Source organism: Aulonocara stuartgranti (assembly GCF_965226115.1).
Source record: "Aulonocara stuartgranti genome assembly, chromosome: 15".
NCBI lineage: Eukaryota > Metazoa > Chordata > Actinopteri > Cichliformes > Cichlidae > Aulonocara > Aulonocara stuartgranti.
Genome location: NC_138951.1, coordinates 9,750,895 through 9,820,996, shown reverse-complemented (window position 1 = coordinate 9,820,996; position 70,102 = coordinate 9,750,895). Strand labels below are relative to the sequence as shown.

The 70,102-nt window shown below is 40.0% G+C and overlaps 5 protein-coding genes across 10 annotated transcripts in view; 2 read left to right on the top strand and 3 right to left on the bottom strand.

Annotated features, from left to right (window-relative positions):
- LOC309688717 (voltage-gated delayed rectifier potassium channel KCNH5-like) overlaps positions 1 to 18,196 on the bottom strand; it is a 19,563-nt gene extending 1,367 nt beyond the window's left edge. The window contains exons 1-13 of one of the 2 annotated variants that reach the window (XM_082504628.1): positions 17,987 to 18,196; positions 16,483 to 16,606; positions 16,102 to 16,208; positions 15,826 to 15,954; positions 13,713 to 13,828; positions 13,221 to 13,613; positions 13,013 to 13,102; positions 10,592 to 11,021; positions 6,210 to 6,409; positions 5,531 to 5,783; positions 5,149 to 5,345; positions 880 to 972; positions 1 to 791 (exon numbers count right to left, since the gene is read on the bottom strand). The exon at positions 1 to 791 is cut by the window's left edge and continues 1,367 nt beyond it. In XM_082504628.1, the coding sequence (XP_082360754.1) occupies positions 1 to 791; positions 880 to 972; positions 5,149 to 5,345; positions 5,531 to 5,783; positions 6,210 to 6,409; positions 10,592 to 11,021; positions 13,013 to 13,102; positions 13,221 to 13,613; positions 13,713 to 13,828; positions 15,826 to 15,954; positions 16,102 to 16,208; positions 16,483 to 16,606; positions 17,987 to 18,059 (2,996 nt within the window). In that variant the 5' untranslated portion in view covers positions 18,060 to 18,196. The remainder of the gene's footprint in view (positions 792 to 879; positions 973 to 5,148; positions 5,346 to 5,530; positions 5,784 to 6,209; positions 6,410 to 10,591; positions 11,022 to 13,012; positions 13,103 to 13,220; positions 13,614 to 13,712; positions 13,829 to 15,825; positions 15,955 to 16,101; positions 16,209 to 16,482; positions 16,607 to 17,986) is intronic. The other variant, XM_082504629.1, reaches the window with a different exon arrangement.
- Positions 18,197 to 19,727: 1,531 nt separating this feature from the next.
- Positions 19,728 to 28,777, top strand: LOC309689398 (sphingosine-1-phosphate phosphatase 1-like). Its single transcript, XM_082505787.1, has 3 exons — positions 19,728 to 20,765; positions 25,042 to 25,131; positions 26,299 to 28,777. Exons 1-3 carry the CDS (start codon positions 20,079 to 20,081, stop codon positions 26,848 to 26,850), a joined length of 1,329 nt encoding a protein of 442 aa, XP_082361913.1. The 5' UTR covers positions 19,728 to 20,078; the 3' UTR covers positions 26,851 to 28,777.
- A 626-nt stretch (positions 28,778 to 29,403) lies between these two features.
- abcd4 (ATP-binding cassette, sub-family D (ALD), member 4) lies at positions 29,404 to 40,319 on the top strand. 4 transcript variants are annotated; one of them, XM_082506735.1, is made up of 20 exons: positions 29,404 to 29,539; positions 29,633 to 29,769; positions 29,890 to 30,008; positions 30,261 to 30,388; positions 31,539 to 31,678; positions 31,765 to 31,881; positions 32,702 to 32,827; positions 33,712 to 33,762; positions 33,936 to 34,030; positions 34,121 to 34,242; positions 35,601 to 35,692; positions 35,845 to 35,934; positions 36,137 to 36,342; positions 36,853 to 36,944; positions 37,073 to 37,109; positions 38,634 to 38,683; positions 38,780 to 38,832; positions 38,898 to 38,974; positions 39,140 to 39,255; positions 39,533 to 40,319. In XM_082506735.1, exons 2-20 carry the CDS (start codon positions 29,729 to 29,731, stop codon positions 39,632 to 39,634), a joined length of 1,854 nt encoding a protein of 617 aa, XP_082362861.1. In that variant the 5' UTR covers positions 29,404 to 29,539; positions 29,633 to 29,728; the 3' UTR covers positions 39,635 to 40,319. The 4 variants fall into 4 exon arrangements, with proteins under 4 accessions (XP_082362861.1, XP_082362860.1, XP_082362862.1 ...); XM_082506734.1 differs by having other exon boundaries at positions 29,404 to 29,769; XM_082506736.1 differs by lacking the exon at positions 39,533 to 40,319 and having other exon boundaries at positions 29,404 to 29,769; positions 38,898 to 38,970; positions 39,140 to 39,251.
- On the bottom strand, positions 40,213 to 52,482 carry LOC309689972 (acetyl-coenzyme A synthetase 2-like, mitochondrial). Of its 2 annotated transcripts, XM_082506733.1 has the most exons (15): positions 52,302 to 52,482; positions 51,701 to 52,081; positions 51,396 to 51,492; positions 51,127 to 51,326; positions 50,097 to 50,272; positions 49,421 to 49,573; positions 48,959 to 49,106; positions 48,004 to 48,141; positions 47,282 to 47,374; positions 43,372 to 43,484; positions 42,824 to 42,950; positions 42,584 to 42,711; positions 41,799 to 41,862; positions 41,583 to 41,704; positions 40,213 to 41,495 (listed from the first exon to the last, which is right to left on the bottom strand). In XM_082506733.1, exons 2-15 carry the CDS (start codon positions 52,011 to 52,013, stop codon positions 41,322 to 41,324), a joined length of 2,046 nt encoding a protein of 681 aa, XP_082362859.1. In that variant the 5' UTR covers positions 52,014 to 52,081; positions 52,302 to 52,482; the 3' UTR covers positions 40,213 to 41,321. The 2 variants fall into 2 exon arrangements, with proteins under 2 accessions (XP_082362859.1, XP_082362858.1); XM_082506732.1 differs by lacking the exon at positions 52,302 to 52,482 and having other exon boundaries at positions 51,701 to 52,179.
- Positions 52,483 to 54,935: 2,453 nt separating this feature from the next.
- On the bottom strand, positions 54,936 to 61,013 carry LOC309688529 (visual system homeobox 2-like). The gene is made up of 5 exons (XM_082504316.1): positions 60,480 to 61,013; positions 59,881 to 59,968; positions 59,160 to 59,283; positions 56,976 to 57,156; positions 54,936 to 56,312 (listed from the first exon to the last, which is right to left on the bottom strand). The coding sequence occupies exons 1-5, from the start codon at positions 60,910 to 60,912 to the stop codon at positions 55,984 to 55,986; spliced, it is 1,155 nt and encodes a 384-aa protein (XP_082360442.1). The 5' UTR covers positions 60,913 to 61,013; the 3' UTR covers positions 54,936 to 55,983.
- Positions 61,014 to 70,102: the final 9,089 nt, after the last annotated feature.

The window sequence follows — 70,102 nt, the reverse complement described above, 5'->3', positions numbered from 1 at the left end:
GCGTAAACCCCGAGGTTGTGTTCGAATGGATTTCTCTCCATGGGGCTCCTTTCCATCGGGCTTCGCTCGAAGGAGCTTCTTGAATCTCCTGCTCGGTCGATGCGTGGATCGCTCTTTGTGATACCACTGTCGCAGGAGTCGGTTTTGTGCAGGGCGCTTGTTTCCTCACCTGCGCTGTTGCTGCCCTCTGTGCTTCCCCTCTCTCCGCCTCCCCCTGATTTGTGGTTCGTTTTGGGGGCTGCGATCTGTTCTGAGGACTGCGATCCTTTCGGCCACTCGTCTGCTTTCTGAGTCTGCTTCTCCTGCTCGACAGGAGGACGTGCTGGCTCAGCAGATGTGGCGTTTCTAAACTTTGCCCAGCCTCTCACACCTCTGCCGCTCCCTGCGTTACCCTCTCCACCTGCACCACTGCTCTGGCCAAACCGGCTCTCTGGACAAGGCTTTGATGCAGACTCCACCGCCTCCATTGTGCGCCTTTGCTCTGACTTTTCAGGCATGTTGCAACTGTTCCCCCCTCCTGCTGAGGTGTTCTCCTGCCGCTGCTGAGGAGATGCTGAGTGACTGGGCTGAGTGTAAGAGTTTGAGTCAGTGTGGTGCTGGGGGTGCTGCTGCATCTCCACCTGCACGCAGTTGTGATCTAAGTAAGTGTTGGACTCTCCCGTTTGAGCGTCTCTGTGCTGTCTGAACTTCTGGAACAGCTTGCGAACCGGGTGGTCTTCGGGAATCGACAGAGTCACGTCACTCTGATGCGCCTGCTCCCTCCTCACATCGGCAATCTTCCTGAAGATGACCTGCAAGAGGGAGAGTGCGTGCATGAGGACACTGATACAGGACACACTGTAAATTGTAACTTACAGTGTGCATGCTCTAGTGCTCGACCTGGACGAAGCAAGTTGTACAATGTCCGTATAATGCAGCTTCAAAGCAAGGACAGCTGCCTGCAGCTGTTGTGAATGCTGAAATATTTATGAGCTGAAAGCGGTAATGCACAAGGGAAACCGTTAATGGAGCAACAAGTCAATAATGGAGGACAATTTAGGCTCTGAGTCTTTCCTGATTCCTTCTGAAGACAAAGAAAAGAAATGTCAATAAACTCCAAGCGTCTCACTACCTTCCGATACCACTCTGGTAGAAACTTTCAGTGCTGGTGTACCTGAGAAGTTAATCTGTGAAACACTTACCCCCATGAATCCCAGGTTAAAGCCCACTGTGTACAAAGCTCCCACTATTTCAACTGATATATTAATAGTGTAATAGTTAGCATCAACTTCTTTAATATCATTTTTGGATTAATCTGAAACTGACTAGTTTAGATGATTAGAAATAGATTAGAAAACCAATGTAGAAGACAGCTACTAATGGGCTCGGCTGCCCATAAGTAATCTACAAAATGTCTAGGACCTGTTATGTTATTAAACATGCAAAGAACTCTTAAGTCACTGTTTATTTCTTTATATTTTGCTTTAAAGAAGTCAGACTTCCCTATTATTATTTTTTCAAAGTGCTCTTGAGCAGTGTCTCTCCAGGCTTGGCTGCTTGTTTACTCATTTTCAGTAGGGGTGCAACGATACACAAAATTCACGGTTCGGTTCGGTTCGATACTTTGGTGTCACGGTTCGATATTTTTTCGATACAAAAAAATGTTCATGCCTTTTTAATTTGTCATTTATTAAACTTATAAATATATATTTTAACTCAAAAGTACAGTTTTTAAATTTAACCCTAACCCTTGTGCGTGTTTTTTATTTTGACAGCGAATGCGCACCTGCGGACCACTTATGTGCACCCCTGGTTATATAGCTCATCATATCGCAGCCACAGAAATTCTTTTGTCCATGAAACCATAAAGCTGCACTTTCTTTTTGCCTTATAGTCTGATTTGTCATAACTTCTCCGTTTTGTGGTAAGCTTTTCTTTGGCTGTCACTTCTTCACCCTGACCTGTCTTATTTGGCTCAGCAGAACTAAAATATATATCCTGCTGCTTTTACACACACACTCACATAAGCTCAGCGATTCTCTGGCGATCAACCTCTCACATGTTTAAGCTGTGGGAGATTTCACTTGTCATGTTTGCATAGTAAGCTAACGATTAATAAGACGATGTCAGAGGAATTGGTGCGCAAATTATCATCACTCACAGATCAGTGCTGTCACTCTCTATACACAGTTCGCACGATTGCAAAGTGAAAGCAAAAAAACAAGCGCAAATTCAAAAGCGATTTCAATATGTCACATATTGACAGTGGCTCACCGATGCCAATGACATAATTACCCAGCTACATTTCTGAAAGAATGCAAAAGCATTGACATATATTTTCCCTACAATAGCCCGACGGGCAGGGCAGAGATAGATTTTGGTAGCCCGACTGAAAAAAATCGCTAGCCCCAGGACGTCGGGCTAGCGATATTGCAAGCCCTGTATCTGATTGAGGAATCACTCATCTTTGGAAAAGAGAGTTTATTACAGAGAAATGTCTCTTTCCAAAATAAAAGCTATACTATCCGCTTCTTCTGGGCTATATTCTCAGCAGCATAAGGAGGATCACGTGCTAACAGCTGTCTAAATGACTCGGCTAAAGTTAGTAGCATGCTTGTTGTTTTTGTTTTTGCACTAGGATGATGTCAGCGTAAATATGCAGTCATATTCGTTGTGTTCCCACTAGTGCTTTCAGGTTAATCTCGTTGAAATGACCTTAACGCCACAACACGGCAAATCTCCGTTAACGAGCTACCGCCGATCACCCCGTGCGTGGGGCTAGACGGCCAACACGTTAACGAGCTAACTGCGCTAACACACTAGTTCACACCCATGTAATTGAGCATTGCATGGCACATCCAACATACTGTTTTACTTTAGTCCATGACTCGCTTACCTTCAGGGTCATACCTCACATGAAAACCAAAATAATTCCAAACGCCAGATCTGAATGAGGGTGGGGGAGGTGCCCTGCGCTCTTCCTTCTGTCTATGCTGTCTGTGTGGAGCGCTCAGTGGATCTGCGCTCGACAGTGCAGCCTAGGCGGAGTAGTCGAACGCAGATTCACTGAGCGCTCCACACAGACAGCATCGTCAGAAGGAAAGTTGATAAAATAAATTACAAATGTTGTATTGTTCATACATATGCGTACCGAACCGAAAGCACTGTATCGAACGGTTCAATATCGATACGAATATCGTTGCACCCCTAATTTTCAGTCCAGTACTTGTACACAGGATGTTAAGCCACTTCAACATGTCCTATGAATCATTCATGTTAAGACCTGACACAGGACCTGAAAGATGCATCTGGCCCTTCAATGTTGACTGAAGCCTCCTCAGAAGTGGCCTCAATGGAAGTGTGTTTGTCAAGGAGCCATTCTCAAGGAAGTAAAACTGAGGCTGAGGTATGCCAAATTACACAAGGACTGTGCTGAAAGTCAGTGGCAATGGTTCCAAACACACTGCCAATGCAGTAAAAATATACCTGGATAGACAAAACACACCATCAAACACTATCAGCATGGATTGGCCTCCCCAGAGGCCCACACTTCAACATTATTGAAGCAGTGTGGGATCATTTTAACAGAAAACTGAACAAAAGGCAGCCAAAATCCAAAGAAGAGCTTTGAATTTCCTTCAAGAAGCCTGGAGACTGAAGACTACTTAAGAAATAACAAGAAAGCTTGTCTGAGAGAGGCCGTGTTGAAGAATAAAGGTGGTCATACCAAATACTGTTTTTAAAGCTCATTAGGAATTGTACACACTGTTTTTGCCTCATATACTGTATACTGTCCATGTATGTTTGCACAGGTTTCAATAAACCACTGCACCTATTTCCCATTTTCCTAACAAAACATAAAGAAATGAAGAGGGCTTGAGACTTTTGCAAAGTCCAAATACCTGCCACGAAACTGTGCCAATTAATATTTACTACACAGCACTTCCAACAATTGCTCAAACATTCTTAAAAGGCCGATCTGCTTTGTTACAGCCAGAGTTCGAGCTGTTATGAGTCTGTTTAATTCCTTCAAATTTTTTAAACCTACATCCTCAAAAGTATTTCATACATCTCAGTCCTGAACAAAGAACACAACAGACTACGTGCCCTGGGATGACTTGACGCAATATGAACATCCATTAAGAACTTAAAAGATAGTATTACAGCAGAATGTATAAGGAACCTACTCTTGTGGCTGGAAAGCAAAGCAGCTCCGTGCTGTAGTGGGATCAATATGCGTAGCCAGGAGAAACTCTATGAAATATTAGAGCCTTAGTTTGGACCGGCTAATTGTTCAGCTTTGAACTAATTTTTTGTCACTGTCCTTTTCACAGATTGGGGAAATCTGGATGGAGACAGTGTGCATGTGCTGATTTATTTACATCTATCCTCTTCACATTTGAGCTGTTCACTCTGAGTTTGTAATTTGATAAAAAGGCTTTCTGAGCGGTCGATACAAAGACAATGTGCTATATATATATATATATATATATATATATACAATCCATTTACCATTACACACTTTATGGAAAACTGTATACAACTCTGCATCGCACTCAGGTATTCCATGCTGCCTAGCTCAAGGCCACAGCACATGTTGTATGAATGAAGTCTCATCTGCAAAGAAGGGATTTGATTCTAATTTTTGTCTATGATTTACTGCTGGCACAAACACCTTTTCGTTCTTTATTTCTCCTTTTATTTTAAATTTAATGATCATTTAAGTACTAAACACACATATAGATATGTGTGTTTAGCATATGCATGGCAAGACATTGCAAAATGCTTTGCAATACAAACAAAATAAGAAAAAGTGTTTTTTATTCATACTGTCAGTTGGTGAAAAGTTGTGGTTATAGATGTTCCTGTGCACTGGGTTTGGTTGCTCAGCTCTTGATGATGTAGGAGTTTGTAGATGGAGAGTTTATGTTGTAAAGAAGCAGGTTTGGTTGTATTGCATTTGTTGTAGATTGTAAAGACTGATTCACTTGCAGTCCATTGCACCTTGGTAATTTTAGTAGTGTAATGTACAATGTTGAAGTCCAGCTGGGTGGGAGCTGTGCACCCTGTTATCTCTTTTGCCTATGACAACAAAATGCAATCAGTAATCCCTTGCTTTAAGATGACACTAACATCCTTTACTAAAAGACAGGACAGTGAAAGTTTTACCCGTTTTCGCAAATTACAGGTGAGGATGAGGTTGCGGGAGAAAGAATTGGCGAACGCGGTGTAAAACTCCAGCACCCGCATCAGAGCCTCTCTCCGGATGACGTGCAGGTCGCAGTACGTCAGAGCGCGCACATTCGCACAGGCTCGAGCCAGCGTGGTCTCTTTCCAGAATGCATCTCCAAACACGTCACCTTTACCTGAACAGGGCCAGATATCATATAAACATCTGTTGGCTCAGATAAATATAAATAAAATGGGATGAAGTCGAACACATATAGGTTGTAAAGCATAAAAAGGACTTCAGAAAACTTTGCTCTAACTTCAACTGAAAGCAGCAGGTACAACTTTGCTTGGTCTATTTCACAATATTGCCCTGGATTACCTAGTATTGCGATGACCTCGTCATCTTGGATGACTTCGAGTGAACCCGAGACTACAAAACAGAGCATATCAACGCTCTCCCCGATGTGGAAGATGAGGTCTCCAGGTGCGCAGTGTGTAGTCTGAAACTCCACGGCGAGAGAGCGCAAACAGCCGTCACTTGCCAGGCGAAAAGCTGGATGGTCATTGAACACCTGTTTGTTGAGGTGGACGCAGATGTCTGCACGCATGTCTTTAGGACAGATGGAGAGAACCTGAAAGACATGGTGAGATTTGTGCAGCAAACACTTAATGCATCATCACTGGAGGACATTAAATATGTAGCACATTTCCGCTGCTCATTTAGCAGATGTATTACTAAACGTTTTAAAAATAGAACTGCAGAGACATGAAAGCTGCTTCTTTAAATAATCTTTCAACTCCAGATGTTGGACCATGTGATCGGATTTACTTCATGAGAACAACAATGGTAATGTTGTTACTGACTGCATGGACTGTAGAAGTTCAGGACCTAAAAGGCAGATATGGGAGGCAGGCAAGATTTAACCAAGGGCATAAACTTTAATTGGGTTGTTGGGAAAGCCAATAAATGAAAACATGAAATCCAAAAGATAAATCTGACAAGTAATGGCACATCAGTTTTTGAAAGCACCCCCTGAAACTTTTGCACAGATTTGTACCTTGTCTGTGTCAATGCCCTTCGACATGGCCCAGGTGGAGACGATGAAGTCCATGACCCTCTCGCTCAGACCTTTGGGAACCTGGTAAAGTTTAAGGAAGTCACGCACATTGTTGAGCATCTCGTGGTAGCGATTTGTGTTGGTGTACATCTGCTGGAAGATGGTGGTGACGTTTCCAAAGATTGTGGCATATAGCAGCGCTAAAAGAAAAGACAGAAGAGCAAGAGTTCATCTTATTTATTCGAATCTAACGTTTTCATTCATCCGCCTTCTTACGCTTATCTGAGACATGACCATCTCTTCCAGCTCATCTGGGGGGACAAGTCATTCTCAAGCTAGCCAAGAGAACTAATCTCTCCTGTAAGAGATAAATGCTTTTAGATAACAAATAATCATATTTATGGGATCACAGTATCCAACTTTCATACCTCAAATTTAGAGTTAAATATTGTTGAGGAAACTGCCTATGACAAAACGTTTCAGTGGAATATATGCGTGATTAATGGAGTATTTAACATGAAAAAAATTTATATTTGGATTAAAGATTAAATAATTAATTGAGATCTAATCCAAAACTTTATTCCCTTAATTTTTTCCGCTTGTCCAATTAAGGGTTAGAGTCCCAGCTGTTATAGAGCAAAATTCCAGGTGAGGTTACTGGTTTATGACGGGAAAAAACCGGAGCATGCTGATATTTAACTGTCCTTTAAGTGTTTTCCACGCTACCGGCTTCCACACAACCACGTGAAGACTTTTTCCCTCCAAATGACATTCTAGGAACAAACCAGCTCATCTACTTGCCTTTCTAGACCTTCGGGGACTTTTGTGACTTGTCATAAGGTCAAAGGTCATTTTCCCACCTGATGAGGAGTTAACCTGTAGACCCTGTTCATGCAGAACAGTTGCTCCTCCAGGCCACTCTGAGGGAAATCTTGTTAGCGCTCATTTGCAGTTGTATGAAGGCTGGAGTAAGAGTACAGCACCATCAAAGACTCTTCTTTTTTCTTTTTCTTTTGATAATCACCAAATTATGCCATTTGATTATGATTGCTCAAACCTTTGCTTGCCTCTCTTTATCACAATCCCCTGATTTATACATGACTAACACTTGATCAATGATGCTGTAATTACATAATCGCTGGTGCACAAATGAAAGTAATTTTAAGATTTCAAAGATTTTACAGTGATAGAAAAACGAAAACCTTAAAAACAGTGTGGATGTCCATCTGACGTGATGCTGTATAAGCACTACAAGCATATAATCATTATATCTTGGTTCTACAATAATATAGTACTTTTTGCATTTTACATTTTGGATAAACTCTTTAGTGAATTTTATTTATTTGTTTTTAATAATTTTGTTTGTTTTGTTTTGTAATTTACTGAAAAGTAAATGTACACAAAACAGCACTGCTGACAGTGCAGTTTTCTTAAATACATGCATGCATAGCCTGATATACACAACGAGGGATGGGCTAACTCTTTATGATATAATTTCTAATCCACAGTTCCTGGGTAGGAGTGCCGTGCTGCAGTGACCTCAAAGAGTCACTCAGCATCTCTTACTGTGAGGTTTTATCCACTCAACGGGAAAGCTTCATCTCCGGTCACCACAGCAGGATCACAGAGGTTAGGATACATATCTAACGTGATGGCTCATTGTCCACTTACTACACCCGAGCCTGCAGGCAAACTGGCCCTCTCTTCGATTCCTTTTCCACTCAAATAATTACCGTATCTATAGCAGGAGATTTATGCGCCATAATTGAAGCCGACACTGCAGTGTGACTGAATGATCATCGTGATCCAGGCGCCATCAGAATAATGGGTGTTTACTTTCGACTGTACGAAGCTTGAAGCGTGGCTGTCACTTTCTGTGTTCTCACTGGTTTTATTGCATCACTATACATGCTGTTTTAGAGGGATGGGCCAAAGGTTAGTGCACAAAGGTGAGTGATGACCAAGGTACTGTACAGGCACTGAGATCAAAGGTGAAGCTATTACTCTGTCTGCAGTGTGTGATGAAAGCAGCAAACAGGCTGGAGTAAAAATAGGCCTTTCTATTTTGGTGAATTGGAACCACAAAAGATTACTAAGACACCAAAGATATAACTTAGAAACCACTAATGTAGTTACAGTACTAAGTTCTAGATAGTTTTGAAGTTAGCTAAGGAATATGGCGTGACTTATACGTAGACTTATATAACATAATGCATCATTTCTAAGTTCATGTTATAAGCTTCATCCTCATCAATTTGACAGTCGTGTCCCATTAAATACTGAAAGTCACGCAACACAGGGAATGTAAAGAAAAAATATCTGTATTTGCTGAAAATTTAAGGGTAATTTGGGAATAAATGAAGTCTTTAACTTTGACTTTCTTCATGAAGTTTCTACTGACCATGAGAAATACAGAAGAATGCAATGACATTTATTCCCTGCATTGAAAAAACGACTGACTGAATTAACATGCAATACTTTTCTGATGTGACGACCGGCCCTCAGACAGACATTCACAGAGCAGGCTGTGATGGGCGCTGAACATGTCACTTTTGATTATTGACAAAGCCGAAACTCAGAGTGGTTCAAGCACCGAGGCTGCAGCTAAACGTGAAACCATGACCAGAATGAAAAGAGGAAAATGTTGTCTGTGGATCATTTAGCTCTATAAGGAATAAATACTTACTTCACTTTCTGAATATTGAATTCTGTCATTATCGAAATGTGATTTTAAATAATAATTAACTGTCCGTTTGGTCAATTAGGGTGGCAGGTACAGATAGACAACCTATTTACATCCCTGATTTAGAGCATGCTTCCAGACCTTTAGGAAGAGATTTTCTACTGAAAATGGTTTTTAATGTTTTAAATGGATGTCTAGTTGATGTTTCTGTGACGCTAATACACACACCAGCCAATCACATGACACCAGCTCAGTGCATTTAGGCACGTAGTCATGGTCAATTTGATGTGCTGAAGTTCAAACTGAGCATCATGATGGGGAAGAGAGGCGATTTAAGGGAATGTGGTGTGGTTATTGGTGCCAGACGAGCTGGTCTGAGTTTTCCAGAAACTGCTGATATAGTGGGATTTTCTCCTTCAAACATCTCTAGAGTTTACAGAGAATGGTCTGAAAAAGAGAAGAAATCCAATGAGCGACCGTTCTCTGGGTGAAAAGGAAAATTTTCAGGGCACACTTTGAGCCGCTCAGTCTACATGAGTATTGTTGCCGACCATGTCCATCCCTTTAGGAACACAGTGCACCTGTCTTCTGATGGCTGCTTCCAGTAGGATAACACATCCTGTCACAAATCATCTCAAACTGATTTCTTGAACATGACAATGAGTTCACTGTACTCATAGCCACCATATCTCAATCCACTAGAGCACCTTTGTTACAGTATATGGTGTAATGGGATGTTCAGGTGTCAAATCTGCAGCAACTGTGTGATGCTATCACGTCAGTATGGTCCAAAATCTCAGAGGAATGTTTCCAGCGCTTTGTTGAATCTATTCCTTGAAAAATTAAAGCAGTTCTGAAGGAAAACAGGGGCCCAGTTCAGTCCTAGCAAAGTATTCCTTAATAATGTCCACTGAGGATATGCACATTAAAAGGTTAGGAGGAAGTTGCAATAAATAAAGGTAAATGGTTCAAAAATATTTTGTGAAAACTAGAAATTCAACTGATTTGCAATGTTTCACTTTCACTTTGTTGAAAATGTAAAAAGAGACAGCAAAGTCAACTCTGCCATGACATTTTTCAATAGTGGTTACATAAATATATTAGTGTCTAAGCAAAGTCATCTCTAAATACATCAGTAATGCCATACACTATGTTAACTATGGGTAAAAGCAGCCATGTATTGATCACAGCGTGCTGGGACTTAATATCCTGCACAGATCCTCCTCATGTTTTAGAACACGCGTACCATATGTTGCTTTACTGGCAGCTGGTAAATAGCCAGCAGGACTGGAGAGCACGTTATCTTGACTAGCGTGCAAGGAAGTGTAACCAGACTGTTTCATCTCCTGCAAGGTTCAACTACCATATTATGAATGGATGAATGCACGAATGACATCAAAGTATGTATGCTTTGTTTAGTGTGGAGTGATGGGGAGACAGGGCTGTTTTTGTTGTTACAGAGCTGTTGTTCTGGTAAACACCCACAAATGATGCTACTGAATATGGTTAAAACATCCTTTCCCAGCTCCAAGTACAGTTTAAAACTCATGGATCATTCCATTATATGGCTGTATTACTCACATTGTGGCTGCTAGTTAAATGTTTCCTGTGCCATTTTCAAAGGTTTTGTGAAACCTTTGGAGAAACTGTTAAATGTGATGCATGTTGGAAATACAGTGTGTGGTGACTGGGTACTCACAGCCCACCATCATCATAGCCACGGAGAAAATCTTCTCGCCATCTGTTGTTGGAGCAATGTTACCAAATCCAATTGTGGTCAGGCTAGTCATGGTGAAGTAGAGAGAAGAAATGTACAGCGTGTCTTTGGTAGGACCTCCTTCCCACCGGCCATTACCGCTAGTGTTGTAGCGGTAAGGAGTTCCAATACTCAGTCCCAACTGGTAGAGCCAGCTGTCTGTCTTAATGGTGTTGGTGGTCTCATCAATGACCTCGTGGTCACCAATGCTGTACCAAATGCAGGCAAGCCAGTGAGCCACCAGGCCGAAGACACACACCAGCAGGACCAGGACCGCAGCTCCATACTCCAGGTAGTGGTCCAGTTTTCGGGCTACGCGGCCCAGACGGAGCAGGCGGATGACTTTAAGGGAACTGAAGAGGCTGCTGAGACCCTACAGAGAAAGAAAGTGAAAATGTGAACCAGATATCCAGATTAAAACATACAATACATTGTACATTGTACATCAGATGAAAGCTGCATTATTATCTTATGTTATAAATTTACACTGGTTTTCATGATTAAAATGATTTCACCTTAAGAGAAGAAAATATCTGTCAAGTCAATAAAACAAGTTTAGAATGTGTAAAATCATTAAGAACAGAGGATTCATGTGACTGGTGGAAGACAATCCGAGAGAGTATGGCAACTTAAAGAGGTGCGCTTTGAGAGGGAACTCCAGAGTTTAGGAGCAGAGCATCTGGAAGCTCACATTGTATTCAGTTGAGGGGAAGGGACAGTGAGATGGAAGGAAGAAGAGTGCAAATGGGTGTGTTGATGTGCAGAAGTTAAGAGTGGTACTGCAGAGCGATGTTGTGGTCTCAAAGGTGATGAGCAGAATCTTGATATCATTATGATATGATATTAGCCAAAGAAGCTGCTGATGGGCCTGTATGTTGTGACTAATGGAGGCAGTTCTGGTAATGATCCGAGCACCAGGAAGAGAGAAGACCTGAGAAGAGTCGTCAATAGGGAGGGAAACATTTACATTTACACAAGGTGAACTGGTGTCAGTGAGGAGAACCTTGGTTTTATCACTATTCGATTTGATAAAGTTTACAGGAGTACCAGGATTTGATTTCCTGGAGGCAAACACAGAGAGCAGTGGTACGAAAAGTGGTGGAACATTTGGCGCACAGGCAGAGCTGCATGTCATCAGCGTAACATTGGAAACTGATATTAAATCTATGGAAGACATGGCCCAGAGGAAGTAGACAGATGATAAATAAAAGAGGCTCCAGGACAGATCCCTGTGGGATGCCAGTGAAATTTAATATTTTTGAGTTGAAAGAACGGAGTGCGACTAGAGTTGTTACATTTTGTTGTACAAAGAGATGTTACATTTGTACATATGAAAAAACAACAACCATATCTCCTTAAAGGGTGAATATTTTTCATTGCTAAAATTGAAAAATCATGCTACTGCTTGGTTTTGTTCTCGGGAGTCATGATTGTTTTTGGCTGCTTTTACATATTATTGCAACACTGATATTGTAAAATAAATTATTTACATACAGTTGAATACAGTTACAATTACATACAGTTATTTAAATTAGAATTAGTCTTATTTTGGCTCTCTCCTAATGTAAATAGAGATCATATATATAAGATGAATGAATGAACTCATCATGATATCACCTACCGGTTAGTGGACTGATGTTTTGAAGCCTTGAGTTTACCAGTTTAGCTGACTCCACCTTATTTTTTAAAAACTTTAATGTGATCATAAGGGGTAGGTACAAAAAAAACAAGGGCCATATGGAGGTTTTGCAGTCAGGTGACCAATAACCACGTGACATTAACTTGCCCACGATTTTAAACATGTGACAGTCATGGTGATGATGTAGAATCAAGTGAAGAAGGCCACAGTAACACTAGATACTGGTCAAAAATCATATGGGAATCACTGTTGGTGAAGGGAAAAATTAGTATTCCCTTACTGGTTGTGTGTGGTTGGTCACTCGCTTTTACACCTAAGACCATTTTAGAATCATCAATAAACCTAACCCATTCATGTCTTTGGATAGTGGGAGGAAGCCCCAGCCTCCTCCTGGATTCAAACCCAGGACCTTCTTGCCGTTAGGTCACGGTAAACACTGGATTTTGTAGATATCATTGTTGACAATACTAATGTTCTGGGTGAAAAACTCAAAACAAAGAGCTCAAAGACTCTGCAATGTGATTATTCAGTGTGGTTTTGTCACCATAAGGGATCGATAATATGACCTGATTTCCATCCATTCATCCATCCAATTTCTTCCGCTTATCCAATTCAAGGTCGCGGGGCGGGGGGGCTGGAGCCTATCCAAACTGTCATAGAGCAAGAGGCATGGTACAAACCATATTTATCACAACATATTTAAAGAAATACAGAAATTTACTTACTGGGAGAACGGAGTCTTCAGTCCGTGTGCTATTTCTGTGGAAATGTGACTCACGAAGATGACCCGTGGAAGAGGCGTGTGTGAGGATATCCTACATTAAAAAAAGAACAGTAAAGCAGAAACGTTTTAATGTATACGTGGAAAGACATACCATTGTCTGAGCAATTAATCCCGCATTAAAAGAATTATCTTTATTAAAGTTTACTCACATCATCACCGTTTTCAAAGGCATTGATGATATCATAGGGCAGGCAGGACAGCAGGTCGATGACAAACCACGTCTTTAGGTAATTCATTCTTATGAGCTTGGCATCTGAAATCACCTCTCCAGCTGGACCCACAAAGGTGGTGTGGAAGTTGAGCACGATGTCAACCAAAAAGATGACATCGACAACACTGTCCACAACCAGCCAGGCCAAGTTGTTCTGCTTGGTCCTGAAGGAAACATTATAGGGTACCATGATGGCAGTGTAGAAGGTGAGGATGAGGATGATCCAGTCCCAAGTGGTCTTGAAAGTGCAGTAGTGGAGGATGATGTGTGGAGGGGTCTTAGGGGCCTCCTGCTTGTACTGAGGGAGAATGTCTGATCCCAGCTGGAGAGCCTTTCATTGAGAGGAAACATTTGCCGTCATGATACAAGAACCTCTAAGCCATATTTAAAAGATACAGATTCTAGAAAGAAAATTCTGGGTCTTGCTCACCTCAGCCAGTCTGGAGGGCTTGTGGCTGACCTCCGACTTATTGAGTGGTGTTAACTGCTGCACCAAGTTTCGATTGTTGGCCAGTGCTCGTGTGAGCCTGGCAAACTTTGTCCACCCTATCCACAGACAGCAACACAGAATGCACAGGAAAACAGCACGGCATCCGGCATTATTTAAGAATTAAGAAACATTTAAGAGCATTTAATGTTAAGATGTTTACATTTTACTGGAGTTTATGGGAGTATTAGGTGACGTTGATTTTCTTTGTTAAATGGGCAATAGATATCTTTTGACTTGAACTGAATTTGTGCAGTTGGATAAAAACACCATCTGCGTTTAGACTGGTTGCCTACTAGCCTTGCTTTAACTGTGCACTGCTGTCTGCTACCTGCCACAAGCACGACTGCTCAGCCAAAACAGGAAGAGGAGAGAGCATTTGTTTCCTGCTATATGAAATTAGGAATGTTCACAACACTTCAACACTTGGAAACTTTACCCAGCAAAAGAAAACCTGGTCCACTCCCAGAGGAAGCACAGAAGGAAAAGACAAGTGACAGAAACTGAAGGAAAAATAAAAGTGATCCCAATTTCAATTGACATTATTTCTACAAGATTTATAATAAACAAGTCCCGTGTACTTGCATCGACTAAATCAAAGAATCTCTATGTGCTTGTCTCTTTTTCATCTGTTTTGACAAAGAGTCAAACTTTGAAGGTATCCTGTTACATACACAAACAAGTGTGGCGCCATATTTGAAGTCAGTTGCATGAGGGGCAGTCTCATTTTCTTTTTGTAATTTTTCCCACAGTGTTTTGTTAGCCAGTGAATGGAAATAAACAGGTTTAGGCTCTCATACCTGTTGATTAGTATCACCATTATGTTGGTATTGACCGAGTGCACCATTCAGTGCTGTGACATCATGTCTGATCAATTACGTCTCAGAGATGTTGGGGATTATCTTACTACAAAAATTTGTTTTTGTTTTTGTTTGTTTGTTTGTTTGTTTGTTTACATTTTTTCCTGCATTTTTGCATTTGTTATGATCTGTCTCTTTCACATTCTCTTTATGTTTTGAATTTTCACGTACTTCCTTAGTTTCTTATTTTTTGTCTTTTAGTTCTTTGTTACAGTTTCTGTATATTATGGTCTATTTGTTTTATTTGTTCCTCCTACTTTCTTGTGTCTATGTGTCCCTGTTTAGTTATAGCTTCTCACTTCCTGTTTTAGTTTGGCAGTTATCTGTCTCCTAAGTCTTGTTACTAGCTTAACTTTTGTCCTCTTGTCTTGTTGTCTGGAATTGATTCGGCTGTGCCTTGTTACCCCTTTGTTTCCACTTTCTCTGATTACCCTGATGTGTATAAATAGTCCTGCCTTTGCTTTCCCCTCAGTCATTGTCTAAGTCTCTATGTTATCTCCCTTGAATGCTCCCTGTTAGTTTTTTTTTTTTAATTATTATTTCTACTGGCTCCTTTCTTCAGATTTTTGGTGACTTTATTAATGGACTTTGAATTCAGTTTTTTTTTATAACAATCCTAATAAACGGTTAATTACGTCAGTCTCCAGCAACTGCATTTGGGTCCACTCCTTAAATGCACCATGCATATTGCACCGCTGCAGATTCATGATATAAATAAATCCTGACTTGAAAAATATTTAACTATTAATATATGAATAATAATATAATAGTATATAAAATCAATCTTCAGAAACCTGCCACACCCTTTTTTACCTCTGTGAAACAGGATTATTCATACAGCTACCTTCTCCTTGTGCCCTCACTGTCATTTAATTCTGCTTGGTGTATGGAAAAAGTCTCTGTGGCACAATTAATCCCCAGGGATATGGCACTGCATAGACTCACAGAGACCACTGTTCACTGACCCGGACACACAACACCTGGACAGTTGTACGTTACACACCAGGAAACTAATGTCTTATAAGTCAAAGCCACTCATGTGCAATCAAAATCTATAACACTCTTTGTCTTTAATTGTAATGGCTGGACCTTTAGCGATAACTCCAAAGCTTTCAATGTGAAAATCCCAGAAATACAATGAAATACAGAATACTATCAGGTGGAAATTATTGGTACAGTAACATAAAGTCTCTCACCTCTTGTGGACTCATCGTCAATTGGCTGTTTGAACAGGGTGATGTCTCTGAAGGTGCAGAGGAAAAGCACCACCTTGTCATTTTCATTTCTGATTGGGGCTATCTGCATGTAAAGCCATATTGGTGTTTCTGTGGGAAGCAATCAAAAAACAAAAAGTAAATGACCAGATATCACTTCTAATCGTGCGTTTCTTTTTCTTTTTTAACATTTATTCCTTAATTCATTTTATTTTTGTTTTTTGTTAAAATCTTGCGATTCAAATTTACAGTACTTACTATTCTTTGTATACAGCAGCACCTCATAGAAATTAGACTCATAGCTGTCAAATGTTTGTTTGATTTTGTCTATCGTATTTTTATCAGTCAGATCACCATACATGAAACTGCAAAATAAGACAAAGAGGGAAGAAAACATAGTGAAATGTGAATAACAGATTATGAGTTTCCATAATGTAAGGTTTATATATATGTTTTTTTTATACTTCAGGTTTGACTATTTCCAGGTATTTAGATTAGTTCCCCTTTTGATAAATAAAAAGTGGAGATTCAATGTATAAAAAAAAAAAACAAGAAAAAAAAAACACACTAAAATTGTGGATTAAAGCTTCCAGTCAAGCACCAGAAAGAAAGGTGCTGCGTGCTTGAAGAGCATCTTACTTGCATGTGCTGCTCTTGTGCATCACATCTGCTCTGTGGTATCCAGACAGCTTGCAGAATCCATCATTGCTGTAAACGACTGGCCACTCCAGGACCTGTGCATTTCCCAACAGGAAGCTTGTTTCTGAGACAAAATACAGGAAATTTTAAACACCAAATTACAAATAAAGAAAACATATGTAATAAAACATATACCTTTTATTATTTATCAAATCGCCATACATTATTAAATCACCATAATGCAAGTTTATATTTACTACTGCATATAATGGAAACAAGATGCAAAAGTCATCCACATTTGTCTACCAGATGAGACGGAGAAAAGAAAAGCTGTTTAGGTTCCACTCATAATGCGAATCAAATATTGATGAAGAGCTGAAAACTTCTTCCACTTTACTGCAGTTTCAGAGCAGTCTGCAGTCTTCAGACAAAAGGGTGACTGAAATTCTTCCAAATTAAATTGCACACTTGAACTTACTGTACATGTTGTTCATTCTGCGGGCTTTTGTGGTCAGACATTCAGACAATAGAGACTGAATTTCAGATAACCACCACATTACTGAGGTGAAGAGTAAAGTTTACAGACACTGAATCAATGTTGCACCCCTCCATCTACGTTTGTAAGAAAAGCCTCTGGGTCTCATGAGAATAATGTCTGATTGCCTGCTGTGCACATAGTACTTTAAATATTTACGCCAGTAGTACAGTTACTGGCTGTTTTGCTGACATGCATTTCCTTTCTGGAACATAAAAAAGGTATACAGCAAAACTGCGCTCTACTCTCTGGTATTTGTAGCTAAGAGATAAAGTGCCATAAATCAAATTATACATCCCTGAAAAGAACATTACGACCTTTAGGATTGGCTGCAAATCCAGTTCTTGTAAAAATGAGACTATATGTTCTCACATTAGCAGAACTTTACTCCTTAATACCACTGAACAAACACCATGCATCAAATCTGGAGCTGCAGATGGCCTAGATTTCATTCGTTTATGAACTTTAGCTTCTGCAACAATGCGCATAAATAAGGAACAACCTCACAAATCCTCAAACAAATGCTTTAAACTCCTCATATTGTGAAAATCATAATATATGGTGGTGTAAAATTGCACTCATCACATAAATAATAATCTTTACTCTTACTTGATAAGTAAGACAAATAATTAGTGTTTTCCTAATTTTATTTAGAGCTAATTTAAAAAGCCTCCCATAAGAGCAAACTATAATTTAGATTTTTCATTATTTATCCACATAATTCGGATAATGTGACTGTTTTTTGTTTTCTATATCAGAAGAAATGTGTCAGTCAACTTTCAGGTAAAAAAAAAAAATGCTACTTAAAAGAAAAAAAAATCAGTGATTGCTGATTCTGCTTCCCAGCAAATGGCACAAAAATAACACACGTCGGTATACTTCAGCATCCCAGTCCTGTGTGGTTCCCTGGCTGAGAAATAAAATCGAAAGCATCACTTATTTCTGTTTCCATTTCAGAGTCAAACTCACCGCTGGACCGCCGGACTATATTCTCCAGGAAAGTGTTCTGCGGAGCCACCAACCCTCTCTTGCCCCCATGCATTATGGAGGTTTCAGGTCAGAAACTCGGTGCTGCTCGGTGGTCGTGCTGGTACTAACTGACCCTTCTCCGTTGTCTGCCCGGCGGGAGCCTGGTCCACCGGAGTCAAGATCGCCACGATGGAGCTCTGTGTATCCGGACTGAGGCTTCAAAAATAAAAGCCTCTTTGTAATCATATGGAGCTGGGCCAGATTTGGAGCTGGTTGGGTGCACAAAGTCAATTGTAATTAATATCCACCGATGCTTACACTGTAGCCACACTAATCTACACTGGCCCAACACTGGACTAACTGTTAGTTCTTGATAAAACAAACTTTTATTTTTAAGCTCTTTTTCTAGAGTATTGCTGGTATTATTGTCTCAGGTTTCCACTTTATACATAACTCCGTCCAGACGCACGAGCTGGCCTGAAATGTCTGATTTCTTTCCGCATTAATTTAAATGCTGGGGTTGGACGCGTATTTGTATTTAAAATACGTGTTAAAATATGGGGTTTTATACTTTTTCTTTTTAATACTCAGAAAACGTGCATGATGATGAAACATCTGATATCAGGAATTTGTTCAAGTATAATTCAAACAGGTCATCCTTTCATGGGTTTATTAGGAAGCTGGAGATGCATAAATGTGCAAAAGTCTTCATTTCTTTACATTTTGCTTCCAAGGAGCCAGGCTTTTTTTGTTGTATTTTTAGTCAAAAGCAATAATTCTCCAGGCTTTCAAATAGAATAGTAATTAATCCAAATGTGAAATTATTGGCTCAAATCATTGACAGTATGTATAAACAACAGTTAGGACAGAGACACAACAGTGAGTGTCTACAGTCATCTTTAAAACACGGTGACGGCTTTGTCATGAGTGGGGACAGCATTTCATCCAGCAGTGTTGGAGATTTTATCAACATTAATGGAATTATGAATGCAGAAAAATAATTTCATATTATGATCCAAATCCCAATACTATGTGGACAGCACCTGACTGGCCAGAGCCTTTTTCAACATGACAATGAACCCCAAAACACTGACAGTACAATAATGACATAGCTGGAGAGAAAAAACATTTAATGGATCACCATCAGTCATGGATTGGCCTTCCCAAAGCCTGAACCTCAACTTATTAAAGCAGTGTGGGATCATCTTGACAGACAACAAAACAAAAGGCAGTCAACATCCAAAGAAGAGCTTTAATAGTTCCTCAAGAAGCCTGGAGAACTATTCCCGAAGACAACTTAAAACTTGCAAGAGTTCAGGCTGTGTTGATGAATAAATGTGGTCATACCAAAAAATTATTTTAGAGCTCATTAGAACTCTATTTTTGCCTCATACACAGTATTTGCACATGTTTCAATAAATGAATGTTTCTTTTTTGTGTATCAATTTCTTAAGCTATTCAAATCTATTCATACCTACAATGAATCTCTGACAGGTGTGTGTCAATAAATATTTGATATAAGCTAGTGCTATGCAAAGAACGCAAAAAACAACATGTAGTAGTGTGATCTAACCTAACCAAACTACAGAGGAAGTGTCTTAATGTATCTCTTTAATCAGTCATCATCAGACGGGATGCCTCACATCATCATCGTCTTGCAGTCATGTGGATCATGTGTAATGTGCAACATGTTCAGCAGGGGGTGCTAGCTGAACATGTGCATTGGCCTGACAACATTAAATCAGACGAAGAAGAATCCTAGCAAAACGAGGAATAACGGCCTGACGCAGTTAGTTGTTGTTTGTATGAGTTCGCGTTACATACCCTGCGAAGTAATGGTTAACTGTCACGGATTTTGTATGCTCGGGGCCAGAGTTTCCATGCTGTCATTCAAGGTCGGTGCTTTGGTTGCAGGTAGCAGATAGAGGCGTTCCTAGCCGCTCTGCTAGCTCGGTTTGTGGTATTTTGTTTGAGAGGAATGCAACGGCCGCCGAGCTGCACTTCTGTCTAGCTTCCTGGATAATGAACTTCGCTTTTTATGACTAAATAGAGTTAACTCCTGTTTGCTAACTGATATAAATTATTTTAAAATATGGCGAACTTTGTAAAGACGTTTGTGCAGATATGTAATTATCTACAGGACCCAGAACTTGTAGCAAGGTTTCAACATTTCTGCGGCGTTGAAGGAACATTTCCGGATGCACCGAAAGCACCGGACAGCGGGGTGTCTGAGCCGGACCGTCCGGGGCTGAGGAAGCGGGTCCAGCAAGGTGCAAAGAGCTCAGATGCAGGTGTTGGAAATGGAGCAGCCGGAGATGGTCCCACGCCGCAAGTTAACGGGATGCTGGGAGACGACACCACCGGGCCCGATAGCTCATCAGCAGCAGCAGACTCAGAAACCACCATAGCAAAACCCCTCCGGAGGAACTCACTGACCGGAGATACCGGTCAGGAGTTCCTGATCCACAACAAGTTTCTGTTCTACCTGTTCACGTTTGGCACTGAGCTGGGCAACGAGATGTTCTTCATCATCTTCTTCCCCTTCGTCTTATGGAACATCGACGCCCTGGTCAGCCGGAGACTCATCGTGGTCTGGGCCTGGAACCTGTTCGTGGGACAGTCCACCAAGGACATGATCCGCTGGTCCCGACCGGCCTCTCCTCCTGTGGTAAAGGTGGAGGTCTTCTACAATTCCGAGTACAGCATGCCATCCACGCACGCCATGACGGGCACGGCCCTGCCTTTCTGTCTCTTCATGCTGACCTACGGACGGTGGCAGGTGAGCATATGTACACAGTCCAGGTGCTTTAATCGGATTAAAAAAGTGTAATAAATATATATGTCTGTGAAGGTTCTCAGTCATCCAGGTCATCGTAGTCAAAGGAGCTTGCAAAGAAAAGCGTCTGGACTTCTTTAAGTTGCTTGAAGACGTTTCACCTCTCATCCGAGAAGCTTGACTAATAAATATATAGCTAGACAGACCCCAGAAGAAAAAAAAAAAAAAACAACTAAATTACAGTGTCCAGTAGAAGTTTTTCCCCACTGACCTCTAGGCGACTAGATCAGAGCTTCACTGGCTCAGTTTGTCTGTAGCAGCAGTTTGATATTTTACTATTATAAGATATGCAATTAAAAAAAAAAAAAAAACCCAAAAAACTTTTTGTTTGATTTGTTAGAGTTTGACAGTGGACACAACCCCAAAGATCTTTGTCTCCAGCGGGGGTATTTTCTGTCCCGGAATGGACAATTAGGGAGTTGAATGTTTCATTGTGCATGGTGGTCAGCATGATCAATCCAAATAAAACTATGATTACTGTAGTTAAAGTTGTAGAGAGACTCCAGTACTCTCCGACTGTCTGTGGAAAAACAGAGATCCCACTTGTCCCAGTTTCATAGCAGAGTGTTCAAGGCACAATCCACACAATGGCTTTCCTCTGGACAGGAACAGGCCTGAACAGGATGCATATGCTTTGTATGCACACTGTTACACCCCTGGAGTTTGAATCCCCAGTGTTGCTTTATGTTTTTACTACAAAGTGCTATTTGATACATCTGCTGGTCCTGCAAAGTGGATCATCCTTTAAAATTATAATCATCTTTCAGAAAACTGAAATAGTAAGAGAGATTTCTATAGCTTATCAGAATTTATCATTTAAGACCAACACATAAGTCTGTATTCTGTTAAGGGGGAAATTATTGTTCAGCTATGGCAGCCTGTAAATAGTCAGTTGGCAGTTTTTTGGACTGCCTGTCTCTCTGCTGAAGAGTGTTTCTTGTCAGATTGGGCAGTGTAAAAAAATATGTGGTGCAACCGGTCTTAGGGCTACTCATGTTTGTGTTGTTGTCAGTCCACTAGCCAGCCGTGGAGAAGATTGAAGCTATAACATACAAAGAGCTGAAGTGAAACTAAATGTTAAAAACAATTTAAAAAAATGTCCACTGCAGCCACTGCCTGTATGTTTTATACTGTATTTTTGTTTTCTTTGATGCTTTTTTCACACTTCTCACATTCCCGGTGAACTCTGAAGCACAGGGTCATCAACACTGATCACTGTGCAGTTGGGACTTTGGAGGACTGTACAAAAGGATGTTTGCATTTGCAGGTGCACTAGATGTTACTTTCAGCTGTATAGCAGAACTTTTTGGCTTAGAATAGACTTTTGTGATATGACTGCACACAGGTGACTGCTTGTTTAATCTGCATATATTCAAGGACATGAGTCTGTGTTGACTTAAAAAAAAAAGTTAATATATTTTCCTGTTATTTTATTTGGACATTTGATAAACAAAAATGAATTTTAATCCAGTACAGGCCACTTATGAAACCTTGTTGTAAATTGCACTCTTAATGATTCTACTTTGCAAAGGCAACATTTTTATTTTTGGTTGCTCAAATATAAAATATGCGGGATATGCAAGAGAAATGCTGCGTAAGCATGCCTTTTAGCAGTTTCAGTTCTTTTTGTGTCAGGGTGACACTTGGTGAACTTTTTTATTTTGTAATATTTCAGCCATAAAAATGATTTCTAAAGGTTGCAGATGCTCATTTTGGAATATTTTCAGAGCATCTGTCAAATACTAGCTTGCTTTACTTTTACTGCGATCTCAATACAAAGCTTTTCCAATTTTTATGCTACTCAGTGAAACATGCTATCTTCAGAAATGATTTGTAAATGTGGAATTCCAGGTCAAGGCATGCTCTTTGAACACCATTGTAAATGCTTTTCTTCTTCATGTTGCCTTAGATTTCAAAGGTCTAGCTTTAACACAGGATATGAGGACACTTTGATAATTCACGGCACAGGTGGGCAGAGGTGCCAAGTTCCCAGATGGGGTCCAAATGTTTTCTTTTTTGTTTAGTTTTTTCTTTTCATGTAAACTTGACATTGAAAAGCGCAAACCAACAGAAAGCCCAGCATACACTATTTTGTGCAGGGCCCCTCGGTCTCAAAGAGCCGGCCAATCCGACTGAAGGACTGCCATTTAAATCCCAGTTAGTCTTCAGTGACCAGTCTTTAATGAAGAACAGCACAGCTTAGATCAAATCGTAACAAAAGCTGTAATATATCAAGCTTATGCTTTGATTTGTGCCCCTAACAAGACATTAAAGAAGTGGACTGACAGCTGGATTACAGAGGTTCACATAAGGAGAAAGAACCAAGCTGTGTTTTGTTTTTATTTAAATGAACAATATCACAATATCAGAGCAAGTGCAGGAAGCAATGAATGCGCTTTGGGAGGAGAAAGTGTCAAAGGTATCCTGTGATTGAGTCGGTTTTCTAGGAAAGTGGGCGGGGAAGTCCAGTTCGACCAGATCGAAGAACACAAAACATTTTTTTTCCAGCCTTCATGCTCCAAACAAAAGGGATCCACTGCCTGCATAGTCAGTTAAAATGGTTTGAACTTAAAACGCATCAATGAATACAGATAAACATGTGTCTAAAGCTGTGAATGGGTTATATTGAGTGATGAGAACTTTTAATCAATAAATGACCAAAAAAAGAAATGGACTCTGTCCCAAAATAGAGGTGGCAACAACTCTTAAATGCAACTTTGAGTAGTGAATTCATCATAAAACTACAGTTAATGCTTACCTAATCTTTTTTTTGATTTGAAAGACCTCATTTTTTCACACCTGTCTTTCATTTGCCTCACTATGTTTTCCTTCACAGTGGTACAGTAAAACAAGCCTAAGTACACGAAGCAAACATAACAGGGGTCCATTATGTCTCTTCTTAAACTGTTATTTCTATTTTGTGGACACAGCAGAGACAAAAACAGGAGCTGCCTAAGAATTTGGCCTGTGTCGTTTCTTTGAGCAATGGCAGAGACAAAAGTAAGGAACAGAGAGGGAGAGGATATAAAAGGGGGGTTTGTGCCGAGAGATAAAAAGAATGGAAAGAGAGAGAAAGGAAGGTCAGCACCAGGGAGGAAGCGCTCAGTACCTGATTAAGTGTGTGTTGATGGTACACCTGCAACCAGGCCTTGAACTGAATGAATGTAGCTCTCTGAACTGCATGAACCTTCTTCCGTGTTAAGTTGCTGCAGTGTCAGGACTTCAGAGGAAGAGGTGAAAAATTTCAGAGAAGAAGGTTACAAAAGGTTTCAAAAGATAAGATATACGCCATAAAAGCTGTCATAGTATGGCGGGAGGGTTATCTAAATATATAGATGACAATTTGGCTGATAGCCAGTGCGGCTATTTGGTTTTAATTTTTGTTTTTTGGTGTTATTTATTATCCGTTTTGTGCCAGAGGTTTTATGAAAATAACCCAGCTGGTGTAAAGACTTCCAGCTTTTCTTTGCACTATTTTTAAATCTTTAGCCAAAGCTAATATGGAACAAGAGATAATCATTGGCCACTGCCATTGGTAAATGGCTTCTTATTTGCTGATAGGCTGAGAGCCATCTCCAAGGCCAATATTTGCTAGAATTGATTGTTGGTTTTTCAGTCAGTCCAACTGATTGGTTCAGAGGATGAAGCAGCTAATTTTTTTTTTCGTCTTGCACCACGGTGAAGCTGACATTTGTGGTTCTGAATTAAATATCTCAACAACTTTTTCCAGGAAATCTGTAACTCTTTCACGTCCACCCACGATAAATATTGATCAAGCTTAACTCGAATTTTCGCACACAGATAAAATCAGGTCGTAGTTTACTCTACCAATAGTTTAGTTTACATTTAGTTTACACAAGTGATGCCATTCTCAGCTGATAGTCGTTTCATGTTACTCAGGAAACGCTGAGTAAGGTGCTAATCATGGTAAACAGATGTCTCAGCATTGCTGCAATTGTGAGCATGCTGATGTTAGCATTCAGCTTTTGATGCACTACTGTGACAAAGGGCAGACTAATGGAGACTCAGAGTTGTTTTCACAACACGTTTTCAGTGACCCTTGCATCAGTTTCAAATACAATATGCTTTAGGTTGCTGATCACAGCAGTTTTTAAAGCTGTGATTTCCACTGATGGTGAACATCCTGGGTAGCTTGGCTTTGTTCCAATTAAGATATCTTCTCAGCTTTTTTTAATGCATTCTCTGTTTTCTCTTATAGTATCCTTTCCTCTTGGGCTTCTGTGTGGCTCTCAGCTGGAGTGTCCTGGTCTGTGTAAGCCGAGTCTACATGGGGATGCACTCCGTTCTGGTAAGCAGCTGCAGTTTTAACCTGAAATTAAATGTTCTCAGTGGTGATCCTCATTCAGCATCTTTTACTTCCATTATAGCCTGCAGGCATTTGCCTTCTTATACTATAGTCTTAGTGTAGCCTCAATATGAAACTTTGGTAAGGCAAAATGCATTTCTGAGAACTTCCACTGTCACGATACCTGCTACGAGTGGCGTGCATATCTCAGATATCACTTGCATGCATACTTAAAATTACTTTCGGTCCAACTGTTGCAGTGAGAGGAGCTGTCAGATGACTTTTAGTTGAAAACAAAACATTATTTTTCCAATTGTTAGTATCAAATTCATTTTTTTCTGATTACTTAATACATTTCCTGTTGTGTGTAGCAGTTAGAGGAAGTAAGTGCTTTTTTTTCTTTTTTTCTTTTTAATCTGCGTACCATACTGCTGGGTTTTGGAAACCTCTGATAAAAAACATCTCTTGGCCTTTGGTTAATGGTCTTTCAGGCTGGCTTTTTAGGGAAAAGGTAAAATTTATTGTAATTAGGGAAACCTTGGGAATTTGGAAAAAGAAATAATCCTGAGAAGGGTTTAGTAATAATTGTTATTACTTTTTCCTGGATTTATTTAAATATAATTTGAAGATGCAGTATTTTAGCATTTCTGCATTGTCACTAAAACACAATGCTAAGCCCATTAACAGATTTATAACATAAGTATGAAGTTGACATTTATAATTCATGGAACATGATGTTAACAGAGCCAATAAACAAATTAAAGCGCTGAGATTAGATTAGATACTGTGACCTGCAAACCTGTGACCTGGTAGCAGCTCTATGGAGATACTGCTTCCTCCAATGGTAACACCTGCTCATCTGTCAGCACCTCACCTGATCCTAACTGGACTTTTTTATGACTGTGGAGTAATCTGCAACTTAAAGGACATGTTTCATGGAGGAAAGTGTAATTGTAGCACCTCCTACAGGACAGGTAGCAGCAAAGCATTTTTTATTTGGTTGTTTATTGGATGTGTGTACTACTGTTACTTTAAAAAAAAAAAAAAAGTTTAATTGTTATTAAACATATATCATCAGCCCTAAATATGCTTTGTCAGCACTCTGTCTTTCCTTAAATGCTACCGAAACTGTCTTGCTGCTTTACAATGATTTATGTCCCTGTGTTTCAGGAGGTAATCACTGGCTTCCTGTACACCCTCCTTATTCTCGCCTTCTTCCAACCAATTCTGGGGAAGATTGACAACTACTACATGATGGGCAGCTACGCTCCACTTATGATTGTCATATCACATGTGGGCTTCGGACTTGTGGCTTTCTCTCTGGATTCGTGGAGCACCTCTCGGGGCGATACAGCTCAAGCTCTGGGCACTGGGGCAGGAGCTGCTTTAGCTTCCCACGTGAACTATCAGCTGGGCCTCCAGCTGGATCCTCCACTGTCATCGCTTCCTCTAACATTGCCATCACTCAGCGTTAGCTTGGTGTTGCGCTCCATGCTACGCTTCTTCATCGGAGTCGCCGTACTCCTCGTCACGAGGATGATTATGAAAGCAGTGACTATTCCTTTCTTATGCCGACTATTTGGGCTGCCCATGGACGATGTAAGACGGGCGAGACAGCAAATGAAAGTGGAGCTGCCGTATCGTTACATCGTCTACAGTGTTGTGGGTTTTAGTTGTGCGTGCTTTGTGCCTCTCCTCTTTAAGATCTTAAGTCTTGCCTAACTGTTGTGTGCAAACTGCCATGTCCTGTTGATATGGTAAACATGCTGCTTGTTTTGACACAAGGGAAGGCTCTGTTTCTGCATGATTAAGGGCGTTTTAAAGGATAAGTCCTATGGTATTATGTGTTTCCATTATCGTTAAATCCCATCAAAAGACTAGAATCGGTAATGAATCGATTGACAGTGCGGTGTGTATCCAGCCAGAGGGGTGTACTACAAAGTCATATTAATGGTTTAAAGTGCCGTGTCGAGCAGCTGAAAGTTTCAGAGGGCTCACTCAGCACTAAAATAATTAACTTGAATTAAAATGTTTATTTTATGGCTCTGGGATAAATCCCAAGATTAATCATTTTCTGCAGCATTAATCTCTTGTCATTTATGTTATCTTCATGCATCACCAATTTATCATCTGATAACATCTCTGATCGACTAGGCAACAGACATAGGGAACCTTTTGTGCAGAAGAAGAAGAGTCACGTGACCTGTGAAATGCCCTCTTTGTTAGCACTCAGAAAACCTCGCCTAACAGAGAACGATAAGAACCACTGTTGTCATATCTGTTATCTCCAATTGTGGTTTTAGGTTTTGTTGAGCCAGCAGAGGCAAAGAAAGCCTGGCTATGGGGAAATTTGTTTGTACTACACCCCTCAGCTGTGACGTTTCATTACCATGAGAACAACAGCTCACGTATGCAGTCATGCTGATACAGACAAAACCACAAGTATTAATTATTTATGAATAATTACTTGCTAAAAACTGCAAAACCCACTGGCTTAAGTTTATGAGCTGGCAGCCATGCTCTGGAGGAGTTTAAAAGTAATGTGTCTTTTGGTTTTGATCTTTTTGGGGGATTTGTTGAATTATTAAATGGATGGGATATCACCTGCCTTATCCTTTAAGATCCACCTGTGCTCAACACATTTAAGTGTTAACTGGAGCTACTTAAATATAAAGTACTGTAATGATGCTCATATTCATCATTGTGGAATCTATTGTTCAAATATAAATTTTTTTTCTTTTTTTTGGAGAGTTTGACTCTTTGAAATTAAACCAAAATATGAATCTGTAAATCAAAGCGATGAAAAATACTGTAAGTATTTAAGCTTCCAGGCTTCAGGACATTTAATGATCTGTATGTAAATACGGAGGACTCTTTACCTTTTAGTGGGTCGTATATGTCATCACTATTTTTCTACATTTCCATATTCAGCGTTGTCCTGTGTAACTTTGGCCCAAATTTAGGTTAAGTCGATTGATAGTAGAGAATTAATGAAAAACAATATTTTTGATAAATTATTTTATCATTGTATTTGATGAATGGTTGTATTGGGAAACAAAGGAATATATTATTCATACTTTATTGCTCTGAATGCCAGAGACGTTTCAGTTCTCCTTACTCTCGCAGTCTGCAAAACCTTAGACCCTAAAAGTTGTCTGATTGTTGTAACTGTTTGTAATTTCTTGTGTTGTTTTAATAATCAGTCCGAATATCAATGCCCGACTTATATCAGAACATGTAGGGCTATTTATAGATCTGCTATTTCCATCAGTTCTCCCATTTTTTTTTTCTCTTGTTGTCTGATACCTGTGTATATTTAAAACATTTGGAGACAATAAAAAATAAAATATTTTAAAAAGAAAAAAAGAGTATTTTATTTTGTTGTATTATAAATAAATTCAGGTGAAGCCACTCACAACATAGATGGGAGACCTGTCCACAATGTACCCCATCTCTCACCCAGTGATGGCCAAAACATGGATCTGGATAAGCGGTTAAGAAAATTGATGGAAACCATTTAGTGCATCTGGGATTTTTATGCTAGTGTGTTGTGTTTTTTAATATTGTAAATATTGTGGCCAAATGGACAAAAAAGAAGACATATGCACTTAGAGACTGTAAAATCTTAGATTTCTGTTGAAATTACTTTGAAGGCTCTCAAGACATCATCTCTCAGGAAAAATAATAAATAAATAAAAGAATTTCACCAAACGTGACTCTTGAACTTGTCATTCCACAATGGAAGCAATTTGTTTTTGTGCCATATTACAGTTATTTCATAATTAAATATTATTCCAGAAACATTAGAATTTTTAAGTTGCTTCTATGTTTATATAGTTAAATTATTTTAAAGACTGACTTGCAGCTACATCTTTTTATTTTCTTTATTTTTCTTTCTTTTAATTTTTTTTTATTTTTCCATTCACCTGAGGTGGTAGTGGAAAAGCATTTATATATGATTGTACATTATCTTTTAATTGTACATTACCTCTTTTTCAGCAAAAAGTGAATCTAAAAAACTTAAAGCAGGATGGAGTGTGATTAGGCTTTATTCCCACCTAGGTGTCCCTGTGAAGTATTTTTTGCTTTTTTCCAGGAATAAATGTTTTGAACATGTCAAATTGGCGCTTGATACTTTTTAAAATAAAAAATAAATAGACTAATTATATAGTGCACGTGCACTCGTGTAGAATCGCTTTCAATTTTTTAAAAATTCCGCCTAAAAGCTATTTGAGCTTTTATTTTGAAAACTGCTGGTCACCTGATAACCCGGAAGTCCGTAGTTTGACAGTTACCGTCCAAAACATTTTTTTCCTCTACTCCTGTGGTTCACAGTGGAGCAGCAGGATAGCAGGATTTATTACATTAAGGTTATATGACGTGTTGGTTAACTAATGTAGCCGTGACAGCAGTAAGTGAAGTAGTTATTTTAGAGATTTTTCGTTGAATTTTGTTTCCAACTTTCTTCGCTAACAGTTAAAAGTTTTCCTGTTGCTAATCTTAGTTTACCTTGACCTGCCGGCTGGATCGGCTTTTATGACACACGAACAACTTATGTGAAGTTTTGTGTACATAAGCAAGTCATCTGCCGCCCGCGCACATGCCTCGTTTGGAAAAGACAAATCTCCGAGGCAGGGACAGGTAGGAACCTTTTCTGCACTCACTCTTTGGGTTTTAAGGTGGTGCTGGGGAATGAGGAGTGAAGGTCATTCAAAATAGCTTGTAATTTCCACTCTTTCTCTGTCTGTTCACACAAATCAGGCCACAGTTAGACTGGAGGTTTGTGCAGAGGTTCTGCAGCATCCAGAAGGTCTTGTTCCCATCATGGACCAGTCAGAGTGTCCTGATGTTTGGGACGCTGCTGGGCGTTACTCTGGCAGGTAACAGCTGGAGGAGTGTAATAGAACAAAAAGAGGAGGAAACTGTAAACTTAGACTGTGGTCTAACTTTGAGGAACTTCTGATAGCATCAGAAAGCTTGCATTGACTGCAGTCAAATGAGCCCTGACCACAGGAGGCTTTGTCTCTTTCTTGATGACCTTTAGCTAATCATTTTGCTCTTTTATGAGTCACTGTTTGAACTGACTCCTTCCTCATGATACAATGTGCTAACACGTGTTTTTCTGTCATCAGAGCAGCTGATCATTTACCAGGTGGGAGTCCTCCCCAGCCACTTCTACAATGTGCTGGCAGACAAAAATTACTCAGGCTTCAGGAGTCTGGTGGGCACTGCCATGGTGCTCATTTTATTCAACTCCACAGTAAGTTAAAGTAGCAGAGGAACGACAGAAGTCAACATACTAACACAGTAGCATTTATCCTGCAAAGCAAATAAGATTAACACCCTACAGACACGCTGTCTCACGCGTGTCCAGTATTTCTGTTTATGCTTTCTTGGGCGAGTCGCCCCTGAAAAAAATTTATTTTAAATTTTATTGAGACACATACCTGGTCAAATTAAAGCTATAGTAGAAACCCATCTCATATTGATTGGTATAGGTGTAGTCATTTAAATCATTTATATGATAATTTAATTGCTGTTCATACATTTGGAAATAACGTTAATTTTCTGCATCTTTCTTTTACTACTGTATATTTTACTAATATGTGTATTTATGGTAGTTTTGTATTTATAGTGTATTGTGATTTTAGCATGACAAGGGCTGGAAATTAACAATAGGTGTAAACTCTGTGTGCAGCATATCAGTTTCACGCACTGTATCAGAAGTATGTCAAACTGCATTTTCCCTTTTAAACGCTTAAATGAAATACGTAGATTTAAGGATTTAAGGAAACAGAAATAGCTGCTTTTAGCTGCTCCCCTATTCGCAAGGGGTCACCGCAGTGGTAGCTCTGTGTTTGATTTGGCGCCGTTTTTATGCCGGATGCACTTCCTGAAGCAAGCCTAAAGGGATTTGTTTCTCCTCTTGGGATCGAATTAATTAACGTGAGTCGTGCAGGTTTGGTTTGTGAAATATACAGTTTTTATAAGATTAACACTAAGTCTCTGCAACTGCATTTACTTTATTTATCAGAACCTGTTTAGTAGTGTACATTATCTGTTACATTCAGATGCGCATTTCAAATACCTAAGTCAAAAGTTTGATAAATAGTTTCTTATGTTTTACTGCATGGCATCACACCTTTGGATTGATGCTGTAACAGTAGCAACTTTATAAGGTCAGGACAACCTGACATGACCATTTTATAGCCGCATGCATTTGGTCTTGATTGTGTTTGCTTGGATTTTGAACCTAAGAAACTAACTTTAGTCAGCTTATTTAAGCATGTTGCTTTTTAAAGGAACTTCTGTGGCAGGTCTTTCCTGATCTATAACATCTTTATTTAAGTTATTGTCACTTATTGTTACTTTTTCTCTCTCCCCTTCTTTGTTGTTCCCCTCCCATGCAGTTGAAAAGTATTGACCAGTACATTTGCAATCAGATGTATGTCAGCTGGAGGAAGACGCTAACAGAGAGCCTCCATTCGGCCTACTTCCAGGGAAGAGTCTACTACACGCTCAACGTGCTCAGAGAGGACATAGACAACCCGTAAGCATGAATGCATTTCCTGGTTGGTGTATTGTTATGCATGAAAATGTTTTGCTGTCATTGTCTAATTGCGTTGTTGTGGGCAGAGACCAGCGGATCAGTCAGGATGCAGAGAGGTTGTGTAAGCAGATGAGCAGCATGGCGAGTCGCCTGATCATCTCACCATTTACCCTGACTTACTACACCTACCACTGCTTTCACAGGTGAGCACGTTGTGCTGTATGATCAACCCCATCACACACTGTGGTAGAGATCATTCAGCTATGTCGGGGTGCCACAGTTTTACAGCCACGTTTCTGAATATCTGTCCTTTAGACAGGCCCAGAGTACATAAAACAAGGGATGGAATTAGAAAGTTAGAAGAATAAATACCTGTTATATGTAATTTAAAGCATTACATGTGCTCTACAAAAGGTCTGCTGCAACTTTGACCTTATTAAAATTCAGGCTAAATTGGGGCTTCTTGTTAACCCCTAAGCTCTGTTTGACATTTCCAGCTGGAAAAAAAGAACAACCTTAAATTTAGTAACAGGCTGCAAAACAGTGAGGGCAAAAGAACAACCTCTACTATGGATGGGAAGCATATTCTGACATACAATAAACCTTCTTGTCCTTATCATCAGACTGCAGTAAGATTTGGAAAAAATGACTCTGTTTGCTTCCACTTTATCAAAAACTGTCAGTTAGAGAGAAGATAACAGCCTTGTAAAAATAACAGACCCCTTTAACCCTTTCTAAAAAATCCTGGGCTCAACAAATTCTACATCAGCCGTAGTTGTAGTAATACCAGGTGGTCTTTGTTGTATTCGTGCCATAGGTGGTGACCTTTGAAAATGGCGCTGGTTGCATTTATATAACATGTACAGCCTGGACTCGATATGCTGGCCTCCAGAGAGGAAAAAGGTTAAATGTGAGCTGTAAAAGCAGCAAAATGACTCTTTGAATATCACTGCGTGCACTTTAAGTGTTGTGTTGTTGATGTATTTTGATGTAACGGGCTCCTAAAGTTGTTTTGCTTTGCAGCACTGGCTGGATTGGTCCTGTGAGTATCTTTGGTTACTTTGTAATCGGGACTATTGCCAATAAAATCCTCATGGGGCCGATTGTGTCAACTCTCTTTGAGCAAGAGAAACTGGAGGGAGACTTCAGGTAGGTTCAGCCTTTATAAGTTTGTAAATTTGTGCTAACAGCAGATTGATTTAACCTCTAACAGAGTCTTTGGGTATTCTGCCAGCTTTGTTTGAAACAAATCCTTCCTGTATTTGTTGTCAAAGACACTTGGGTTCTGTTAAAAGGAAATATCTGTAGGCTTTGGCGCAATGCCTTCTGTGTAACACGGGATATGCATCAGCTTGTTTTTTTTTTAAAAGAAGAATCTATCACAAGCTGAAACAGCCTCCCTTTGTGTTCAGAGAGGAACAGATCAACTGGTTTCTGTTAAAGTGGATCTTTTATGGTTTTCTTTATTTCCTGTCATGTGTATACTGTCACAACAGCATGCAATGATTATATTAATCATGGAGAAATCCTCAAATAATGAGTTCAGGGTACACATGATCTCTGTAAGCCACCAGCTCAGGTTTCACACTGCTCTAAACAGTCAGATTCAGATCTTTATGAAATCAGTGAGAGTAGACAACAGAAGCCTCCTGAGGGGTATACTATGAAGTGAGATTGGTGGATTATTGAGGGAAACTGATCTGTGTGCTTTTCTATTGTAAAAGTGATGCTATTTGTTATATTTTCATATTCTTTATAGCTCTGTATCATCTGCTCCTCCACCTCTGATTGGAGTAGGTTGTGCTCTGTAGGTCTATTTTGTGCAGAAGGAAGCATTACATGACATGTGAAACGTGCGGCTGTTCCTACAGTGGATGAACTGAGAGGCTGTTCATCCACATTGCTTTGAACTGTGAATCATGCAAATATACTGTTGTGGGTAGTCTAGTAAGGATCTGGAAATGAGCGAGATGGATCTCTTTTAAATTGCAATTGATGCACATTTTTATCACACATGTTTTTTTCATGTCTAGATTCAAGCACATGCAAATCCGTGTCAATGCAGAGTCTGCAGCTTTTTACAGGTGAGACACAACCACAACATTACTGATGCTGCAAAGGTGGCTGTTATTGTTGCCAGACAGTTTGAGTTTATCTTCCTGTATTGATAAGATGTATTGATGGAGCTTATTCAGAAATCGAATGAAACCAGAGAACGAAATGGAAAAAAAAAAAATCCGCCTGTCTCTACTTGCAGAGCTGGTAAAGTGGAGCACATGAGGACGGACCGCAGACTGCAGGCTCTGTTGTATACTCAAAAGAGGCTCATAAACAAAGAGCTCTGGCTTTATAGTAAGAAAGTTCTATACCTTACTGTTATCATGCTTATATAACACTACTTTGTACACTCAACCTCTAAGCCTGTAATGTCTCCTTTCACAGTTGGAGTGAACACATTTGACTACCTTGGAGGATTCCTGAGCTACATTATAATCGCCATTCCCATTTTTAGTGGTGTTTACGATAGCCTCACTCCTGGTGAACTTAGTGCTCTCATCAGCAAGGTAGACATGTTTTATGTCTTTTCTTATTTAAATATCTCTTTTTATTTATGTCAAAATAGAACTTAAAACAGAGATATATAAACGATTAAAAAAAGGAACTGTGTACATCCTGGTTAGGCAGCAGTTTGAGCCATTTGTATTATGTTGCATGATAACCTAATACCTCAATAAATGTAAAAGTACCAGCCACCTTATTAGGTACACCTTTCTGGTACTAGGTTAGACACCCTTTTTTCTTCAGTGCTGCCTTCATTTTTTTCAACAAGTTTCAGCAAGATTCAACAAGGTGTTGGAAAATTCCTCACAGATCTTTGTCCATATTAAAATGATAACATCACACAGTCGCTGCAGATTTGTCAATTTCACATCTATGATATGGATTTCCTGTTTCACCAAATACCAAAGGTGCTCTATTGGGTTGTGATCTGGTGAATGCAGAGGCCATTTGAGTACAAGATTTCATGTTCAAGAAACCAGATTGAGATGATTTGTTCTTTGTGACGTGGTGAATTATCTCGCTGGAACAAGTTTCATTGGAAGATGGGTAAACTGTGATCATATAGGTATGGAGATGGTATGCAAGCTGTGATGCTTAAATGATGCTTAGTTGGTACTAAGGGACTCAAAGAGGAAGGACCCTCCTCTGACCTCTGACATTTAAATGCATTTTCACCCAGAGAGCTGCTGCTCATGGGATATTTTCTCTCTGTTTTTTTATTTTTATTTTTTTATCATTCTCTGTAAAGCCTAGAGATGTTTGTCTGAGGATAATCTCAGCAGAGGCAACAGTTTGTAAAATCCTCACACAAACCAGTCTGGTACCTAGAACCATCCCATGTTCAAATCCACCTTCTTCCTCATTCTGATGCTTAGCTAAAACTTCAGCAAGATGTTTTGACCATGTCTGCACGTCTAAAAGCATTGCCATGTGATTGGCTATTTCAAGAGTTGCAATAATAAGCTGCTGAACAAGTGTACCTAATGAAGTGGCTACTTCAATATGTGGGAGCCAGATAGTTCTGAGTATCTGTGCATATTTTTAACCTGATGACATCAATACTAAATTAGAAGATAAAATCCAAAACTGCTGTCTTGCATGAGTGCACACTGTCCTAATGCTTTCCTTACAGTGGGGCTGAAAGAGGAAATCCATCATGTTTGTTAGTAGAGTAGTTTACCCACTAGGTGGCACCAAAATCCTTTTTATCCCCTCAAAAAACGTAAACGCCATCTCTTGCGCTGCACAAAGATTTGACTTCTGAATGTTTTGTTGTGCATGCAGACCTTTTGAAAAAACAAACAAACCTAGTCTCTTATTGACTCTCTGCTTCTTATTCCCTCTCCTTGTTCACATTCAGAACGCCTTTGTGTGCATCTACTTGATAAATGGTTTCACGCAGTTAATAGACCTGTCAACTACTCTGTCAGATGTGGCTGGATACACCCACAGGTATCAGGCTGCATACTTAAATTCACCTCTTTGAGGACAAATGATGACAGCAGGATTTGTGTATACCGTCCACCTTTGCATAACCGTGTGTGTGTGTGCGTGTGTGTGCGTGTGTGTGTGTGTGTGTGTGTGTGTGTGTGTGTTGCGGTCAGGATCGGGGAGCTGAGGGAGGTGATGGATGACATCCTACGCAAGCAGTGCGACTACGACCCAGCATCAGGAGAAAGCTACGACTTTGACAGGTTTGTGTGGGCACATTATTCTCTGCTGCGTTAAAAAAAGAAGCACAGTGTGATGATTTAAGAAGCAGGCTGCATGTGAGGAGAATTTATTAGATTACATTAAACATACAGAAATGGAAACGGGAAAAGATGGTAAAAATTCATGTTTATACCAAAACCTCTGAGCCTCAACTACATCACACATCACCACCTCTCCACACAGTGACTTCAACATCCACGCAGGCCCAGTGGACACGGCCTTCATCGTGGACCATCTTTCATACAAATCCCCTTTCTCCGACGAGCTGCTGGTGGAGGACCTGAATCTGAAAATCAGCCAGGGAACTCATCTGTTGGTGGTGGGGAACACGGGCACCGGCAAGACTTCACTGCTGCGGGTCCTCAACCGTCTCTGGGAAGCACACAGCGGTGAGAGCAGAAGAACTGAGACTGTTTGGCCTAATTTGATCTTTTTTTATTATTGTATTAACTCTTTAGCAAATCGGGAGAAGCGAAGACGGCACAAAAAAGGGCAATAATAACAATGCATAACATGGGGGGGGGGACTAAGAATGACGGGAAAAATACATAAATAACAAAGAAACTGAGTCTGAGTTATTTAAAGAGATTTGTATATGGCAAGTATGAACATGAAAAACAGATCATAGTTTTACACGGATGTTGTCATGTATTGTTGACAACTCATCAGTACTGCACTTCACTGACTTGAGGAACAATAGCAACAACAAAGGTTCCATTACGTTAAATTTTATGTTTTTAAAAAGCCACGATATGGGGGTAAATAAATTTACTAGCTTGTTTTTGTTTATTTATTTATTTTGATTGGGAGAGATATGAGAAGGCAGTGTAAAGCCATCAAATAGAAACTGTAAAGCACAAATACATTCATTCAGCTGTCTGTCCTTCATTTTCCCTCAGGCTTTGTCCAGATGACCACGTGCTTTGGGCCCAGAGGAACGCTCTTCCTGCCACAGAAACCCTACCTGACCGATGGCACTCTGCGTGAGCAGGTCTCTTCTTATTGTGCTGTTTTTCTACAAATTTCTTCTTTTATATAAAGCGCTGATATGTTTATATCTAAAAAAGAAAAAAGAAAAACTTTAATTACTGAATTTACTGAAACACTTGTTTCCAACAGGTGATCTACCCACTGAAGGATATTTACCCTGCATCAGGTATTGTATTAAATGTGATCAACAGCTAATTAGCCAGAGGAAAACTACTCTATTAGTTAATCTGTGTGTGTGGTGTATTTTGTTGGGACAGAGACAAGCTCATCACTGTGTTACATCTGCCTTTCTTTTAAAACAACACCTTTAAGTGTGTCAAAACTGGGGAGAACGGTTGCTGCAGTTTTGAATGCGGCAGGACTCATTGTCCCTGTGCCACTTAGTGTCTCAGCTGCTCAGCGGTTTGGGCCTTTCCTTTGTTGTAATCTTTGCTACAAATGCTGTCGGTGGCAGGCAGGACAGCACTGCACTCAGTTCCTTTTGCTTCAGCTTTGTCTTGCTGAAATCATCAAGATTCAAGATTCAACAGCTTTATTGTCAGTACAGTAGTGTACCGAAATGCTGTTTCACCGTAAACCCCCCATGGTCCATTTATAAATATATAAAAGATATATCTCCAAGAGATATAAAACTAGGAATTACAAATAAATAACATGCTAGGATTTGATAAAATTAGGGCTAAAAAGGTACTAATTACTAACTATACAATACTATAATGGTAACTATACAATATTAACTGCACGATAAACAAAGACAGGACAGAGACAATACAAAGTGGAATGTGCAGTAGGTATTGAATACCAGTTTCAAGTTATCGTTAGGATATTATTGACGAGGCATGACAAAGACGTGCAAAATGTGCAAATATATTATAATTTAGATGTGTGTTCAGAACTATGTGACTGAGTGTTCAAGTAAGCATATTGTTCCCAGGTCCAGTTTGTAGTGGATTTGTGGAAGTTTTTGTTTTTGAGTCTTTTGATGAGTATTATAAGGTGTTTGTAGAGGTGTATGTTTATATCAGTCCTTTTATGGTAGTGAGTTGAGGGCTCTGACTGCTTGGGGGAAGAAGCTCTTGCAGTGTCTGGTCGTTACGGTTTTAATGCTGCGAAACCGTCTGCCAGATGGAAGGAGGGAGAACAGTGCATGTGAGGGGTGGAAAGTGTCCTTCACTATGCTGTTCGCACGTCGGATGATGGGTCTGTCATAGAGTTGGGAGATGGATGTGAGAGGGCCTCCAATGATCCTCTCTGCTGTCCTCACTATCTGCTGCAGAGACTTCTTTTCAGTTAGGGTGCAGTTCCCATCAATGCGTTCCCTGCAGTTCTTTTTTGTTTTTTTTGACTGATTACACAGGACAGTTTGTCTGTGCTCTTTGACAACAGTTTCCATGTTTCTGAGCACATGAATTTCCACTACACTTTAATTCTACAAGTTCTTAAGTTGTTAAGAAGAAAGCTCAGCCTCTCTAAAGAGCCCTCTTTAAGTACCTCAGGATCTTCTATTGTAAATTAACCTCTTTAGCAATGAACTGTTCGACCAAATCAAGAATCAACATATTTTTATTTTTTACAAATATATTGTGTGTACGTGTGCGCGCGCGTATTTATCTTACTGAGGATCGTTGATACTAAATGGCAGTGCTGTAGAGAATTCAAGAAAAACCAGAATTACATGTCATGTTTTCAGGGTCGGTGGATGATGACAGAATTATACAATTCTTGGAACTAGCCGGAGTGGTGAGATAAATTCTGCTTTCATCTCCAATGCATGTTATTTCATGAAATTACTATTCATTTTCACTCATGCTAAATAAAACCTTGATGTGTGTGCAGTCCAGTCTGCTGAAACGGACGGGCGGGCTGGATGAGAAAGTGGATTGGAACTGGTAAGAAACAATTAAAGAAGTAAAACTGTGTAATACTTCCTCAAGCTTGTTTTTGTTCTCTGCAGGTATGATGTTCTGTCTCCAGGTGAAATGCAGCGTCTCTCCTTTGCACGACTCTTCTACCTGCAGCCCAAATATGCAAGTATGCTCCTCTGGATACTCGCTAGAGCATCTCATAAGAAAACATGCATGCACTGATGAAGTTTTTAGTCGTGCTGAGTGTGTGGTTCAAGTGAGCTGAGGCTGTTTGCTGTGTTTACCGGACTGATGTGTTCTAGTCTGCAATTTTCTGGTGTTTGGACTTTAGTTTTAGATGAAGCCACTAGTGCTTTGACCGAGGAGGCGGAAGCACAGCTGTACCGAACTTGCAAACAGCTGGGCATGACTTTGGTCAGTCTGGGACATCGCAGCAGCCTGGAGAAGGTAGGCCAAACATCCTGACTCCAGTTAGGATAACTGGTGGAAATTACAGCCTGCACACTCAAAACTTTTGCTGTTCTTGGACACATCTTTTGCTTTAGTCACTGTTGTTGAGCCAAATCCCAGTAAGTGGGTTGCTTTGTATGACTCTTCCACATCTCCAAAAAGAGTAAAGTTGATCAGCAATACATTCTTGTGGCTTAGTTTCACCTGCCTTCTCTTACCTTGTTCTCAGATCTGTCCAACTGTTACTACATTATGTGAAACTTTGTTTTTCCAGTACCATGATGTCCAGCTGAAGCTGTGTGGAGAAGGCCGATGGGAGTTAACAAAGTTAAAAGGAACTAGCGGAAACCTCAGTCTCAAAGATGAAGCAATGTGACTGTGGCCATCTATTTGAAATGCTTTAACCAGTGTTTATGTTTACACAGTGTCTTTAGAAGAATGTGAAAATTCTTCCTAGAACCAAATCAATCAAACTAATCCACTATTAACTTTTGATTTTTAGTGTGTGGACTAAAAAAAAAACTGGAATTTCACCCAATCACTTCTTGGTTCTGTTGCTTTTGTGTACGCCATCTGTTATCCCCAAAAATGGCAGCTTCTAGACTGACCTGGTCTTCAGCGGAGACGGTGCTTTTAATCTAAATATTTTTAAGAAAAAGATAATAATCGAACACATGCTGAAGAGATAAGGTATATAGATGTGGGGTGTACTGTAAGGCTGTGATTACATTGTATTAAATTATATACTATTGACTCAACATCGTCTATCAGTGTGGGGAATAAGGAACGTAAAGGGTCCTCGCCGTGTCACTCGCTAACATTCCAGTGCTCTCAGACAGCACACTTTGTTCTGTTAACAGAGGTACTTTAATAGTTTGAAGAAGGCTCGTGTGTCACACCACTCAAAAAGTTCTGGTCCCACATAAAGTTCACATTTTAAGATAAAAACAAAAACAACTCTGTAAATCTTTAATGCATTTATGTGACTTTACAGTAGCTTAGTGTACAACATTTCCAATGGGAAAACGTTATTACTGTGTAATAAACAGACTTTCACACAATATTCTTTTTAATTCCTTCTAAGAAATGTCGGTATGTCTGCTCACATGAAAATTGGTATATTTGATGAAGGCAAACAAAATTATGCCTTCATACTATGATCCCAGCTTGAAGTACATCAACATTTTGTGCTTTTTAATTCACATTATTTCTTCCGGCATGTGATGGCTCAAAAATGCCATCTCCTACCTGATATATGAAATTTGAAACAATAGAAAATTAGTTTTGACCCTAAGAATCACTGATAGAAAAATCATCCTATCAAAATGTAGGCTAAAAAGAGACCTCTCATATGTAGTAAATTCTTTCAGCCAGACTCTAATCCCATATGGTGATACGACCCTTTAAAGTTTACCTAAAGTGCACATTTTGAGTTTCTCTGTAGCGAATTATCACCAAGCAATGCTTTTTTCCCGTTATTGTGTCATAGACAATAATTTGGTGCAATTTTTTTTCTCTGACTCTATACCACCTCTTGTGACATTGAAGCTCAAGGTTAGAAAATTGTGCTGAACAAAAACAAGATTTTGGATTTAGAGTTTGAATTTTTGTGTAAAATTAATTCGTTTGCAGTTTTTAGCCCTCTGAATCTGTTCAAAATCACCACCCTTTCAGCTTGTTCGTGGCCACAAGTGGCCAGGATAGGATTCAGAGGGTTAGATTGTCAAATTTGACATTGACATTTGTTTTTCCAACCCTGAAAATTCCATGTTTCCCTTTCTTAAAGGGGATAGAACTTGTAAAATAGTCCAAAAATTGAAATTTCATCTGGCTTCATGAAATAACATTATTTTGTAAAAAGTTCTGGGAGGTTAGGTGGGAACTTTTTAAAGGTTTTGTGGGTCTGGTTTATCTGGAGAGTGTAGACAGATTTTAAAAGAGCCTATCGGAATGATCTGGCTATTAAAAATATGTGTTCATACAAAGGCACAGGTCTGGTTCATGAAAATGGAGTGCAACATGCAAGCTTGCCTTGTGCACTCTTCTCTCCTTCAGAAAACACCTTATGATCGATTTTTACTCAAGAGTTTCTCGTGACCTTGAATGATCTCCTGAACTGCTGCAGGATCATCCAGAGTACTCAGGTCGCCCAAACCCTCCAAGTCGCTCTCCACAACTTTACGCAGCACCCGTCGCATTATCTTACCCGAGCGGGTTTTTGGCAGACGCTTGGCAAACTGTGACGAACACCAACACAATGAGAAGTTATTAAATAAAGTCAGATCATGACTGCCAGCATTTTCAAGTCAGCACTACAAAATTACCTGGATGAAATCCGGAGAAGCGTACTTGGCGATCTTTTCAGATACCATGCCGTTTAGCTGCCTCGACAAGTCTGCCTCTTGTACATCGATGCCTTTTTTAAGCACCACAAAGGCGTAGACACCTGACGATGCAAAAATCACACATTTATCTGCTACATTTAGCAAAACACATTGCTGACTGATTTACACTGAAAGGAACTGTGCTGAGTTTCTTACCTTGTCCTTTGATGCTGTGTGTATACCCTACGACAGCAGATTCAGCCACTGCAGGACACTGATTCTGTTTACAGAAGTCACAAACAGGATAAATTCAGCATCTTCATACTTTGTGGTTCTTCTAGAAAGACATTAAACTATTGCTTTAAAACAAAAAAATTAAACAACAACCATATAGTGCATCTGATACATCAGCCAATATGTTTTTTCTTTCAGATACAGTAAACTTGAACAGATTTATAACATTTGTAATATGTAGTAATTTATTTACTCATTTTGGCTCCGCCCACCTCCACTCGAATCGGCTGTTTATTGCATTTTGGGGCTTTCCAACTGAGAAGTTGAAGATTGCCCTCTGGTGGACACAGTGTGCAATGTCAACAACATGTTTGAAGGGCGTCTTCTTTTGTTTTCTTTTTCTGACCGTTATAAATGCCAATATTTATAGATGGGCAAATAGTTAATATTGATCTGTAATATCAGCGAAGTGATGAGCTGATAAGTGAGCTCTACAGCGCATTACTATTTAGGCTGTGGGCTGTAGCCGGACCATGCTCCCATTAGCAGTGATGCTCCTCAACATAAAAGTCAGGTCAGTTTTACAGAGAAATTGAAGATTGCTCTGGGGCTCCCAGAGAAAGATGCATTGTGAGCTTAATAAGGACTCAACTTTAAAGATGACGTGGTTTTTGCTTTTTAAGCTCAGAGCTGTGAACCTTGTTTAATCAGGTATCTTTGAGCTTTTGAAATGCAAGACATTCAAGTTAATCAGTTATTGGCCTTACCACTACGTCCTCTATCTCTGCTGTCCCTATCCTGTGACCGCTCACGTTAATGACATCATCAAGGCGGCCGGTGATCTGGTAGTACCCCTCCTCAGACCGATAGGCACCGTCACCAGTAAAGAAGTAACCTATATTATGTGCACCAGTACAGAAGGATTTAGAGACTGTACATTTCTCTTTCTGTGAAAACAGACATTAAGAAAACAGAGGCGGTCTGTTCCTGAACTCGTAAAACTGTACCAGGATAAGGCTGGAAGTACGTGTCAATAAATCTCTGGTGGTTGTTATGAATGGTTCTGGCCATACCAGGCCAAGGTTGAGCCATACACAGGGCTCCGGATGTGTTGTTGGAAGTCAGCACTTCGCCCTGAAGAAATCCAAAAACAATGCTAAATGTTAACCAGAAAAAAACAGTGTTACAAAACTTCTAAAACATTCCTAGGACACACAGAAACGCTACATTAAACCTCATTTAGCTCATTGGGTGATTTTTTTTTTGCTATGTTTTGGTTATGAGAAGCAGGAAAAAAAGACTGGCTCAGGGACATCACTCCAACTGTCAGCACAATCTGTGCTTTGCAAATGCTAAAGCAACCTCAATCAGCACAAAACAGAGCGACAGATTTTTAATAGGGAGTTTGGCATGCACACACTTGGCCTGATCGTGGGAGTGGGAGGAGTATCAAAAGTGACACAGCTGGTGGCTATTTTATAATCCTAATCTGACCCCATCTCCCAGGTCGTTCCCAGCCATCCAACATTTGCAGGAACAGCACACACACACACACCTCAGTGTCCATAAGCACCGGGTTAATGCCAAAAAAGGGTCGCATAGCCATTCCTGGGACAATCTCTGCGTCTGGGTCTGATGGCCTTGGTGCGATGCAGATGCCACCCGTCTCTGAGAACAGAGCAGAGCGAGTAAAGTGTGAATATATTTCAACATTTTTCCTTCAGATTACTCTGCCCTGTCCCTCACACTCAGCCCCATGCCAACTGGTTAGTGTATATAAAAAACTTTAATAAGCTTTCCAGACAGACACATTTAGTAAATTTAATAGTACAAAGGAATAAATTACATCCCACTGTTAGCTATGGCAATTATTATTAGTTTTATTATAAATTTTATTTGAAACTTGGTAGAGATGTTCCCCAAAGATCCGCACTTGGCCCAGCGATGTGTTCAGTATACATTGTATTTCTCTGCTTAGCCACATTGATTTAAACAGTTTTTGCCAATTTAATGTTGCTCAGAGGATTTTTTTTGTTTATTAAGCCACTTAACACTGATCTATGAATCATTCAAGCATAAAAGGTACCTAACTCAAGGGATGAACCAGTGTTGTGTCTACACACAACAGACAAAGAACCAATTTAGGCACTTTTTAGTAGCAGCATACCAAAGTTAACACACTTTGACACACACAAAACAGTATTTTTAAACTCCCAAAGAGTTATTAGCTGAAAACCTGATATTTATTGCCATAACGTGAATTATGTTCTTTAAAAAAATTGAGGAAATTCAAAAGGAAGACCTGACATAGACCATTTTTTAAAATCCAGGTGCTAAGTGGAAGGTTGAATGTCAAGAGGTCCTTCTTGGGGAAGGGAAACCTCAACATTATTGAAGGCGTGTGGGATCATCTTAACAGACAGCAGAAAAAAAGGCAGCCGACGTCTAAAGAAAAGCTTTGAATGTCATCCAAGAAGAAAGTTTGACGAAGAGAGTTCAGGCTGTGAACTGAAGAACTGAAGAATAAAGGCGGTCATATCACTTGTACGAACTCTGTTTTTGCCTAATATACTGCATTCCCATACATGTTGTCATAGTTCAATAAATCGCAGTTTGTGAATCTACTGTAAGCCCTTCTCATAGCTACAGATGTAGATTGTGGAATTACAGCCATACTAAGTAAATTAAATGCTATTAGGTCTGCGTGGACATCAGGGACCTCTGGTAATCCTCCTGGTGGTGTTGGTAGCAACAGAGGGGACTTTCTACAAAATAGGACACAACAGATGATTCGACAATAGCATTAGCCACTGGCATCCTGTTTACATCAGCTGTAACTGTGAGAGTCGTTGCTTCACAGTCCCAAGAAACAATGTGATTAACAAAAACAGTCCAGGTCGAGCACACAGGCAGTTAAGTATAAAAACCGGAGACAGGAAGCCCGGCTTCCAGTTTGAATTTTGCTGACTTTGGACACAACTAGGTTATCTCTTTTTCCAGTGATTAGATGGCATCATGTGTCTGAAAGTTTAAATACACTAAGCTATTTTTCCCCTTCATTTGCGCTGATTGAAGCTACTTTTCAAGCTCCCATCATCCTCTGTCCTCTCACCTCTCCAGTCCTGGATCATCCTACATGGAGGCTGTACGCCAGCAACGGCTCAAAATCCATTTTCCTCTCTAAACAGGCTACTTGCTTCCAGATCAACCAAATGGCATTTATGAATAATGCCACTTAGCCCTAATTGAAAACACTGGACCATGAAAATAACATAACAACATAATCCTTTTTACAGAAGTAGGGTATTTAGGTCATATCTGTGTCTGTAATTCTCAAGCTCATGATGCTCTAATGTTTAATTATCGTCAATTAATTATGGACTTTTGCCATTTGTATGGTAATTAACCCTGCTCTGCACCATTAGGTCATTACGCAATCTAATGAAGAGATAACTGACATTATTAGCAAAATCAGCTGATTTCTAACATGATGTTATTATGTCCCATCCAATGCTACACTTGTGCAGCATTTTGGAATCTTTCAGTCATCAAACGCTGAAGGACACGTTTATTTTGCAAGTTCTTCTTTCCAGTGGAAACTTCTGCATAAATTCTGCAGTCACAACATGTGCATCCTGCTGTCGAAACAAGCTAACTGCCACAACTGACCAATAAAAAGGAAGGGGGTAGACGTTTCTGCTACCTTCTGATAACCCTATGTAAAAGAAAATAAAGATAAAAAAAAGCAATTGTGTGAAAGAGTAGAAAAGAAAACTTATGAGAACATTTTGGTTTGGAGCTTTAATAAATAATAAAATATAATAAATATGATGAAGCAGCAGTGCCTGCCTGATAAACTGGTTCTGGCTACATCCTAGCTTCCCGTTTGTTTGTCTGTTTTTTGTATATTTGTCACACTTACATCTTTTAGATCAAACAATTTAATATTATACAAAGTTACCTTGAGGGTAAATACAAAAAAATGAGGTTAATCACAGTTAATTCATGATTTAACAAGCCGGGTGCAATTGCTTTTCAATACAGGGTCAGATAGTTTTATTCCTTTAATAAATTAAATCATCATTTATAAAACTGCATTTTGTATTTATGATGGTTTTATTTGTATAATATTACAATTTGTCTAATTATTTGAAGCACTTAATTGTGTCAAATAGGTAAAAAAAAATACTTTTTCCACAGCACTGCAAGTGTGTTTTAACTGTGTGTACACAAACAAGGAGGATGTACAAAAGCCAGTACAAAAGCAGCACTTTTGTTCTGATATCTGCCAGAATTACAGAACCGAGCGTAGGCGGGCTGGTGAGACCTCTGTGTGGGAAAGGTTTATCTCAGCATTCCAAGTAAGGCCACAAGGCAGACAAGTTAGCGTGTTTGTTGACGTGAGCAGAATAAATTGGTGAAACGGAGACTCGTCACGTTTATCCTAACATTTTGTGAAAGTCCAACCTGTTTTTACGTTTGGATACTCAGTGCTGGAATCACATGATTTTGGTTTGGCACCACAGACTAGTCCACAGGAGAAGTGCATCCTCTTCAGATCTAAATGTCCTTATCCCCGCTTTGGTGGTGGATGACTTGAGTGTTAAAGCCACTGAATTTTCTTCTTTTTTTTCTTTAAAAAAAAAAAAAAAAAAATCTCATTCCTTTGGTTTCCTGAACCGCTCCTGAAATAATCTTTAAGTCTGAGAAGAAAACACGTGGTTTGATTTTTAACTCCTAAGAGAAGAGAAATGTCTCTCTCCCTCTCTCTGTCTCACACACACATTACGTAACACTGTTATTGCTACAGGGACTCAGGCAGCTTCTCTCCCCTTTAAGATGGACTGTTTTAGTGTCTGCAGACGTGGCTGTGTTTGAGGAGGAGTTCATGACCTTACAGTAAGTTTCCATTGTGGAAGGATTAGGAATGAGGAATGTTCTAAGACTCACCGTGAAGCATGAAAATTCAATGTGAGCACAAAAAAGGAATTATTACAGATCAGCTAGAGAATACAGGGCAATATAAGGAGAGTAGGACAGACTATAGACTACACATCTGTATCTTATTGTTCTATACATCATTTGAGAAGTATGATCAACGTCTCTTTACAGGCTGGGATTCTCGCCGTTTCTCTCAAACGTGCTGTAATCACATCGCTACGCAAGAAACAATAACTTCAATCCACTGATTGTTAATAATTACCAGTTATTAACTGCAAATAACTTGGGACACCAGGGTCCAGCTGACTCACTGGTATTTTAACCAGCCTTAGTCTCTTTGGTTGTTTTATGCAGACAGCTGCATTAAAAAATAAAATAAAATACAGAATTTTGTAACTTTACTCTTTCCAATAATCTAATATTTAAATTTCTGAAGTATCCAGCTGAGTTTGTGCTACTGTAAAATGTAGTGTAGTGTTGTAAAATGCGGTGAATAAACCTGTCACTTCTGTGTGTTCGGTTACCGGTCTGCCACCAGGTGTCCACCACAGGACAGCGTCCGTCCCCGACCACTCTGTGGTACCACTCCCATGCTTCGGTGTTGATCGGCTCGCCCACTGCAGACAGACAAGAATAGCTTAAATCATACGGTACTGTGCAAAAGTATTCAGCCACCTGTCATTTCTTTACAATTTGCTTCCACAGAGACAGACTTTCTTTGGGAGCAGAGCGGTTCAGTCCAGCTCTTGAGTCATTCGGCAAACTTTAGCCTTTTCTCCGTGTTTCCCCTCGTCTTGACTTACTTAAGGAGGACATACTACACACCATGCTAAGATTTGGCAAGTTATTGGCTAATAGCTCTTTATGAGTAATCTTGTTGGCGCAAAAACAGTATTTTATGCCTGTCAAAGTGTGTTATAGTTGCCATTTTAGATTTGAATAAACAACCAAAAAAGAAAATTTCCTCGAAAAATTGTCAGGTACAAGGCCCGGACAGAAAATAAGTGAAAAAGCAGCCAGTATCCAAAGAAAAACTTTAAAAGACCTTCAGAAATCTTGAACTATTGCTCAAGAAAAAAAAAATGCTGGAAAGTCTCTTTCAACACAAAGAAATTAGAGATGGCTTAAAACTTTTTACACAGCAACTCTCTGTCTATAACCGCCTCATGGCTTCATGTCTATTGCTACACAAATGAGAACCAGGTGAAAAAATACTTATTCTTTCTAAGCGTCCTGTTTCACATACCAGACCCGAGGGTTTTGAGGGTGGAGCGGTCGTACTTGTTCACCCACTGATCTCCATACTTGAGCAGCAGGCGGATTGCTGTGGGGGCCCCATAAAACTGGTTGATCTTGAGTCTCTCAACCATGTCCCAGTATCTTCCTGTGAACAAGACAAAATGTTGATTTATTTTTTTAACTTTTGGGTTTAGGATAAAGCAGTAGCCTAACAACCGAACCCTTCAACTGTTTTTTATATTTATTTTTAAAAACCTATCACTTGAAGAAGCTTTGCCTTTTTCTGTGCCAATAACGGCTCAAACAATGGAAAACTTTGCAGATTGTCATCTACATGTTGTAGCTGTTTACTGTCACCAGGGGGCAGTGTCACAAACAGTCTGCACACTACTCTTGTTTGTGTTTTTATCAGTCCTTCAGCAAGCCATAACCAACAAAGAGCCGAGTGTTAAACCAATCACTTTTCATGCTACTTCTCCCACCATGTGAGACACTCGGCTATCACTTCCTGTTCTGGCTTACTTTTCAGTCAATCAGCATTCAACCTGCATACGGTGTCAACCATGGGAAGCTACACACTGCTGGTTTTTCATATGACTGCATATCAATAATCCTTCACTCTGCACAGTCATAAAGTTATGCAAAGAAACGCAAACACGGTATCATAAATCCCTCACACGGCAGTTTGCTGCACCATCTTGTGGTGCAATCTGGAATTACACAAAGGTACACCCCAGCTCTAGTTCAACTTCAGCTGATCTCTCTTTAAAACAATACATAGCATGAAATAGGAGCACTTGTTTCTTCACATAAGTTCATTTCGTCAGGTTTTAAACTATCATTAAACACAAAAATTTACAATATTGTCTTTCCATCAAAGAAACATTTTACTTTTTATTTTGTGATAGTGTATTTGGACACCTCAAATCATAATTTCCATTTTGTTGTAATCATGTTCATACCTGGGTCTGGGTAAATAGGAGTGCTCTCAAACAGCACAGTGGTTGCCCCGTTGGCCAGCGGCCCATAGACCACATAACTGTGTCCCGTTATCCAGCCAATATCCGCCACACAGCCAAATACATCACCATCGTGGTAGCTGAAGACATACTGGTGATGACAGGGAATAATTAGAGGATTAGACGAGACAAAAACATAAAAATACTTTGAATATTCACTACCACGTGGCTCAATATTATACTAATATTTGACCCTTCTGAACACAGCAAAAATCTTGAACTGTCCCATCATGCAAAAAACATTTCAGAGAACCTCCTCATTTAATGTGCTGCAAACCAGGCTGAGATTTCCTCTCACACATAGTCACACGGAATTAGACATCACATTTTTGCCATTTATGGCCTTTGTTGGGAAATGGGAGCTAAACACTGTGTTTGCCGATAATGAAAACAGTGATTGTTTACCCTGTGTGTGAGCGCAGCATACAGAAGGTATCCAGCCTGCGTGTGGACAAGACCTTTGGGCTTCCCTGTGCTGCCAGATGTGTAAAGGAGGAACAGGACGTCCTCGCTGTTCATGACAGCTGGCTCACACACAACATCTTCCTTTAGCATCTCCTGTACGATGCAGTGAATAAACACAGTTACAACACCATTTATATTTTTAAGGCCAGATCACAAGAAGACACAACAACCCGTGTTTAGATTTTGTATCTGTCACTGTGCCAGGAGGTCAGTAGAGCCTGTGCACAGTTGTTATACCTGACAGTCACTAGTCAATCTCCTGATTAGTTTAGCAGAGGCTAGCTAAGAAAACTGGTTTCAAGAGCTAACATAGACACACATATTCCAGCTGTTCAGCCAGAGTCACTTTAGGTCCTTGTTCGTCATGAAACATGAGTGTGAGATTTCTTAATTTCTCATTTCTAATGTTTTGTTTGCTCACTGCAAACAATATAATATAAGATGCAAAATGCGCATGCTAGTATTGATTGTTTTTGTTTACTGATCAGATTTAAAAGAAACTCACATGAGTAACTGTGATTTTTCTTCTTTTGGTTATTTGTTCAAAAATACCAAATTCGCCCTCTACAGCTTGTATTTGGATTTTAAGGATTTGATTGGCTTTCTGCTCCCTCACCTCCTCCATGGCAATGTCCCTGGCCGTCATGGTGACCGGATTGTCTGTTCTCATTGCAACAAAAACCTGCTTTACTGTCGGACAGCTCTGCACTGCTGTGTCCACGGTTTTTTTCAGCTCTGTGACCTTACCACCCCTGACCCCCTGGTTCACCGTGATGACTGTGCTGGACTGAGCTGCAAGAAGTTGAAAAAAAAAAAGAATAAATAACACAAAGAAACAAACAGTTTAAAATCGCCTGTCTGATGTTTTGGAGTATCCAAAAAGCTCTGATGTTTGGGGTATAGGCATGGCCCCTTTGCAGGTGTTCTGGGTTGTTTTACACTGAGACATTGGTAGTTAATTAATAAGTTCCTTATGGCTGCATTAAACTATGATTGCACTTTGCAACCTGTTTCCCTTCACTGTGGGGCCTCTTGATTTAAGAACTAGGTTTCTTCGAATGATTCCTCAGTCAGATTTCTTGGAACTGGGGGAGCTGTTTCAATGCCATGGACTGTTTGCCATGCTCCTTGAGACAAAGGGAGTTTTTGTAGAGTGGTGAGCTGCATTTTGAATGCTCAGTTGGTAGGCGGCTGTTATGTGGGGAGTCTATGGACTACAGTGGGCAGCATGGGTAACAGTATGGATGCTAGGACCCAAAGTCTCACAGCTAACCACTGCACTCGGTATGCAGTATGATCAGTATTGATCACTTCACTCAGTGTCTTTAACTTTGTGACTTATTTGATGTAATGTTATAAATGCAAACATCCCGCCCTGCTCCTTAAAGACATAAGTTACATATTGATTCCTAGTTTTTAGAGCCGTTTAATAAGACAGTTGCAAAATCATGGATGAAGAACCAAAACTAAATCACAAAAATGATTAAATATAAAATATTGGGGACCTTGCTGAGGGGAACTACAGATTGGGTCGATGAGTAGTGCCCACTGGCACAGCACATGATGTCATTTGCTCCGCTGTGATATTAAAATGTTGACAAGTGCAGCTCTAAGGCAGCTTTAGGAGCTCAATAATAACATCTCACCATCCCTGATTCGCTCTGCCAGGGCATCTGCGCTGAAGCCCGCAAACACCACGTTGTGGGCCGCACCAATGCGGGCACAGGCCAACATGGACGCCACGGCCAGCGGGCAGGTAGGCATGTAGATGGTGACGCAGTCCCCCCTCTTCACACCATGCCGCCTTAACAGGTTGCCCAGTCGACAGGTCATCTCCAGCAACTCTCTGCAAACACATGCTCATGAACTTCAGGAACCAGAACCATCAGTGCAACACCAACTCCAAACTACTTACCCGTACGTGTACTTCATCTCTGACCCCCTTTCATCTCTCTCCCAGATCAGAGCCACCCTCTCAGGACAGGTGTGCACATGGCGGTCCAAGCAGTTCACTGCAAGAGTCCGGAAGGAAGCACGCAGAGAGATGACAGATGTCTCCTTGTGTACTAATCAGCACAGTGCCATGAGGATACTGTATGTGCAGATATATGACATACAGTAGTACCTGGCTTTGCTTCTCAACATAAAGGGAGCACAGAAAACTTTGTGCGATGGCACACATGCTTATTGTATTCTACTTAAAAGTGGACGCAATCTCACCGGACACATTCAGCTTTCCTCCCTCGAACCACTTGATCTTGCCTCGGCTTAGGTCACAGTCCTGCACGGTGTGGAAAGGAGTGCTCCAGCAGAGCCTGTGGCGCGCCACAGCGGCCCAGAAGCTCTCACTGTTGGAGACGGACAACTCCCGCAGCGCCGCGCGGCCCGACACCCCCTCTAAGCCCGCAGCCTCCGGCATGAACGCCGCGACGTTGCACCGACTTCGACCCGAAACATGGAGATAAGAAGCAAGAGTCCGACGAGCGAAAGAAGAAGCGACGTACTTGGAAGTGCAACCGCACGGCAGCCACATATTGTCAGTGAAAGTGCTCTGCGCTTGCTGGACGATGTTCCCGTCACGTATGAGGTCGTTGAGATATCCTGGAAATTACACAGATTAAATTTCGAGAGTTGAAAACTTGGAAACTCCGAAGAGTTCAAAGAGGAAGGGCTTGAGGAGTGATGCGTTAAAGGGCGGTTACAAACTAGTGAACATATCAAGAAAATAAACCCACCCCCACAGAGTTTCAAGTTGTTTTTCACCGTGAAGTTGGGTAATGTTGAAATCAACCTCATTAAAGTCTTTTCAAACATTGCTCACCTCTGGGTACAAACTGTTTCTCAAATCCACCACTTTCAACAATAAGACTCACTGTTTACGTTGCATGCTGGACCATCATAGCCACGTATGTTAGTTTACATCTACAAATCTTTATTATTTCACATTTAAACGCTTTAAACAACTTCGCTGAGCTTCCCGGATATTAACGAACATCCGCAGTACAGTTTAACTTTGGCTTTGATGTCTTCACTTTACAGACTGCCACCTACGATGCCAGCTGCAGCCGCGTACAGCTTGTACTTAACTTCACTTAACAGTGTTTTCGTATGTGGCCACCAAGTGGAGCTGCTTTGTTTGGCTCAAAAGAGTGGTATTTAGGGTGAGTAAAGAAGAGCAGTTGGTATCGATCCAACACCAAATAAATACCAGTTTGAAGTATATTTGTTTATTTTCCCCAAAATATTAATTTAATAGAATTCATTGGGTTGCATACACAACTTAAATATAGAAACATAGTATTAATCATATTGTGCTAGTATAGATCCAATGCAATCAATATCTGGATCAATCAGCCCATTAATGAGAGCTTAGACAGAGGCTTTACAACAGTGTAAAGTTCTGCTTGTTGTATTTTACACATCACTGTGAGGATTGCTTTAAAGATAAAGAAGTGCTGAGATAAACTTTATAAAAGTAAAACTTCCATCATACCTAATTCCAGGTTCATACTTTTTTCTTTAAGTTTACTAGAGAAACTTTGCGTGATTCATAATTCAAAATAATCCTCTTTTATCTTCTACTGGGCCTTTCTTCTGATTGGTATGGATGATCTGCTTTACATGACATCATGTAGATCCAGGAGAAGAAAAAACTGCCTGGGACCTTGGCTCACATGGACTGCTTGCACACCTTATTCTAAAGTCATGTTTTATGTACCCCCATTCACCATAACGTTCAGTGTATAACAAAGATGAGCACAAACATAATAGGTCTTGTTTATTCAAGCTGTGTTGTACAGGTTGTGTGTTTTGGCTTCTGTAGCACACTAATTTCCTAACTTTTGGTATAATTAAACTTTATCCAGTCTTATGCAACTGTGATGACATGTGTCACTACAGCAGGTCCTCAGTGGGTTTTTTAAGTAGGTTGGTTAGTCATTTCTGTACTAAAAAACATGTTTTATTCTAAGACCTTAACTCACCAGTTTTTTTTAATATTCATCCATTTTCTTGACTGCTTATCCTATCCCACCTTTCACCCCATCACAGCTGGACTGGTCAACAGACTGTTGCCGGGCAAACAGAGAAATAGACAACCATTTACATGTACAGCTAATTTAGAATCAACCTGACAGGCATGTGTTTGAATTGTGGGAAGAAGTCTGCGAGAACCCACACAGAACATGTCCTCGAACCCAGGACTTGCTTGCTGTGTGGTGTCAGTGCTAACCCCCACACCACTGGGTCATCTTTAATTTTATATGTAATATTAACACTATATGTAATAGTATTTATCCATCCATCCATCCATCCATCCATCCATCCATCCATCTTCTTCCGCTTTATCCGGGGGCAGCAGCCTAAGCAGAGAAGCCCAGACCTCCCTCTCCCCAGCCACCTCCTCTGGCTTATCTGGGGGAACACCAAGGCCAGGCCAGCCGACAGATATAATCTCTCCAGCGTGTCCTGGGTCTGTCCCGGGGCCTCCTCCCGGTGGGACATGCCTGGAACACCTCACCCAGGTGGCGCCCAGGTGGCATCCTTGTCAGATGCCCGAACCACCTCAGCTGGCTCCTTTTGATGTGGAAGAGCACATCACTCTCTACGGCTCTACTCTGAGCCCCTCCCGGATGGCTGAACTTCTCACCCTATCTCGGGATAGGCCAGCCACCCTTTGGAGGAAGCTCATTTCCGCCGCTTGTACCCGCGATCTCGTTCTTTCGGTCACTACCCACAGCTCGTGGCCCTAGGTAAGGGTAGGGGCGTATAGTATTTATTTTAGTTCTATTTTCTTCTCTGTTCTGCAACTCATACAGACCTCATTAAAAGAGACTGAAGGCTAAAAGGCTCCAGAGTGTCGCTTAGTGCATTCTGCAACAGGTTATAAAGAAACCATCCATCTGTTTTCATAATCGCTTGCTGTCAGTGTGAAATTCCCATTAACCTCTGCCCTAACGGTTATAGTTTTCAAGTACCAGCAGCTTTTCAGAGGTTGATTAACCTGCAAAATATGCCTGAAACAGATGCCGAATGACCTGCCTGCTGATTTTATTCAGTGCTGTCTTACAGAGCTAAACCAAGCGTGTTTTAGATGCAGGACTTAGTGATGCAGCAGGTTAAAGGACATGTCTTTGACAGACGGTCATTCCTGGATTTATAGTTAACTACAGTATATTAAAAAGATTTGGATTTGCTCACCATTCAGCATCAGCATTATTTTAATTTAGGCTAAAGATCATTTTCTATCATTATATATGATCCCAGTACGACTGCTTTTGGCCTTATGACTTTCATCCTCTCAGTTTCAATTGTTTTTTTGTTTAGTTTTTTAATGTTACTTCCAACCACCTAGGTTTTATTTTGATTGCATTATAAAATCTCCACAGTGAAACGTACCTTTCTCAAACTCTGCACACGAAGCAACAAAAAGCACATTATTTAAATACCAATAAGATTTAATTGCTACAATTACATTTATACAGAAACAAACACACACTTGGTGTTAACTATACATAACGCCATATTACCTATGGGGCATGTTCAAAATTTACACCACTTATTTAAGAGCTGAGGAAACCTTTTTACAGGATTTGGTATCGACTGTTTTTAGTGATACCTGTGTCAGTTACCGAGCCGAGATGTGGGGTCACAGAAAAGTCAGAGGTCAAAGTTATATAAAGTCTCTTGAATCCAGGCTCTGCTTACATGAAAAGCTGCCAAGCTGTATGACAGAAGAATGACACACTACATTTAAAAAAAGCAACACAAAGTTTTTTTTATATGGTAATGTGCTGCCAGAGCAAGTTCAGCGTGCCGTAGGATTGATTGAGCTCCACTGCAGTGATCAAAGAGCATTCTTCAAAAATATATTCCCTCATTTGGTTGAGACAAAACGAAACCTGCCACTGCTTTACGGCTATACACAATTCACATGATCTTACTTTTGAATAATTAATCACGATCCCTCGTGTCCTGTGTGGACAGAGGCGGTGTCATCCAGTAGGACAGAAACGTTTCATCGTAGCATGAAAGCGATCGCTCAGATCAACTTTGCATCGATTTCCAACAAGGTTTCCATCCAAAGGGGTCAAGTGAATCCAAACCATGTCACAACAGCACAATAACAACATCAAAGCCACTCGATCCTCTAACTGTAGATGTGGGGAAGTCAGGTTTTTCCTTTTAATTTGCCACCTGGCATTATGAACTCAAAAGAAAACATTTCTGTGCTCCTCCCTTCCCTTCCTCATCAGCTGCAGGAGAAGACATGCACAAATGTGTTGTGCATTTTTGGTTAGCTGTACAAACATTACAACATTTGAGTTATTGAAGCTCAATCAGTCAGCAGAGCTAAAGACTTGACTTCAGACATAAACCTAAGGGAACGTATGATAACACAAAGTGACTCCGCGTGCATCAAGATTCAGTTTAACCAACACAATAAGACTGCCGCCTCTGAACATTAGAACTGCCACTCTGCAGAGCGCATCCCGTAGCCTCTTTCAGTTTCTCCTCACTTTCGCCGTTTCCTTCTCCGTCAACTCCTCCTCAGCCTCCTCTTTACGAGGTACGTGAATGTTTGTTCTGTCAGAAACTGTCCCGAGCATCTTAGCGCTGTGCTCCAGCGCCTTCGCTCGCAGCGCAGCAATACTGTTCTCCCTCAGTTCCTCTTTAGAAATCGGTGAACCGGTGTCTTTATTCTGCTTCGGCTTATCCTCCTCTATCACTTTATCCACCAATTTCTCTTGTGCCGGTGAAGCTGGTGGCGGTGTCAGGCTGTGGGCTTTTCCTGGAGACGTGTGGATATTTTCAAGAGACTTCTTGTGCATACCTGGACAGGAAAACAGTATTTTTTTAAAGAAGAGAACGGAGAAGTCACAGATGAAAGAGCTTTCCTGTTGTGATTATTTCTGTGAGTTTAACGAACGTACTGAGATGTTTGACAGTGAAGTAAAAAAAAAAGGAGCGTTAAGGAATGATCCATACATAGGGGATAGATTGGCAAATAGAACCTATTATTCAATTAGAGTTACGTAACTGATTTAAACTAATCAATTGACATGAGGTGAGAGAGGAGATCTGGTCTAATCTGCCCTGATGAAGTAGGATTATCACTGTATTGACTTCTACCTTTTTAATGAGATGCTGAGGCTTTTATTGGCTCCTGATTTCAGGCAAGCTAACCCCTGTCCTCGTAGGACACAACTCAATCTCAAACACAGTCCACAAATATATAGGGTTTTTTTTTCTTTTTGCATCAAGAGACTTTTTTTGGACAGATAACTTAAAGGCGGATTCAACCAAAATAAAAGAAGATTGTTTTAATTGTTTAGCATTTGATTTATCAGTCAAAGAAAGGAGAGTGTTAGCAGATTTCTGCAAAATGTGCTTCTGATGTGTATTTTTTTAAATGCATATCAAATGATGGAGGATGATTCATAATTAATAAGAGTTGTGAGGGAGGCGATTGACATGTAGTACCCATGGGACTCACCCAGTAACCACGGCGCGTAAGAGTCTGTGCTGCCCTCCTTGGCTGACTTGAGGATGGACTCGGGCAGCGGGATGGAATGGCGGACCATGGCTCCATACAGGCCGTACTCTGCCATCACACTGCTGCGCCCCCAGCACTTCTCCCTTTTTCTCCATTTGGCCCGACGGTTTTGAAACCACACCTGGACAGATAATTTTAAGTGGTGAGGATGTTTTATGTAATCCCTGAGATTTTTTTTAAATGTAAAATTACAAAAAATTCTGTTAGCTTATCACACAGACTTTTCTCTATTTATTCAATGGAAATGTTTGATGGATTTTTATTCTGGTTTTTAATAATAATGGATTGGATTTATATAGCACTTTTCAAGGCACCCAAAGCCCTTTACAGTGCCACTATTCATTCACTATCACATTCACACACTGGTGGAGGCAAGCTACAGTTGTAGCCACAGCTGCCCTGTAAGAAATTTCACGCTCATGTGTCCTGACGAACAAGGACCTAAAGTGACTCTGGCTGAACAGCTGGAATATGTGTGTCTATGTTAGCTCTTGAAACCAGTTTTCTTAGCTAGCCTCTGCTAAACTAATCAGGAGATTGACTAGTGACTGTCAGATATAACAACTGTGCACATCATACATTTCTAGACTAGACGTTAAAATACAGGGCCTTTCTGTCATTTCATGGTTTATCTATTACTTATTTACGTTGTTATAGTATGAATGGTCTCAGAGGAGGTCTTTTTCAGTAGGAAAAGCTGTAAAACGTATGAAAATAGAGTTAAAAGTCTAAAGTTTATGTCCTTCACATATTTCTTTGGCGGGCTGATTCTAGCCCCTGGCCCTTATGTTTGGCACCCCTGTTATAAAGGCTGTTTATGCATGTGGGAGCAGAACATGTGATATCAGAAGTGGAAAATATTGTCTAGCATGCAATTAACATGTGTGTGATATGGAAACACATTTGGAGACATTCTGCAGAAATGACAAATATTGTTGCACAATGGAAAATTCTGAAGCTCTGAAAAAAATTTAAAGAGTCATTTTCCTTTAATTTCAACGTTTTGCAGCTTTTTGAACTCCTTATAATACAATTCACGTCAGAGTGCAGTAATATTTTATTTGTTGCACTGGGATATGACTGGTAGATTGGAATGAGGCTTAAAAAACATCTTCTTAAAAATGTTTTCTTTTGCACATGCACGTGTTGCACAGTATGAGTCTGAACACACAAACTGGACTTTAATTTTCAGTACAAATGTGTTGAGCCCGTGCATGCTTATCCTGTGTGTGTGTGTGTTTCTGTTTCAGGTGCCTAAATTGATTTCCACCAGGCCAGACCGTGTAATCATCTCAGCCTGCTTGTGAATATGGATGAGGAAAACAGGGGGGAAAAATGAGCATCCTAAAATGGCCGTGGATGCAGGATGAGATTGTAAGAAATGGTGTGTGGAGTGCGTGTGCCAGTGTGTGTGTGGACATGAGCATGCGTGTGTGTGTGCGTGCATGCGTTTTGCAGACCTGGAATTAAAAACGATGAAAGCTGGGTCTGGAAAGCTATTCAGGTAGATGTGACGATAACCTCCATCTCATAAAAAGATGGGCCCCAGATGAGCAATCATGCTTTTTGACAGCAGCAGTGTGAGTGTGCATGACAGCGTGTGTGTCTTTGCTTCCTGCGAGGTGACCCGAGGGGGGCAAAGAGGCTGATTGAAAAATAAGTTAATTTCCAGGCCTGGTCGATGGGAGACAGGCGCTCAAATATCACGGGAAATTAAAATGCTCGTAGCAGCCGGGCACTGGCCCCTGCTCAGCCGCTGACCTCTGCTAATTAATTTCTATGTAGTTATCATTTCATTTCAGGGCTGCGGCCTGCCTCTCCCAGGAAGAGACGTGATAAGTTCTCCTCTATTAACTAATTACAGTGTGAAGGTGAAGTGCCTGCTAATGTGAAGACCTTGTGAAGATGATGATGGAGCAGGTGACTGCTGGCTCTATCTGTCTGCTATAGTGACAGAAGATGTCACCTCTGAGGTAGTGTTCATATTGCACCAAATAGCTGAATCACCTGCCCACATTTTGATGTCAAAGACATCAAGATGTTAGCTGATGAAAACATCTTCATGTGGAAAATATAAGATATCAGATTGTGGATTTCTGCTTTCATGCAGAGACATGATCCCACCTGTATTCTGTCTTCTGGTAGCTCAGTCTTCATGGAGAGCATTTCTCTGGCATAGACGTCTGGATAGTGAGCCTCATTAAAAGCTTTCTCCAGCTCCTCCAGCTGATAGGATGTGAAAATTGTTCTGCAGGAAAAATAAAAGACCAAAAACGATTGGATGCCTTTTTAGTCTTTTTAAAATCAATCATGCTTTCAGTCTGATTAGTTATCAGTGATGATGGCTTTTCTTGTGCCTGTTCATTCATTTCACCTGGTTTTTATTTTTCAGGAAATATCTTTTTATGAAAAAATATCATAATAAAGTATTTTATTATTTTTAGTTGATATCAGCTTAGTTACATTTTTAATGTAGGCACCACTTAAAGCAGAAAATGGTGACTTCAGATTTAATCACCTATAAATATGAATATATCTTGTGTCTTGTGAATAAATACAAATACAGAAAAAAACAAAACGAAAATAAAAATATATATCCTTCATATTTTTATAAAGAAAAAAGCAACAAGAACACGTTAAAAAGAAAAGTCAAAAAGAAAATCCAGAAGGAAATCAGAAAAATCTCCTTATTCTTACGCCAAATACGGCATTAAATAAAACACCGTAAGCTCACGTGAGCTTCACCGATCATATATGACAGTCACTGTGTCTTGAAGGCCAAACCGACAAATAACGACCTAATATTTCTTTCGGGTTTTTTTTTGTTTGTTTGTTTTGTTTTTACCTGTGTCGTCTTTTCTTTCGTTTCTTGCTCTGACCCATAGAGGATTTGGAGAATTTCTGATCGCCGGAGGAGCTCATATCATCAGAATCTGTGGATGATTTTAAAGGTTAAAGGTTAAAAAATATTATTACTGATAACAATACTACTACTACTGCTACTACTAATAATAATAATTAGAATAACAAACTGGAGCCGATTATTTATTTAAATTATCATATTCATCTTCTTTGATGACAAATGATAAATAAATATAAAAACAACACAGATATTATAATGGAAAATTGAAAATGTGTCACATCACACCTGGAATAAAAAAAAAAACCACAGCCATGTTAAAAAAAAACTATTTTATGAATAATTTAATAATTTAATAAATATAAATACAAAGGCCTTTTCCGTTCGACCCTAACTTGCGCATTTTCAACACAACTTCTCGTTTCTTCTTTTTCTCATTTGCTTTTAGTGAGACATTTTTTCCCTGTTGCCTCACGTTGGTTCGGGGATTTGACATGACATTTTAATCTTCACATAAACTTAAATATTACAAACACTCCGACTGACTGAAACTATCCTCGTGTTTCAGCGACATGAAGTCTCACCGGAGCTGGTGGAGTGCTGCGCGTCCATTTCAGAGTCCACGCGCGTTGTCCTGTGCAGCGGCTGCAGGTGCACATTTTGCGCCTCTGACAGCACCTCCAGAAAAGCAGGCTGGCTGTAAAACGAGTGTATGCTCTCTGGTCGCAATAAGCTTACGCCGACCCCGAGGCCTCCATGTCCCAGGGCTGACCTGGCGGCCAGAATGTGCGCCCTGTGCGGCAGAGCTTCCAGCGGTCGCCTCGGTGCCGCCGGCGGCTCTATGTTTAGGCCGAGCAGCTCCTGGATCCCAAAGCCGGTGCGCCGCTGCGCAGTGGGGGCCATCTTCCAGGTTGCAGGCGGCTGTTGGTGGGCTCCCCCGTGGCTCACGCAAGTCTGTGAAGCTGATTTCTGTTTATTCTCTGAGTCTGAATGCACTGCTCCCTCCTCCCCCGTCATGATCCCACTTTTTGTTCCGCTCCCTCCAAAAAAAAGAAAAGAAAGAAAAAAAGCTAGAGTCCCCGGTGCAGTCCGCAATGTGACTCTCTCTCTTTATCTCCACTGCTCTTTTTATTCAACAGGCGGCAGCCAATCACAAGAGAGGAGAGACTGCATACTAAGTTTGTGGTTGCTCCGGAGCTTTATTATCGCACATACGGAATATATTTTCATGGATTTTCTGTAAAACAGCTACTAGCCTGGTGATGATCAATCACTACTACAGTTTAAGGAGCTGCTTTATAGACCCTCATCGGAAAAACTTTGGGTTTGAAATGACAGCGTATACTCTTTTCCCCTGTCTTACATCGAGAATAAGGCTTACTTTCACTGCAGCTCTTGGCATTTCTATGTGTGATCATCTGATCCGACTGATTGAGTTTAAACAGCCGGATTAACCCATCAAGTCCAGGAAATCAGCATCAAACGATGTCAGTATTGAAAATTACTGGCAAAATAACTAAATAACAAACAAAGAAAACAAGAATATATATGAATATAATTTAATGTAACTTAAACCTGGATAAAATTGTGCTTCTACCCTCTTTAATAAGCCCGATATTTGTGTTTGTTTTCTTAGAACAATAAGGGTATTATGAAGGCCCTAAAAGCTGTATTAATCGATAAACACTACATTTCACAAAGGAGGCCATAATTAGTTAATTCGTCCGTTAAAGACGCGAAATAATCATGCTATGAAATAGTTGTTCTGACGTGCAAATTCATCTTAATAACAGCCATGCTTTCTCATGAATTATGCCAATAATAAATAGAGGGACCAATTCTCTTTGATATAAAGAACAAAAGGAAGGAAAAAAGGAAATCTTTCATAGGTCAAATTTAAGGAAGGGCTCATACACTCACATCTGGTCAACACCTCCTATCAATTAATCAATTAATTCATCTCCTTCTCTGATTGATCCGTTAGCAGCTCCAAGCGTCCCACATAACTCACACGGTGATTTGCATATTCTAATTAGGGTTGCGCACTAAACGTTTTGTCTTTGGTAGCGGTCTGCGCATCTGTTGATAGGTTATTAAGCCTCCCCTCCCCTCCCCTTTTTTTCTTCTGTGGAGAGCCACATGATAAAGAATACACTGTCCCAGTTCGGGGGTATTTAGGACACACCCGGATGGCAATTATAAACGAGACAAACAGCGGACCAAACGGCAGCGCACAATACAGCAACAGATTGTTTCCCAACAACACCCACCCAAGTGTCTTTTTTTTTTTTTTTAGCTTGAGGTCTGATATCACAAACCCGCGGCTGAAAGGTTGCGCAGTGTTTCAGTGGGTTAATCCGATTTCAAAAGTGAGAGCAAACGGAAGAGGTCTTCAGGATGTCAGGGGAAATCTTCTGCAGCTTCCCTTCATTTGTCATAGAATAAACCTCAGATCAAATCCAAAGCCAGTGAGTTGTGAAATGGAATGAAAATAGTCCCGTTTCCCCCTCTTTTCCCTCCTCGAACCTAATCTGCTCTAATCAGCTATTAATCAATTATTGCCGGGTTTCAATCGTTCGGAGATAATTTGAGGCACACTTTCGGACATCTGGGCGGACAATTACGCAGAGGAGAGTTTATGGAGATGAGTGGACGCGTTGCGGAGATGCGGTATTGTCAATGGGACATGTGGTGATGAATAAATAAATAAATAGGTGGTTCCTGTGGGACTGTTTGGCACCAGAGCGTCAGGCAGTCAACCCCAGGTTTGCTGTCGGTTATTGTTGGTTGGTTGGTAATGGGTAATGTGATCTCGAGATGTGGCATCAACCCGATCAAGCCGATTATTGGCTCACTGTCGTCGCCCAGAGCGTCAGGTTTTAACGCTGCGCGTCACCCTGCAACCTAAGAGAAAAGCCTGATAATATCAGGACTCTGCACTACATCACATTTTTATTTAGTTTGAGGCACAATGTTTAAAATTTTTAAAATGACCCAAATATCTTAAAAAAGTTGGGAGAGAAGAGAACAGTGAAAATGAGATTACCTTCAGGGACTTCAGGGACAATTTATTAGAGTGAATAAAGAGATCAATGCCATACCAAATAGCCATGGTAATAAGGTTTCTCTCTCTCTCTTTCACACACACACACACACACACACACACACACACACACACACACACACACACACACACACACACACACACACACACACAGCAGATAGACAGACATTTGTTGTATCATTACAGTACATCTCTAATTGATTCAAAAAGAGAAATAAGACACATGGAAAAAAAACTTAAAAGTAGTTTGGAATAAACCTGCAAGCAGATTAAGTGTTATGACGAAATTATTATTATTTTTTGACGTTGTTTGGTCCAAAAAAATAAAAAATTATTATTATTATTATTATTATTATTATTATTATTTTGTATTCTTCTCTGATATTAATTTGTTCTGTTATTTTAAATAATTTTAGTTGTGTTACAATAATATCAAATTTTTTAAAAGAATTAAAAAAAAAGATGTTTCCCACCTTATGTGCCACAATCTGGGTTAAAATACTGGCATTCTCACCAATTTAATTACAAAATGTGAAACAAACTGCATGGCAGGCCTCATCTTACTGTCATTAACAAGGTTGATAAGCCAATTAAAAAAAGAACATTCCTAAATAATGAGTCAAAATCTGTTTTGTGATATCTTTATACCTCTATGTAAATGTTCACAAACATGCAAAAAACACTCACTAACGCATGGAAGCTGTTTTCCAGCACTGATAAATGGATAAATTGTTATTTTTTCATATTAACATGTAGCACACAGACTGCTATTTAGCTGACACTCGCTGAAAAAGGAGAGAATAAATGAGGCATTTTGAGTGATAGATTTTATAGTTGTTATCATCCAGACAGCATGCTGAAAAGAAAAGAAAAGAAAAAAGAAAAGAAAGAGAAGGTAGAAGATGAGAGAAACTTTAGTTGAGTACAGGGAGACACTGACACAGACAAATGTCTGCTTTCTAGCAACAGAGTGGCATATACTACTGTTCTAATAATTTAATGCTATGCAAATGTTTTATTACATTATGTTCTCAAATTATAGTACTGAAATGTTTTTTTTTACTCTTTGTAGTTTAATATCCCATTTTATTTGAACCCTTCGTATCTCAAAAAATGTGCAACAACTGATGTTTGATAAAACTTTAGGGCCAGAATAAATACATTTTATTATATCAATACAACACAAAATTATCAAAAAGAAACTGCATGAACATAGTTTAATGTTACACAAAGGGTTTTCCTCAGTGTCCCAATTGACTAACTAAAAAGTGTCCCAGTTTACTTGACAGTTTAGTTGACTGCACACTGTTACTTGTAATCCCTTCAAATGTAGTTTGTTTTCTATTTCTGTATATCCGATCCCTGAAAGGACTAAAGCAATAATATGCTGTAATTCTACTGAGATAATTTTGCAGACACTAATTAAATCTGTGAAAATATCCATGTACAATGACAAGTAATGATTTGGTTATAAATAAAAGTCAGGACTGAATGTTGTTGGGTGACATGCAAAAATTTACTGTAATTTATATATATAAATATCAGGCATGGTTTGTTTTGTCATGTTAGAGTTTCATCTGCCCCTGTCTGATCTTTGTCTATGTTTGAGACTCCCGAAATGGCTCTACTAATCTAGCTAATTGCCATTTCCCAGAGCTTGGCATTTAAGAAGAGGAGCTGGGTCACCAAACAGCCGTTGATCAAAACATCCCATTAGAGCAAAGAAGACAAAAAAGCTCTCACAGTCCTAACAATGTGGCACCAGTGCATCAACAGTTTGCTCTGTGGGCACAAAGCATTAATTAGGGCAATAACTTTATGCCATTGCCATTCTATAGTCTCCATTTCTGAATGAGTGCATCTATTTACGCTCTGAAGTTTGTCGGGGACTTGCCGAGTGTGCCGCATTCCCCTGTTGCATGTGCAGATGTGTTATTGGCGTAATGAGGAAAACACTATGAGAAACGTGGGAGAGACCCCCCCCCAACGCCAAAAGTTTCTCGACAAAATAACATTACACATTGTGGCTGCTCCTAACAAGAATTGACATAATTACTTGGGCCCATTTCTTGTCTAATTAGCACATGTCCACAGTAGACAGGGACTAGCAGTTAGGCAGGTGAAGGGAACTAGACAGGCATGGCAGCAGCAGCAGCAGCAGCACAAAAAGGGGCCCATTTAGTGTAATTAGGTGAGACAATGCCCCTGACTGTTTTCAGCTATGGCAGTGGCTCAAAACTGGGGGCAAACCGGCAAGCGGACGCCCCGTGAGCTGCATCGCCCCAAGACCCTAATAAGCCCCTAATTGTCTTTTTGTGATTCACATGGGCAGCACCAGCAGACATGAAGACAGCCTATTCCTGGTTTCCTGTGGAGAGTGTGGTGCCTGGCCCAAGGAGAGCCTGCAAACGTCTCTCAGGGAACTCCAGACAGACATTCATTTCATTTTAGCAGTAACATAGATGCTGAAAATAATGAAAATCCCAAATAGAGTTACATTTTTACCATTCTGATAAATATCAAGGATTATTTTAAATCTTGTGAGTAAAGTGCAAGAAATTCAACACTTGCAGACATTTAAAAAATTGAAACATAGAAAAGAACAAATAAAACTCTTGCCAGTACAGCCCATGACAAATAGTATAGTATTCCAATATGTTTCAAGTTAGAGTCTTATTATGAAGTATCCAAATTTCTGCTGATCTCGTCTGTAATTGGAGTTAAAAGAGCTGTAAAGGTTGCTGATGGGAGGATCCACTCTTCTAATATTTATCTTCTGTTTTTACATGACCACACAGTGTAAATACAGTATCAAACATTACAGTCAAGCTCCTCTAGTACCAGTGACAACACTTTATAGCAGAAAAACCTAATGATAGCTAATTGTAAAAAGATAGTATGCTCTCTGCCATTGTTAAGATTTTGCATATCAGGATGTATAAAATCTCACCTGGTCTTTACCCGGCCTTGTAATGATTTAAATACACCTCATCATTATTTATTTAACAAAAGCAGTGTGTGAAATTCTATAGAACCACATTTAGCAGTAATAACATGAGTGTTTGTTTTCTCTGTGACTTTATCAGTCTGTCATATCATTGTGGAGAAATTATGGACCACTCTTCTTTACATGTCCATCAGTGGTCTTTTATCCATTGTTGTATAAGAATTGTAAACTTTACATTTTAAATCTAATGTAGATTTTGGTAAAACATTTTTTTCTGTTTCCAGAGCTCAGTTTGTTATGTTGGTGGGCAGAAGGTGTCATTTTTACATTTCTGAGGGTACTTGCTTGTAAATCTTTCCTGTTTGTTGATTATACAGCATTTTACACCAATTCTAGGTCCTATTCGCTCTCTTTTTTTCTAGCAATCAATGAAGCCTTGGCTCATAAGCAGCTGGGCTCTACAGGCTGCATTTCAACACTGTAGGATGAGCCTGTTTAAACACTCACAGCCTCACAGACTGGTCCATATGTTTGAGGCCTCTTCTAATGGCAGCTGGTTCTCAGAAGATTCAATATTCCATAATATGTTCTCCCTATGATCATCCGCAGTCAAGGCCCAGCTCAGAGGGACATCAGCTTGATGTGCCCTCACTCCTTTAATTAGCTGTCAATTAGTGCAAATGAATCAACTGTTCGCCTAATTAAGCAATGCCACCAGGCAGCTCCCGTATACAGGCCATTGTGTGAGCAGCATGAGAAATCCACAGCTAGCAAACTCATTTTGGATCACGAGTGCAACTTAACGATCGCACTGACAAACCGCGTTCATCGAGCTGGGAGTGTGAGCGGTGTTTGTCTGGTCAGGGTAAAGGTCAGTGTGTTAGTGTGATCAGGCAAATCTTACCCGTATACCTTTTTGTCTTTAATGTCAGTTTATATGTGCCAAACACATATATGCAAAATGATCCGATTTCCTTATTTGCAGCACACTGACAGATTCACAAACATAAATACTATAAAACACTATCTCATGAGCACTCAGCTATTTAAACACAAACTATATTGCCAAGTTCACAAAACATGTAAGTCAGTATTCGCACTGATGTTGGCAATAAGATACCTTTTCTTCATATCAAGTGTAGATGTTTTTAGTCTTTCTAACAATTAAATCAATAAAATAGTCACACTTTTGGGTCATCTTCTCCACCGTCTCCTTTTAGCCTCCTGATTCGCATGAATGACCATTAATTAACATAGTTGCTATTTCAAAGCCACTAGAATATTATTTTATTATGCAGACCACATATTTCCTTTACAGCTGGAGTGGAAATGTAATTTCCTCAAACGTCTGTTCACCCATTTATTTTTACATTTATTTATTTTATTACTGTGACATGCCTCTTCTTATGAACGTTTCCCATAATTAAATAAAAATACTGGCAACACCATTAACCGAATCCAAGTTCAGACATTGTGTGCTTACAAGTGAGTTCAGAGGTCACTGAATTAAATAAGTTATAAGGCTGCAGAGCCATAGGTGCGCTTGCATCATTATCATTTATTTTGGCACTTTGTAATACAGCTGCCAACTTGTGGTTTGATTTCTCTCCATTTACCATTAAATTAATTTGAATTCAGGATGCGCAGAAGACAAATCATACTTTAAGATCCTTTCATTTAATGAGGACCTTTGAGGCACTTTGGAGGAAAGAACAAACAATAATTCCCTTTCTTACATCATAAATATTTAGCATTTTAAGTGCTACAAGCTATATCATAGAGTATCTTTCATTCATTATGTCATTATCCGTTACTTATCCAGGTGAAAAGACTGATTGAGATTTAAATCTCATTTCCAAGAGAGAGCCGGCCAACCTAACATACCCTCTTGCATAATGATTATAGGAGGAGATATCTTCCCAAGGTGTGAGCTGTAGCATGTTTAGACTTGAAGTGTTCCTTTTTTCCATTTAAAAGATCACAAGGTCACAAGCATTACCTGTATTAAATACACTAAATCAAACACAGTGATAAATACTTAAATGTCATCTACACGTGTGTATATAAGTGCAGAGCATTTATGCATCCCCTTAAGGTTATAAAACACCCCAGAAATCACCTTAGTGTTAAAACAAGACACATGTATTAACTTGAGAGCATTACAGAGAATCTATGCACATGTTATTAGTCTTACATCTTCATTTTGTCTGCACGCGTATGCCGATAATCGCATTTAATGGATGCACGCTGTTTAGAGGCTTGTGAACAGTCCAGCTATGTTTCCTCTCTCCCTTCTTCCACCAGCCTCTCTGGACCATTACAGGCTGTAATTGTTATTTAATGGATTAAACATTCATCCTCTCTGCGCAAAGTCCGCAGAGAGCATCACCATGTTCACACAGCTAAACATGCCTCATCAGACACACACACACGCACACACACGCACACGCACACACACACACACACACACCACCACCACCACCACCACAGCAACACTCATTTGACAGCAGTGTTTGTGCTTAAAATTCAATTACCCACTTATTGATAGCTCTCTGGGGTGCAAAGGAAGTGGACAACATGGTGCTGGTGGAAGTGTGGATGATTTCCCAGGAGGCCTCAAGCTCCTCTGCACATCTCCAGCTGGATCTATTTCATGGCTTTACTCATCAGCGGCAGAAGCAGATGGAGCATAAGCAGCAGTCATACACCTGCACACACCAGCGCACGCAGACACAGAGACTGGGGCTGTAACACTCACACACACATACATACACACACACACAGTGGAAACACAAGTCATTTATTACAGTCCATTCTAACAGTGAAAGCATGATAAGACATTTGCTGAATTTTCAGGAGAGAACAAAACAAAACAAATTCTTCATAAAGATTAATTAAGTATATAAACAGTCATTTCATGTCTTTGACACCATATAAATCCACACAATTTTAATCTGGATTAAATTAGTGTTAGTTTATGTGTTAGTTCGTTTAGTTTATCCTCGTCCTGTGTAAAAGAAATAATTTATTTCCCTAAATTTATGATTTTGCATGAGGACACTCATCCATTCCTTTTTGCTTCTGGTCTTGCACACTGATTGTCTTTCTTTTTTTTCTGCTGGCAATATTCTTGTAATTCTTTTTAACATAGTCTTTGTGACAGCATACAGGTAAAACACAAATATTTTTCAGCATTACTAGTAGCTCCCATCAACTGTGTCTGAAGCCATGCCAGTATTTGACATGCTGATTTTATTTTTTCCACCTCTGCTTTTCCAACTGGGACAAATTAAAAAAGCGTTGTTTTTACAGTACTATTCCAAATTCTTGAATCCCTCCTCATGTCCAAAATTGAAAAGTTGCCTTTTGCCCTGTTCTCTGTCAAGATGATCCACACTGCTCCAATGACGTTGAGGCTGAGAGACTGTGGAGCCAAATCCATGAGTAAAGTGCTCAGTTGTGTGTTTTTTCTATCCAGGTATGCTTTTACTACAATCAATGTGTGTTTGGGATCATTGGCATCCTGAAAAATGACATGGAAATCAGACACTTTCCAGATGGCATTACGTGGTCAATCAAACTCTGACAGTACTTTTCTGCATTTATAATTCCATCAGTTGTGGAGATCCCCAACACCAGTGGCTCAAACTGTCACTTTGCATGGTATTTACAGAAATACACAGGCAGTGTGTAGTCTAACAGCACAAAACCTAAAATAAGGATAAATAACAATCAAACAGTTATTTAACAGACCTGACGCCACTCATTTTCAGTTCAGTTCTTGTATAATTTAGCATACCTCATCCTTTCACCCTTATTTCCTTTCCTTAAGAATGGCTTCTTGACAGCCACCCTTCCACTGAGGCCATTGCTGATGAGACTTCAGTGAACAGTAGATGATCAACTGAAGGTCCAGATGTGGTTCTCAAGTCTTGTGTCAGGTTAGGTGGATTTTGTGTGTGCAGAACACTGGTTCTTCTCTTGAGTTATGGACCTTTTTTTGTACCTTAATGATTCATAGATGAGAGCTAACAAATAAAAAAAAACATATATCTGACATGCATTGAAAATAAGTAAAAAAGCAGCCAATGGCCAAACAAAGACCTTCACAAGTCCTGTAGAACTACTACTCAAAACAACTTTTTAAAAAAATACGAGAAAATCCGGCTCCTTGGAAGAAAAATTCAAATAAAGGC

What these genes read in the sequence shown, in the direction of transcription:
- LOC309688529 (XM_082504316.1), bottom strand. Translation starts at nt 60,912, where the DNA reads ATGACGGGGGAGGAGGGAGCAGTGCATTCAGACTCAGAGAATAAACAG. An exon ending in GCAGCACTCCACCAGCTCCG is followed by an intron (nt 59,969 to 60,479) that starts GTGAGACTTCAT and finishes AATCATCCACAG; the next exon opens with ATTCTGATGATATGAGCTCC. An exon ending in TTACGCGCCGTGGTTACTGG is followed by an intron (nt 56,313 to 56,975) that starts GTGAGTCCCATG and finishes TTTCCTGTCCAG; the next exon opens with GTATGCACAAGAAGTCTCTT.
- LOC309689972 (XM_082506733.1), bottom strand. Translation starts at nt 52,013, where the DNA reads ATGTGGCTGCCGTGCGGTTGCACTTCCAAGTACGTCGCTTCTTCTTTC. An exon ending in AGGAAAGCTGAATGTGTCCG is followed by an intron (nt 51,493 to 51,700) that starts GTGAGATTGCGT and finishes GGACTCTTGCAG; the next exon opens with TGAACTGCTTGGACCGCCAT. An exon ending in CTTCTCCGGATTTCATCCAG is followed by an intron (nt 41,496 to 41,582) that starts GTAATTTTGTAG and finishes TGTTCGTCACAG; the next exon opens with TTTGCCAAGCGTCTGCCAAA.
- LOC309689398 (XM_082505787.1), top strand. Translation starts at nt 20,079, where the DNA reads ATGGCGAACTTTGTAAAGACGTTTGTGCAGATATGTAATTATCTACAG. An exon ending in TGACCTACGGACGGTGGCAG is followed by an intron (nt 20,766 to 25,041) that starts GTGAGCATATGT and finishes TTTCTCTTATAG; the next exon opens with TATCCTTTCCTCTTGGGCTT. An exon ending in TGGGGATGCACTCCGTTCTG is followed by an intron (nt 25,132 to 26,298) that starts GTAAGCAGCTGC and finishes CCTGTGTTTCAG; the next exon opens with GAGGTAATCACTGGCTTCCT.
- abcd4 (XM_082506735.1), top strand. Translation starts at nt 29,729, where the DNA reads ATGCCTCGTTTGGAAAAGACAAATCTCCGAGGCAGGGACAG. An exon ending in ACCTACCACTGCTTTCACAG is followed by an intron (nt 31,882 to 32,701) that starts GTGAGCACGTTG and finishes TTTGCTTTGCAG; the next exon opens with CACTGGCTGGATTGGTCCTG. An exon ending in TCTTGGAACTAGCCGGAGTG is followed by an intron (nt 38,684 to 38,779) that starts GTGAGATAAATT and finishes ATGTGTGTGCAG; the next exon opens with TCCAGTCTGCTGAAACGGAC.